At 33.2% G+C, this 71,929-nt stretch overlaps 4 protein-coding genes across 4 annotated transcripts; all 4 read left to right on the forward strand.

Moving 5' to 3' along the window:
• Positions 1 to 4,846: 4,846 nt before the first annotated feature.
• Positions 4,847 to 6,252, forward strand: LOC120193377 (GRF1-interacting factor 1-like). Its single transcript, XM_039195891.1, has 4 exons — positions 4,847 to 4,927; positions 5,548 to 5,624; positions 5,696 to 5,780; positions 5,854 to 6,252. The coding sequence occupies exons 1-4, from the start codon at positions 4,847 to 4,849 to the stop codon at positions 6,250 to 6,252; spliced, it is 642 nt and encodes a 213-aa protein (XP_039051822.1).
• Positions 6,253 to 6,905: 653 nt separating this feature from the next.
• Positions 6,906 to 9,190, forward strand: LOC120193510 (c-Myc-binding protein homolog). Its single transcript, XM_039195998.1, has 5 exons — positions 6,906 to 7,060; positions 7,204 to 7,276; positions 7,368 to 7,416; positions 7,951 to 8,074; positions 8,860 to 9,190. Exons 1-5 carry the CDS (start codon positions 7,043 to 7,045, stop codon positions 8,944 to 8,946), a joined length of 351 nt encoding a protein of 116 aa, XP_039051929.1. The 5' UTR covers positions 6,906 to 7,042; the 3' UTR covers positions 8,947 to 9,190.
• A 2,234-nt stretch (positions 9,191 to 11,424) lies between these two features.
• Positions 11,425 to 12,036, forward strand: LOC120193538 (ethylene-response factor C3-like). The gene has a single exon (XM_039196026.1). It carries the CDS (start codon positions 11,425 to 11,427, stop codon positions 12,034 to 12,036), a length of 612 nt encoding a protein of 203 aa, XP_039051957.1.
• A 40,400-nt stretch (positions 12,037 to 52,436) lies between these two features.
• On the forward strand, positions 52,437 to 53,101 carry LOC120193387 (ethylene-responsive transcription factor 1B-like). The gene has a single exon (XM_039195899.1). The coding sequence runs from the start codon at positions 52,469 to 52,471 to the stop codon at positions 53,099 to 53,101; it is 633 nt and encodes a 210-aa protein (XP_039051830.1). The 5' UTR covers positions 52,437 to 52,468.
• Positions 53,102 to 71,929: the final 18,828 nt, after the last annotated feature.

The following is a 71,929-nucleotide window of genomic DNA, read 5'->3' on the forward strand; positions in this document are numbered from 1 at the left end:
CTTGAGCTATCGCAGAAGAAATCTGCAGTTAAGGCGTGAGCACGCCTTACCAGTCTGTACAACCATAAATTGAGACTTGTTGTATACAACGTCATCGTCTATAAACTTCAAAACTTCCGTTGTTTTTGTAGATTTCATGTCTCCCACCTCTTCATTTATAGACCACCAACCACACTACCATATTAAGTTAAACCATCTACCAGTAATCATTATATGTCCATTCTTTGTGTTGTAAAAATATTATGAACACAATTTTCTCTGAGTTATATAATTAGCGACTCTTTGTTTGTTGATGTACCTGTTTTTAATTATAATAAAGTTTCACCTACCCAAAATTAAAATATGATTTCATCTCTTTCCCCACACAAACAACAAAAAAAAGTTTATACAAATCTAAGCAAATGATTCATGATGCGTAAAATATAGCTCAGTGTTTGAATCTTTACCTTTGCATTATTCCAATCCAGAAAAAAGGAGATCAAATCTAAGTTGTATTGGTTTTGGGCTTTTTTTCAAGATAATTTTAATTTTCAATGCATAATTATACAAATTACAATTCATAATAATTCATAATTTTCAAAATCAGCAGAATGTGTGAATGCACTTAAATTTAGAAGAATATCAAAATCGATATTTCAATATACGTACATATAACATGTTTCTTAAAAATCAAAATCAATATACAAATGCTCTTAGATTCAGCAGAATATCAAAATTAAGATAACGGAGTATTGACTATTAGTCTTATATCTTGAATAAAACTAAAAGGATTAGATTTGAAAATCGGAGTATTCACCTTACGACAAATTAAAACAGCCACAAACAAGATTAGGAAAAGTGTTTTTGGATCTATGTATAAAGTGACATAAAATTCTATTACCCGTAGAGGAGAGGAGAGTAAAGAAGAGGAAGAAGTCGTACTTGACGGTTTTTTTTGAACTTTTTGCTTTCTTTTATTTATTTTATTTTAATTTAATTTTTGCCTATTATATCGTCATGTAAATAGAAAATAATTTTGTAGAAAATAATTTTGTTTTACGTGACATAAAAATATTAATAAAATATAATTTAAATTATATTTTATATTAATTACTCTTTGATGGTATTTAGATAAAAAAATCATAAAAACAACACATGTAATAATTCTTAGCTAAATAAAATATAATTATAAAAGAATACAATATTTATTATAGTCGTAACATAATATTATTTGTATAAAAATATTTAAAACAAGTATAGATAACAACAAGCAGACAAGCATGGCAGCAAGAACAGAGGAGCATCACTTAAGAGAGGTACGAAAAGATAGAGTTGGAATTCGGGAGTACACACATCAATGCGGCACCCTAACCACCCATCAAGTTAGGCCATCTGGGAGCATCCCTTTTGTAAAAAAAAAATATTAATATTAAGTTAATTTTTGCTGTGCTATACAATTACAGACCCCTGTTTGATTTTTGGGTACAGGACTGCAGCAGGGTTCCAAAAAAGGAAGAGACGGGGCATCCCACAAACAAAGGTGAGCAACTGAGCAATAATTGTTAACGATAGAGCGAGTAGGGGTGTGTAAAAATATTCGATTTGGTTGATTTGATTCGTTGATCTGAATCTTAAAATATCGGATAATTTTTTAAAGAAATTACTCGACTGAGTCGGGTCTAAGTCACAAAAATTAATTTTTCTGGGTACCCGATTACTCGAATACGCGGTTAAATTTATATATATATATATATATATATTTAATTTTCCATTGCATATTAGATATAAATATGGGGATATGACTAATATGATACCCAAGTCCCTTGAGTACATAGGAAAAACCTTCCATAAAATCTAACACTCGTATCCAATACTTGCACCCAACATGCTCATAATCTTATTTCAGTCTTCCATTTTTTTTTCTTCATATTCATTGATATATTAATATTTTGAACTTTTAAATTTTATATTTCGATGTTAGATTATTTAATTCGAAATTTTAAACATTTAAATTTATGTTTTTTATATTTAATAATTTAAAGAAAAAAATTCGGGTATCCGGATACCCGACATACAGGTACTCGCAAAATCTGGGTACCAAGAATCCGAATATGAACACGGGACGAGAAATCATCGACTCAAATATTCTAAGTATTCGGTAATCGGATATCCGAAAATTCGGGTACCAGGATTTGCATAGCCCTAACTGATAGGGGGTGTTTGGTTCAAGGATTATGGGATTCTCATGGGAATCTCACATTCCCATGTTTGGTTGGCTGGGAATCTCATTCCCAGTAATATTTTATTACCAATAGTAGATTTTTTGGGTATATTACCGGGAATGTCATTACCTCAATTCCCTTAGGTATTATAATATTACCGGCGTTTTGGACTAAAATGTCATTAAATTTTTATTTTTTTTCAAAAATATCATTCTTCTGTCATTGAATAATAAAAATTCTACGAATGTTAAATTACAAATTTATCCTTAAATTATTTTAGATTTACAAAAAAAATCTATAATTAAAATTTTATATGAAGTTCAGGGATTAAAAAAAATTTACCCTTTTTTTATATTTTTAATTTTGTAAAAATTATATAAATATTATAAATTTAATTTTTTAAAGAAAAATATAAATATTTTACAATTGTAATATTATACAAATATAATAAGGACAATTGGTCAATATTATTTCAATAACTTTATTCCTTTAACCAAATACGGTAATCTTATATTCCTTCTAAACCAACTAAACACAAAATGTAACATTCTCAGTAATCCTATTCTCTGTCTTCTTTTAATGTCTTTGTAGTATTTTCCATGACTTCTACTTTTTATATGTTTCTGTATTGGTATTTATGAAGGATTAGAACTGCGCTTGCTATCGTGACTTCTGTGTATCATTCTCTTCATGTTTCCTCTTTTAAATTTAGCCGGGTCTTATGTTCTGTCTATATGCAGAGATTCTTTCGAGGAATTATTATGCAGGGATAATTCCCGTTACAGACGCACATATGATTTTAATAACTGCTATGAATATGTTTAGCTATGTATTTGTTATATATGCACTGCATTTTATCTATATTTTAATTTTCTGACTGCCGGAGGTCTTCCACGGAAGCTACTCAACCTGGCGTTGGAGCAGTCTACTACCCTACCTACCCCCCAATATGGGAATTGGGTTTGTGTTGTTGTTGTTGTTGCCCTACCTCCCCTTACCCCATACATATGGGAATTGGGTTTTGTTGTTGTTGTTGTTGTTGTAGTGACATGGTGCACAGTGGCTTGATAGCTCAACTGCCGATGCTCCTCACCCGCACCATCACGGTTTGGTTGGTTTCCATTATAACATTGTGGGTCACCTCACTTTGACCTTATTGTATAATAATGACTGACATTAAAGTTGCAATTCAAGCCAGCAGGACAACATTAGCAGAAGCCACGTGACCCTTTCACCTCTCTATTTTAGTACACTGCTTTAGAAGAAGAAGAAGAAATTTGAGTTTGGAGTTTGGACTAAAGTGGAGGGGTGTTTAAATAATCGAATTAATTCGGATAATTGATCGAATTGAATTAATTTGATTCGGTTATTGAATTATTTCGGTTGATTAACGATTAAAAAAATTTAAAATTTGATTAACGGTTAATTCGGTTCGAATTCGGTTAATTAATTAAATTAATTAAAATTAAATTTTAAATATATTATATATAACATATGGGCTCAGCCCAAACTATTTAAAATTCAATTAATAATTTAAGATCCAATAACTTTTAAACCTAAATTAATATTAATTAATTAAAAAAATTATATAAATTTTTTATTTTATAATTATATATTATTTAAATTAATTGTAAACTTTTTTTAATTAAAAAAATATTATATATATTATATATAACATATGGAGTAAATCCAAACCATTTAAAATTCAATTAATAATTTAAGACCAATAACTTTTAAACCTAAATCAATATTAATTAATTAAAAAATTTATCTGAAATTTTTATTTTATAATTATATATTATTTAAATTAATTATAAACTTTTTTAGAATTAAAAAACATTTAATTTTTATATAAATTAGAAAATTTTTAAAAAATTTCGGTTAATTCAAAAATTAATCGATTTAATCGAAATTTATTCGATTCGATTAATATTTTTTTTAAAAAATTCAATTCGATTAACGGTTAATTTTTTTTAATTAATTCAATTATAGTTAATTCGATTTAATTTGATTGGATCAACCCTACCAAAGTGGATCAAAGATCAATCATGTCCGAATGTAATAAAAAAAGAAAATAACTTTTTTTCCTTTTCCCATGTCACTCCATATTTACTGCAACTGTAAGGACCTTCGCTTTTTCACTGTTCTTTTGCTTGCACGGCTGTGTCTTTCTCATCTTTATTAAACTTTGATATTTCATATATTCTTCGTGATCCTATTTATTTTAAATTAATTATCTTTGCTATTAAAAGATATTTACGTGTTCATGTTTTGCAACATGTGGTATTAGTATTTTCATTTTGAAACAAAAAAATCCCAGCCCCTTTTCTTAGTCAGCCGTGAAAGAGAGCTTTCAGAATAAGAGAAACTTTCTTCTTCTTCAGTTCTCTCCTTCGTGTCATTGTAACCGAGAAAGAAAAGTGAAGAAACATAGGGAAAAAAACAAGGGTATGTATCTCTATTTGTCTTTCTTTTCCTTTGCACTTTTTATGCTGTGATTCTACTCTTTCAGCTCACATTGTTTTGGAGTGAGTTTTGTCTTTTATTTTCATATAAAAAGAGACGTGTATATACATTACACACATACGTTTATGATCTTATGTTCTTTGTGAGAAGGTGATTGTGTTTGGAAATATAGAAAGAAAATGCAGCAGCACCTCATGCAGATACAGCCCATGCTAGCAGCTTATTATCCCAATAATATCACTACTGATCATATTCAACAGGTCCTTCCCTTTCTCTTTCTTTTCTCTTTTTTCGTTTTTGATCCGTATGTACTATGTCATGCAGTGTTTTTATTCTCCTTGTAGTCATTACTTCTGGGTTTTTCTTCTTCTTTGATTAGTGAAATATCAATGGAAGCTGTAGTTTTCTTTGTGTTGCTTGTAAAAGAAATTGTCACAAATGAGGTTATTCATGCTGGCTAGGAACTCGTCTTCAATTTGCAGTTACAAGGGTTATTCATGTTTACGTACTCACACATGAGATGAGACCAGTGTTAAGCGATGCTATCTCTCTTTTATTAATTAATGAGATGCTTAACCCTTGTGAAACTATCTCTGGTTTTTCTTGAAGTTTTGATTGGATATCGCATCATTATGGCTGTGCCTGTGCCTGTGCCTATAGTTTTCTGGTGCATTAGCTGATGATTTTAGTATAATGCTGGTGATGATGTTTAAATTACCTGGATATGAATCAAACCGGTTGTCAGCTCGGTTGATTTTGAAAAGAACTTCAACTCGAATTCTAAGGAACAATCTACATTTCATCTGATCTTTCCAATTTAGTGTTGCATCTTTCTTAATTTGTTCAAGGAGTACTTCACTCTAATGCTTGCACCTTGCAGTATCTCGACGAGAACAAGTTGTTGATCTTAAAGATTGTTGAGAGCCAGAATTCTGGGAGATTGAGTGAATGTGCTGAGTAAGTGCTGATATTCAGTCTCTAATGTCTATCAAATTTACAAAGTTACTGGCTAGCTCTGATTCTTGCAGGAACCAATCAAGGCTGCAACAAAACCTCATGTACTTGGCTGCAATTGCGGATGCTCAACCACAACCGCCCACGGTGCACGCTCAGGTACAAATCCCATTTCTCCATCCCTCCAACAGCCATAATAGATATCCTGATTGTCTTTGTCTGCTGCTTGTAGTTTCCTTCCGGTGGTATTATGCAGACAGGAGGTGGACACTACATGCCGCACCAACAAGCACAACCGCAATCGCTTATGGCCTCACGGGCCTCCATGTTGTATGCTCAGCAACCATTTTCCTCCCTGCAACAGCAACAAGCCATGCACGGTCAGGTAGGCATGAGCTCCGGCGGAAACACTGGCTTTAACATACTGCAAAGTGAAGCTAGCTCCGCAGGTCGTGGTGGAGCCTTTGGGGCCAGAGCGTTTCCGGATTTTGCACGTGTCTCTTCTGTAGAAGGCATGCACGGTGGTGGCAAGGCAATGGAAGGTGGATGCAAGCAAGATATTGGGAGTGCCGTCGGGTCACCTGAAGGTCGTGGAGGGAGCTCTGGTGGTCAGTGTGGTGATGAGAATTGAGAGTTTCTTAATGGAGATTCAAAAGAAAGACGAAAATCACACATTATTTTGCTTAAGGAACTTATTCCTGATGCAAAAGAACAACCTAAGACATGTCATTGGAGCTTTTATCTGTGTTTTCTAGTATGAGACTGCAACTTATGGCAATATAACATGTAAATTTGTGGAGTTTTCATGCTTGTTTATTAGGCTTAATTACTTTTTAAAAGTGTGATGAATTTTATTATCATCCTTGTTTTAAAAATATTTGTTAGATTATCTAGTTTAAAATTTAAACACTTAATATTAATATCGAAAGATATTTGTCGAGAAGATAATAACTCTTTAAGTTTTTTGATACATAAAAGTTTGGTTCATGGTTGGTTTCTTTACTCAAGAGTTAAGATATAATTAAGATCTAGTTGAAATTTTTTTTAGACATGAAATTATAAATTTAAAAATATATATTTGAAAAATTAATATTATTTAATTATAAATTATAAATTATTATTCGGTGCAGCAGGGTTAAGATGTAAAAAAATTACCCAAAATGTGGAAATGGGCTAAGCCCAACAATCTTAGGCAGAATTGGAAAGTGGAATAGTGTCCAACTGTACTCCACCCAATCTCATGGTTGAAAACATGTAATTTTCCAAGTTTGGTCTCAACTTGGAACAGCTTGACCGACACAATTGGCAACTGAAACAAGACATCATCGATGATTATGTCTTAACATTAAACTTAGATCTTAGAATTGCGCATAACACAGCTGGAGCAAAGAAGAGTAGCCAACTGCTGAAGCCTGAAGATAATGATGAGATATAAAGAGGTATAAAATGCCAGCTTTAAATACACTTAAAAGCTTCTGGGTTTTCTAGTTAATGGTTGAATTCTCTGTTTTTTTTTTCACCTGAAAACCAAATATTTAACACTCTTAGTTATGAATACTAAATACCCAGATTTTGGATTTAGGAAAAAGAGGCTAAGAAAGAAGCATTTAGAAAGTATCTTGAATCCAGTGGAGTTGTTGATGCTTTCACCAAAGGTTTATTTTTTCTTCTACTTTTCTCTTATTTTAACATGTTTCTTGATGTGGGTGTTTGATTTCTTTTATTGCCATTTTTTTTATTTTGTAGTTTTGGTTGATTTGTATGAACAAAATGAGAAACCATCTTCAGCCCTTGAGTGAGTTTCAGAATTCAATCTTTCAATTGAGTTTTGCATGCCATTTGTTCAAGTTTATATTTATATATATTCAGATCTGTGTTTCAAATTCAATTGACTAATTTCACCCAATTCAGTTTCAGAAGAAACCAGAAATGTCTGAAACATATCTTAGATGTTGTTTTAATTTTTAGCAGAAAAAAGAGAATCATCTGGGATTTCATAATGTTCAGTTACTTTTTCCTATATCTTGGAGTATCATAATGTGTTTGGTTCGAGTTCAGGGAAAATGAAGAATCCAAGTAACTTAGATCTAAAAGGATTAGTAACAGTGCCCATTGCTTGTTGATGTCTGCAAATGCTTGACCTTGTCGAGACTCTACTGTTATGGTCCATGCTTGCAGCCATACAGTACCGGAGCTGAAGTCTCCACACATAACACTAGAAAACGGCTTAACTAAGTGTTAATTATATTACATTGAGAAGCTTATGGTTCACATCCATTTATGTTTTTTTGTCGGGGATTGTTGAGAGAATTTTTTTTTTTCATTATAGGTTTGTCCAACAAAAATTAGGGGGTCCAACGGCATCTGAATACGGAGCTCTACAAGCTGAGATGTCAGATTTGAGAACAAAGTATAATGAGCTATTGTGCAAGCATGAGGATGCTTGCAAAGAGGTATGGTTTGAATTATTTGTTTAAGGTAGCATTTTTCACTATATATATGTATAATTGGGTGCTTCAATTTATTTCCCTGATGCAAGTTTGACCTAATGGACTTACACCATTGCATAAATAGTTGGCGTAGCTTTGTTGACTAATATTAAATTGCCACATGTCCAAGTCAAGGCCACACCGGCATTGAGGAAAAAAACATATGACAGGATACGTGCTAACTTAGCATTGGTCAACCTACGATGTGAGCATTTTATGTAACAATGCTAGTCCATTGGAGTAACCTGTTGGCCGAATACAAGTTCAAGTGTCGTACCAAATTGTTAAACTGGTTTACAAGGTTCAGTTATTAACCAAATATAAAAGCTTCTTTATTCTTATTACTACAATTTTTCACACTTACTTTTAGATGAAAATCCCCACTTTGTCTTCACTATTGAGTCATGGCACAATGAGTTCCTTATGTTGTCATTCGATTATGGTTCAAGCATGTTGAATTTTGCCTCTCAAAAGGATGATTACATAAACTAATCAGACTGATCCCCATATTTATCCCGAAGAAATTTTCGCATTCATCTCGACCCTGGAGTTTTTACTGATTTTTTTTTTTTGTGACATTTTTAGCACAGCATTGTAACCGTTGCAGCTTATAGTTTAAGCATTAGAAGTTTGTCCTGATGACCAAGCTTTTCACACAGTTCATTTAACAGTTTAATTTGCACACCATAATTTTCTCCAAATTGAACTTTTATTGTGAGTTACCTGAGTTGTACATCTCTTCGGTGCAGTTAGAAGAGCTTAAAAATCTGCATTCTTCAGTTTCACTAGCAACAAAGGAGACTATTGAGGGCGAGCCATTGAAAGATGAGGTCTAAGTATATTGGTAAGAATTCATATTATGTAACAATGATGGGATATGAAGCACTTAATATGGTAGTAATCTACAACTTCTAATGACTCGTTTGACTATGTATCCCTTCATTTTTTTTAATATGTAAAATCTTTGTTGATTTATTCTTATTCGAATTCGGGTGTAAGTTTAAGATACTTGTATGCGTTTAACAAGGATATGAACCAATATTGATACAATCTGTGACAGCAAGAAATTCCGAAACCCAACGTCGATTGCAGAAAAATGAAACAGGTCATGGAAAGGACCATGATCATATTACAGATTAGATATTTGTTTTCTTGGTGCCAATTTAAACCTCAACTTTTACGAATCGCGAATAGGTATACAATACCTCGGTCCTTGTGTAATATGATGCGTCTGTACAGGTCGGTTCGTATCTGCTACTCTGTTTATGCTTATACCAAATGCAGAAAACAGCTAAGAGAACACCGATCAAGGCCACCAAACTATAGGCAGAGTGCATCAAAATTATCAGACCTAGAAAAAATATTTGTCAAAGTAATAATTTTTTCATACACATCAATGCTATTGTATTAAATTAAGATAAAATGATAAAATTAGCTCATTCTTGTGTGTGTTTTTTAAGTATTTTAGCTCCCAACATTCTAATTTTTTAATAAAACGGTTTATATAGGATAAAAATTGTTAATTGGTTAATGGTCAATATTTGTTATTGACATTACATTCCTATATTGTTTATTTGGTGACATGGTACATATCATCATTTTGGGTGTCGTGGTATGTGACATAATAACAAGTATATGTAGAAATGTCTTGTTAGCAACATGTGTTGATTTTTAGTTAACTAACAATTTTTAAAATGTCATGATAGCAACATGTGTTGATTTTTAGTTAACTAACAATTTTCATCTAACATGAGTTATTTTGACTAAAATTGATTTAAAAGAAGAATAAGAGTAAAAATAATTATTTAATCAAACGTTGATAATTAATTTTATCATTATAAATTAATGGAAACATTGAATCATTTTATGGCCGTACTTTTCTTTCTCTCATTCCTGTTAGCTTACTCATGCTAATTTTTTTTCCTGTTTTTAATTATAAATATATTTTCTTCAAATTTATAAAGATGGTTTCTCGTTAAAGCTAAAAGGCTTTAATTTCTAGACTCTTAAGATGGAGATAAAGCAGCTTGGCAAAAGAGATAAGTAAGAAATGTTGTTTTATAAAGATTTAGGAAGGCTTAATAACTATTGTGCTTATCCATTCCACACAAAATTTTCAAAACTCAAGCTTTGATAAATTGTTAAAGTTGCATTGCTTATGCATGGGGGGATGAATCATAAACCTAAGAACTATATCCTTTTCATACAACTTTTTGTTTTCCGAAGATGATTTGGGTTCCATCTGCCTAATTGATTTGGACCACAAGGCTGTAAAATTCAATAAGATTATACTGCAAAAACGGTAACCTGCAGGGAATTTATAAAGTAACCATCCACTTAGTGAATTAAACGTGACAAATATTAAGTAAAAAAAATACTATTACTGTTGAAGGCTTTTGTACGAAAAGAAAGCCCTAAAACATTCCTTTATGGATTTATATGCGAAATTTAGATTCATGCACAATTCTAAAGAGTTGAAAAAAAAAATAACAATGGTCCCCCATCCAATTATTAATTTTCAACTCGCTAATGATTTGGTTAAAAGTCTGCTGTTCCCACGTGTTCTTGTTATGCGGTTTTACATTAAAATATGATTATTAAATTACTTGTCAAAAATGAGAAGAGGCGGCGTAGCTTAAGCTTTCTTAGAATAAATTTAGATTTGATTAAATCAGTATCCACGTGAAAAATAATCGACTCAATCTGAAAAATAATTTATTATATCTTATATATTTAACCATAATCGCAATAGCATCTCTAGGTATATTATTATTTTTCAATTAGATATCTATTTTATCGAACAAAATTAATATTTTTTATAAATATATTTAATTTAAGTTGATCGGGTCAAATTTTATCTCAATATGCAAGTTGAGTTTTGGGTCAGGTGAAGTTATCTTAAATTCGAGTCAAACTAAATTTTGGATGAATGGTGTATATGGATGAATTGATTGGAAACTTGACCCAACCCGATCCATTATATCCCTAAAACTACCCCATATCAATATACCAATTAATCGTGATCATTAACTATGTAATTAATCATTTGTAATGTAGAGAGGCTAAGCAAACTAGGGTTGATAGGGAAGACATAATCAAAGTGAAGTCATGAGGATGATGCTAGATGAAGGATATAAAGTGACAAGGCCGCCATGCCCCACGACCACTTCCTTGGACTCTCTCCTCCACAGTCACGACGTCATTTGAGTTCTATTAACGACCAAACAATCATCTTTGACGCTTTTAATGTTTGTTCTATAAATAACCCTAACCTTCAAAACAAGTAATTATCATCTCCAATTTTTACTTTGAACATGGATTCTTCATCATTTTTTCAATACCCAAATCTCCATTTCTCTCCTGAATCATCTTCTTCCTATGTTTCACAAGAGAACTTCGCACCAGCCCTTCCTTTCAACGAAAACGATTCCCAGGAAATGCTTCTTTTCGGGGTTTTAAACCAAGTACTCCCAGAAAACTCCATTAATACAACCTCCGACGATCATGAAGTGGAGTCGAAAGAGATTTCATATAGAGGAGTGAGGAAGAGGCCGTGGGGTAAATATGCGGCGGAGATAAGGGATTCGACCAGGAATGGTGTTAGAATCTGGATTGGAACTTTTGATACAGCTGAGGCTGCTGCTTTAGCCTACGATCAAGCTGCATTGGCAATGCGAGGTCCAACGGCCATACTCAATTTCCCCATCGATCAAGTTTATAAGTCACTTCAGGAAATGAACTATGGATTCCAACAAGGTTGTTCTCCTGTTTTGACCATGAAGGAAAGGCATTCTATGAAGCGCAAACGATCGGAGGCCAAGAAAATCAAGCAAGAGAAGATGGATAATATGATTGTGTTGGAGGATTTGGGTGCTGACTATTTGGAGGAACTTCTAAGTATATCTGGGACTGCGACTCACTGGTGAATAATTTAGTGTATCTTCAATCCATTTTTTATGGTGATCTCATAATAATAAAAATAACACTAGTTGATATAACTTTTTTAAAGAATAATTACACCGATCAAATCTAGATTCCCTCCTCGTTTCATATCCTCTAAATACACTCTATTAGCATTTGTTACAAATTGTTGAGTTTAATCGCACTAAAACATTCAATCATTATAATAATCACATTCATTCGATTTGAAGTTGAATGTACTGGCAATTCTTTTTCATTATGACTTTATCAGATGACCATCAGAGGCAGGGGCCTCGGCAAGACCTATCCAGGGATTGGACAGTAGCTTCATTTGGTACATTAGAGTTGGGCAGACTATATTCAAAGAACCCTGCTCTAATTACTATTTATTAATGATAAGATAGATGAATCTAGTGAGTGATTTCGATGATATAATTCAGGTTTAGACAGTATTATTTGTATGTGTGAGTTTACTCAAATAAGAAATATGATAGATAGTATCATTACACCATACATTAATAAAGAAATATTTATAAAATACACAGTATACTATTAATAAAATATTTTTAAAATTTTATGATTAAATAAAAAAAATTTAGCTAACCCTTATTTTCATATGTAATATAGGATAAGGGGGGGTAAGATATTAGGCTGTCCCCAACACCAGGTTGAGAGCAGTTTCCTTAGAAGACCTTCAAATTATGAAATGCCCTTCATGAGACTCGATCTCACGACCCCAAGATTAAGAACCTTGTGCTCTACCAACTGAGATGGATGATCATTTCTTATAATTAAATGAATAATATATATTAAATTGGCATCTAAAATAAAATTTATAACTGTTAAAATTTTCATTTTTTTCTTATAAATTATAAGTACAATGTGATTGTTATTTTTCTTTCGCATTTTATTCACTAATAATTATTTAAAAACTATGTTTTAAATTAATTGTTTTGTCATAAATGTTAACAGTCACCTAACATAATCTATAACTTTTATGTGTCAATTACTTTCTACCGGATTTGAACAAGGGCATTGATTAATCTTGATGTACAGCTTGTGTCTATTTTCATCAATAAATTCAAAATGTTAAACTATTAGTGTGTTAATCTATGAGTTTAGACAAAAATAGGAAATTATATAATATATAATTTGTATAAAATTTAGAATTTATAAATATAATATAGGAATATATTATCACCTGATATATAATTTTCATTTTATGATGAAACTAGGTAATATATATAATAAGGACAAGAAAGAGGCAGCGTGGAATTATTTTCTCACGTCTAGCTTTAAAGGGCGGTGGAATGCTGACAACTGACAAGTAAGGTTGATTATGATTATATACCCCTTATATTTAACGTAAAAATTTTAGTTTTATATTCTTTTTAGTATAGTTGGATAATGAAAAATCAAATGCTAAGATTAACTAATTATTTTTTTAATAAATATTTTTTCATTTTTCTAGGAATAATAAACAAGTACAATTTCGTGGATTTTGTATTGTGTCTATTCTAATTGGGACGAAAATGGATATAAATTTACTAGGTAGTAGGTAAATCTAAATGCAAAAAGTCATATCCATTGTTGATAATTGATTGGTGATAGGTTTAAGATCTTATTCACTCCGTATTCATATGTACATCTGCCTGCTAACTAGTTACCCGCTATATATCCAATGATCTATGATTATTAATTTCCTACATCTGTATGTCTTAGTTGGAAGGATTCGAAATTTAATTTAGAAAAGAACATGAGCTTCTCTACGATGTTACATCTCTTTTAACAAAAGATGGCCGTAACTATTATTATAAAAATACTTTTTTCTTCAATAAATTTTTTAAAATATTAATTACTCCATAATAATTAAATTAATCATAGTTTTAAATTTTTTAAATCAATAGTTGTATTTGGACACGTTTTAATTTATTGTTATTACATTAGAAATGTTAAGAATATAAAATAAATTCCTGTAAGTTAAAGAAAAAAGCTTGATGATGATTTTTTTACATAAGTTTGATGATGATTTCTATACTGTTCCTTTCTTTCTTCCTTCTTTATTAATTATTAGTGGGCGTATCCCTCTTTTCAACAGTGTCTTGTATAATTTTAATCACACGTATCTAATTTATTAGTCGATTAATTTAGATTAAATATTATATAATTTCATTATGAAAACAATTCTTTAATTTAATTTATTTTATTCACAACGTTATAACTTAAATTTTTAATTTTATTTGAAAATTCTAATATCTTATCTCATAAAATAAATCGATAGGTGATAATATTATATGTAATTTAAATACAATATATATAAGGAAGATATGTGATTTTCCCCAAAAATCACCCTTTCAAACTTTATTTCCCTGTCAGACACTCTTTCATCTTTATTTCCTGATCTAGAAAGACACACCTTATGCACCACGTCTTGTGAAAAGTGTAAAAAGTTGTGTGCTAGTTTTGTAAATATTTTCACAATGATGCCTAATATGTAATTAAGTTCTGTTAGGGTGATATTTGTATAAAAACATCAACTTTATTTATTTATTTTTTGTGTGATATTATTTTTAACAACATTTAATAATATTTATTGACTTTTAAAATTAATTGTTTAAAAATATTAAAATATTAAAATAAATTTTTAATTACAATTGAGATATCAAATGGATTATTATTAACTTTTTTTAAAAAATCAATAAAAATATAATTAAAAAATAATTAAAAGTGAATAAAATTATTAAATTTTAATTTTATTAAAAAATAAATAAACATTATTAATTGTTCTTAAAAAATAATAATTAATGAATAATAATTCATTTGATCCCTCAATTGTAATTAAAAGTTTATTTTAATATTTTTTATATTTTTAAACAATTAATTTTAAAAGTCAATAAATATTTCAAAAATATATGAAATTTATAATTTTTTAAATTATAAAATATTTATTATAGTCATCATCATCATTTTGTAAAAGAAATATTGGTTATAAAAGTTTTATAAAATTATTCATATTTTAAAATACTTACCCTCAAATTTTTCCTATACTAGATTATACGTATTGTGTAATTTCATGCAAAAGTCAAAATAATTTTATTAAAAATGAATAAACATTATTAAATGTTGTTAAAAATAATAATTAATGAATAATAATTCATTTGATCCCTCAATTGTAATTAAAATTTTATTTTAATATTTTTTTATATTTTTAAACAATTAAAAGTAAATATTTTTTTCAAAAATATATGAAATTTATAATTTTTTAAATTATAAAATATTTATTATTATCATCATCATTTTGTAAAAGAAATACTAGTAATAAAACTTTTATAAAATTATTCATATTTTAAAATACTTATCTTCAAAGTTTTCCTATACTAGATTATACGTATTATGTAATTTCATGCAAAAATCAAAATAGTTTTATTAAAAATGAATAAACATTATTAACAGTTCTTAAAAATAATAATTAATTAATAATAATTCATTTGATCCCTCAATTTTAATTAAAAATTTATTTTAATATTTTTTATATTTTTAAATAATTAATTTTAAAAGTCAATAAATTTTTCAAAAAAAATATGAAATTTATAATTTTTTAAATTATAAAATATTTATTATCATCATCATCATCATTTTGTAAAAGAAATACTAGTTATAAAACTTTTATAAAATTATTCATATTTTAAAATACTTACCCTCAAAGTTTTCATATATTAGATTATATATAGAGAAAATCTCCTCAGTGACCAAAATTCCCATATAATATACGATTTTAACCAACTTTTTCCGGATTTGCCAAAATGACCAACAAAATCGCAATGCGATCGCTAATTCGCAACGCGATCTCCATTATCGCAAATTCGCGTTGCATTTCGCGTTGCGATAGTTGAAAATCGCGTTGCGATGGTCTACAGTGTCGTTGCGATTTTCCCAATTCGCAATGCGAATAAGTAAATCGCAACGCGAATTGGGAAAATCGCAATGCGATACTGACTATCGCAATGCGATAATACAAAATCGCAACGAGTTACTGACTTTCGCAACGCGATTCTGACTTTCGCAACGCGATAATACATAATCGCAATGCGATTTTCAAAGCGTCATTAGTATCCTGGCCAAGTATTTTATTTTTAAATTCCAAACACGAATATTAATATATTGGAATACTGAACCGTCCATAGTATATCCCGTAATCGCAACTCATAACCTAAAACCTAAAATCACAACTCAGTCCCATCTCCATCTCTCACTCTCTCACCCATCTCAGACGAAATTCGTCCCCATCTCCGGCGAAATCCGTCTATCTCCATCTCTCAAAGCCACCCTCACAATCAGAAATGGAAAATCAACCAAATCAACCAACGAGGGTTAGTTTTTTTAATTATTTTCTTTTTGAAATTTTTGCATTATTATTAGGTTTTTCATATTGAAATTGATGATAAGTTTACTGGTAATTTCAATAATAGATTAACCATTTCACTTAGATTGCTTATTAAATCAACCGAGAATCGCAACGAGAAATGCAAATCGCAACGCGGTTTTAGTTTCGCGTTGCGATTCTCTCGTTGCGATAGTCAAATTCGCGTTGCGATAGTCATTTTCGTGTTGCGATTTCATTTTCAGAAACTATTCTTCTTCTGCAAATTGAAACTTGAATGAATTGCATTACTTCAACCAAAAAACAAAGACAAATACAAAATTCACAGTGTTGCAAATTTAAGTTTGAAGAATAAACTACTACTCTTTATGTTTATTATTGTTTTTGGTATATCTTCACAGTGTAGTTTTTGGTATATCTAACTTAGTATGTTTATTGTTTTTGTAGAACTTTTATTCGGCTCAATTGACCTTAAGAAATAAAGTCAGCCTGGCCAAAACAATTGCGTTGAAGCTTTCACCTGCACAAAGAAAAATGTTTGAGGATACATGCTTCGGGCCATGGCTGAAAGTACAACATCCCGGTGGAGATGCGATGTTGACACACATGTTTCTTCAAACCATGACTAGCGATCTACCAGAGACTATACAACGTCGTGATGAAGAGATATGGTTTGATTTTCCACCGGCGTATACGTGTTTTGGGCGGGAGGAGTTTTGCTTAATCACCGGTCTACGCTTCGGACAAGATGATGTAGGTCGGTACACTAGACACATTACCCGCCCATCATGGCTATCCCGGGTTTTTCTTGAGCTGGAGAGGCCGAATCTACACGTAGAAGACCTGACAAGATTGTTGAATAAGAAAGATGGTTTTACTCGGATGGATGACGTCGATGTTGTCCGTGTATGCCTTCTAATTCTTTTGCATGCCGGCTTTTTAGGCAGAGAGACCAGACAACCTATTCCAAATGATCTAATCAAATTGGTAGAAGAACTAAATGCGTGGAACCTGTTTCCGTGGGGCTTGTATTTATGGAAAACTACATGGAATAAGTTATCGTCTGCCTTGGATGATCGAAAAAGTTTGCATGGCGATGGTTCCAAATACACTTTGACAGGCTTTATTTGGGCCTTTAAGGTAAGAATTTTTATATAATGTTTCCAAAATTATAAGTAATTATTTAACAATTACTAATGTTTGTTATTATATTGTTTGTAGATTTGGATATTTGAGGCATTTCCCGCCATGAAGACATATGCAATAAAAACTTCAAATGATATTCCCAGGGCTATTTCCTGGAAGAGGAAACGGACCTTGCAATGGGAAGATTTACTACGGTATAAGACAATAAATAATGTAAGTTAACATAAATACTACCATATGTTTATAAACAAGTTATTACTAGTACACGTTTAACTTTGTTTGAGCTTTTATATTGTTAGGAGGCCAACACTCCTCTACAGAGGCTGACACCCACGGAAGCAGAGCTTGCCACTGATTGGTGGCAAGCTAGTAAGCGTTTTTTTGATGGAACGGTTGATGAGCAGCCTCCACTTCGGGAGCCATCACCTCGCCCAGAGCTATCACCTCACCCAGAGCCATCATCTGATCGACCCGACTATACACCTCCACAACGACAACCATCACCTATTCTGTCACATCATCGAGCCTCTCTCCACCATCACCGCAAGATAGGCGACCGGCAAAGATGCCACGACGTTTATCTCCCTGTTCTCCATCTCCACCTCAATGGGATGAGTTAGGGGAGTTACGTGATGAGGTTAATGCCTTGCGTGAGGAGGTCGGTACTTTACGCAAAGACGATGGTGCATGGCGTGTTAAGGTGTCTACATTACGCGGTGAGGTAGCCGCTCTACGTGAGATGGTAGCATCGTTGCAGAATGAGGTTCATACTCTACGCAACGAGGTAAGTTTAAGATTTTTCATACTCGTAATTCATTCAGTTGCTGCCAATACTGCTAAACTGTTTTTGTTAGTATTTGTTTTTGGTTTTGTTTTTGTCTTTTGGTTGAAGTAATGCAATCCATTCAAGTTTCAATTTGCAGAAGAAGAATAGTTTACTTTCGTAACACGAAAATGACTATCGCAACGCGGAAATGGCTATCGCAATGTGAAATGAAAATCGCAACGACAAAATCGCAATGCGAAATGAAATCGCAACGACAAAATCGCAACGCGAAATGAAAATCGCAATGCGATTTGTGTTTCGCGTTGCGATTTTGTCGTTGCGATTTCATTTCGCATTTCGATTTTGTCGTTGCGATTTTCATTTCGTATTGCGATTTTGTCGATACGATTTTCATTTCGCATTGCGATAGCCATTTCCGCGTTGCGATAGTCATTTTTCGCGTTGCGATTTTAAGTTTCGTGCTGCGAAAGTAAACTATTCTTCTTCTGGAATGTTTATATATGTTGTCCTTTTAAATGTTTATATAAGTGCTTACTTCTGGAATGTTATCTGAGCATTTTGTGAACTATGATAAAATAATGACTTGGGTGAATACAATGCTAGTTTGAAACATATTTGTCTTTGTTTAATATCATGTCTGTTTATTTACTGATTTATGTATTAATTTTTTTTAGCGGCCCGATAAGGTGGATGCTTTACGTCGGGTTTTCCTTGCACGACGGAGTTCACGCATCAGACGGCGTGGACGTGCTATTACGTCTCCGTTCACCCCCAATGGTGCGAAGACTCCGCAAGAAGAAGCCCGACTCACCTGTCATCCCTCAAGAGTCCCCTCCAATCGTTCAAGAGGCCCCTATCCTCCCTCAAGAGTCCCCCCTCACCGTTCAAGAGGCCACTGTCATTGTTGAAGAGGTCCCTCCCACCATTCCAGAGACCGATTCACATGGGGTAATATATCGAAGTATTGAGAAACCCCCACCGGTTTCGGACATGATGGATGAGAGTTGGCTCTTGTATGAGTTACCGGCTAGTACCCTTCCGGTATCTGAAGTGGAGAGGAGACAACTGCCGGAAACAATTGTGGATAATACCCTTTGGGCTAAGACCGCAGTTGATTTTTATCTACATGAGCGGAGCCAAGGGTGTTACACTGACATAAGCAAACTCAACGATGAAATATTTTTGTTGCTTGATCGGTCTTGGTGGGGTGTGCTATTAGGGGTTGAAGACAGTGGCTATTTCGATGGGGAGGTAAGTATTATATTTGTCTTATATATGATTTTGATTAATTTTTTTAAAAATTAATGTAATTCACTAATATATGTATTTTTTTGTAAAACAACATATCGATGCGTGGATGTCACGTCTACTAATAATAAGGAAGCTTAGGAAAAATAAAAAAATTCGCGATATACAATAATGCCGGCGGCTTTTCACGCAGTTCACTTGAAGAATCAACGAGATGAATCATTTTCGTTGGGCAACGGACAAGCTAAACTTTATCCTGCATGGTGGGAGGTCGATACGGTTAGTGTTTATTTTATAAATTTTTTAAAGGTGTTCATAAATAAGTGCGCAAATAAATGAATTATTACTTATGATTGCAGGTGTTTATCCCTGTTTTGGAACGTCGTCATTGGTTTCTCGTCCAACTTCAGCTCCCATCCCTGAAGATAATAGTGTATGACAGCATGATAAATTACATATCACAGTCTGATTTGAGAGATATGATCAAGGGATGGAGCTCTCATTTTGCTAAATTCTTGGATGGGATTAATTATTGGACTCATTCTGGACACAAGAAGCCAAAGAAGTTCAATGTCACAGTTGTCAGAGACGAGACCGCACCACAAAAATCGCCGGGAGCCAGAGGGGATTGTGGTCCTCTCGTATGCTTGTGCTTGGCGCGTTTGACGATGGGAAGCACAGAGTTTCTACCTCCCACCGATAGAGATAGAGCTGCAGTAGGCTTGTGGTTTCGGCATTATATGGCTAGAGCAATATATTCGAGACGCTGCCTACCTGCATCCGCCTTATGAAAGTGTCCATTGTTAATTGGTAAGTCAAATGCAAGTTTTGTTAACATATATACTCCTTTTGGTTTGAAAATGTTTGGTTAAGTACCTAGAATTCAATAATTTGCTGTTTGTAGGTTTTAGATGTGTAGGAAGTCTTGTTTGAGCAAATGTTTGGTTTCTGCAGGTTAATCCTTAAGTGAGCTGCGTGAAATGGATGTACGGGGTCACAAAGTTGTTGATTCATTGATTCAATTATTTATGAAGAAATAAGAATTATTATTATTTTTTGATTGTTTAATTGATTTGTAAAAGATGATTTGTAAATGTTGATTTGTTTAATTGATGTGTACATAATTCTTATTTGTGCTTGTTTAATTGATTGAAATGTAATAGTTGATTTGTTGATTTTCAATCTGCATTATGTTGAAGGCAAAACAGACTATCGCAACACGAAACTGACGGTCGCAACGAGAAAATCGCAATGCGAAATGAAAATCGCAATGCGAAATGAAAATTGCAACGAGAAAATCGCTATGCAATTTTCATTTCGCATTGCGATTTTCTAGTTGCGATAGCCATTTTCGCGTTGCGATTTTTCATTTCGAATTGCGATAGCTATTTTCACGTTGCGATAGCCATTTTCGCGTTGCGATTTCCCCGTTGCGATAGTCAAATGAATGTCTAATAAGTGATAACAACTGAACAGATCATAGCAATGTTCAAACTCAAGTTACTAATACATGCCTAACTGAAAATGTTAAAAGTGCACACATAAAATACACATAATACAACGTTTGCATTTAAAAAATCACCTAAGTTAACAGTCCCAAAAGGTGAAGCCGGTTGTGATTGGGATTTTGAAGATGATTGCGATTTTCAGAATCTCGTTGCGAAAGTCATAATCTCGTTGCGATTTTGTATTATCTCGTTGCGATAGTCAGTATCACATTGCGATTTTCCAAATTCGCATTGCGATTTTACTTATTCGCATTGCGAATTAGGAAAATCGCAACGCGATACTTACTTTCGCAATGAGATAATACAGAATTGCAATGCGATTTTCAAAGTTCGCAATAGGTTTTAGTTTCGCAACACAAATTTTTTGTATATATATCTACGCAGAAGCAACAACTCATAACCTAAATCCCTAAATCGCAACTCATTCCATCTCCATCTATCACTCTCTCCGGCGACATCCGTTCCTATATCCGTTCCTACATCCTTCCCCATCCGGCAACAGGTCTTAGTTTCGCAGCTCGTTTGTTTAGTAAATTAATTTACAACCATGAAATCATCTAATGTTGATCATGTTTGGATAGATTTGTGTTTTGGAGGGTCATGGGAGAATGTTCATGGTGTTTTACAATATATGCCTTTACCCATGAATCTTCAACTAAAACTGTCATTAAAAAAGTTAACTTATGAAACTCTAATGTTACGTGTTTCAAAGAAATTGAATTTAGAGCCCCTAAGTGGATTTAGGCTATCTTATCAGAGGAATGGTAAAGTTTATTTGTTAACCGACAATGAAGATGTTGAACGATTCATTGCTTACATTAGTGTTTCAAGTGATGATGTTACATTGTATGTTGTTGAACCTAGAAGTAGTATTGTTGGGTCAGTAGCGGGTAGTAATCAACTAAGTTTTTCTCAAAACCCACAACCTTTCTCTAATCCAAATCCCAATCAACTTTCAGCACCAAATTTCGGTTTTCGTATTGACCAATTAGACGATGATAAGCCAAGAGAAAAAATTGTGAGTACTAGTCAGTATTCGAAATTTGATCTTGGTCAATACCCGAACTTTGATATTGGTCAATACTCGGATTTTGATGATGTTTCAGAAGAAGAAATAGACCCTGCGTGTAATAATTTTGATATTGGTCAATACCCGAATTTTGATGATGAAACAACCGTTGCCGAGGAAGATGTTGTTGATGATAATGAGGAGGAAGTGGAGGCTGTGAATGAACATGTTGAACATCCATTATGTAATTCATATAATCCTAAAGAAGAAAAAGAAGAAGAAAAAGAAGAAGAAAAAGTCCCCGAAGAAAAGAAAATACCACGGGAGTATAACTGGAATATGCCAGAATTACTTCAGATACCGGAAGAAGAGTTGGTAAAGAAAGCAGTTGATTGTTACACAAAAGTTATTCGTATCAAGAAAGATGATTGTTTTGATACAAAGTAAGACTTGAAGATAGCTTTGTATACGAAATGTGTGGAAGATGGCTATCAACTAAAAGTTAACAAATCAAGCAAAGATCGTTTCGAAACAAGGTGTATGATTGACAAAAACTGTACGTGGCGTATGATTGCAAAGAGGATAAAAGATTGCGAAATGTTTCAAGTTAGGACTTTTATTGATAAACATACATGTTCAAGAACCCAAGTTTTTCCTAACCATAGACAGGCAAACAAAAAGGTGTTGGGTGGTTTTCTGGCTGAGTTAATGTTTTTGAATGGCAGGGTATATCGGGGACATGAAATTATGACTGACATGAATGCTCGGTTCAAGATTAGTATATCATATTCTCAAGCTTGGAGAGCCAAATGTTATGCCTTGGAATTGTTGAGGGGGTCGCCAGAAGCATCGTTTGCCCAACTGCCGGCCTATTGTCACAATTTAAAGCTGAAAAATCCTGGGTCGGTAACTCATATCAAAACAGATAGAGATGGACGCTTTGAGTTGCTGTTTATCGCCATTGGTGCTGCGGTTAGTAAATCAATATAATTCTGTTGACTCATTTATGTTAGTTACATGCATTTCACATTTAAATGATTATATTTCTTGTGTATATTATTTTGTAGATTCGTTCGTTTATTACTTGCATGCACCCAGTTATTATAGTTGACGGAGCACATTTGAAAGGTCGATACCTTGGAGTAAACTTATTAGCAGTAGCCATGGATGCTAACAATGGATATTGCCAATAGCTTACGGGGTTGGCAAATCTGAAACCTCTGATTCATGGACATGGTTTATGGGGCATCTTAGGGATTACATAGGTCCTATTAGCAATCTGACAATCATATCTGATAGGGCAAACTCAATTGACAACGTTGTTAGAAGGTGTTTCCCAGATGCTTTTCATGGACTTTGTGGTGTTCATTTGTATAGAAATCTAAAATCAAGGTCTGCTGGTATAAAAAAACACAAATGGACATACTGGAAGGCTGTAAAAGCTTATCGGGAAGTGGATTTCAATAAGCATATAAACTGTTTAAGACGTGTTTTGCCTCAGTGTGCTCAAACACTAGAAGATGTCGGGTTTGAAAGATGGTCAAGAGTACATCAACTTGGAGCAAGATATGGTTTCATGACGTCTAATAGTGTAGAATCAATCAACGCTCTAAGTCGTCATTCCCGGAAATTACCCATTATTATGTTAATGGAGTTTTTTCGAGCCTCTATTCAAAAGTGGTACTACAAGAAAAGAAACCATGCAGGTATTATTTCTTTGAATTCGTAACTTATCATATATTTTACTAAGTATTATTTATTTAAATTTACAGGAACATTGGAACATCGTGTTACACCATGGACTGAAAAAAAGATAACGAAACGTGTTGTGAAGTTAACGTCATGGAGAGTTGAACCATGTTCAAACACTTTGTTTGAAGAACTGGATAATAACTTAAATGGGCTTGTCGATCTAAATGTAAGGACGTGTAGTTGTATGAAATGGCAAACATCTGGTTATCCGTGTGGCCATGTTATAAAAGTTGCTCTTCATCTAAACCAAGATGATTCAAGCACATACGCTATGGATTGCTACACTACAGAAGTATATCGACAGACTTATGCCGAGATTGTCTACCCTATTCCACATCCTTCTGAGTGGAACATACCAGATGACTTATAAACAGTTTTGCCACTAGCCATGGACAGAAGGCTACCTGGCCGACCAAAAAGTCATGATCGTATACCGTCTAAGGGTGAAGAGAAGAAGAGATCGACATGTAGTCGGTGCAAGGAAAGTGGTCATACAAGGTTGACATGTGGATCACCAGTGCCATCACAATCATCTTTTCCTCTACCAAAATATGGATCATCATCAAAATCCAAAGCTCATATGGTGTCAAGAAAAAAGCAATCAAAATCGCAATCATCTTTAAAATCCCAATCACAACTGGCTTCACCTTTTGGGACTGTTAACTTAGGTGATTTTTAAATGCAAACGTTGTATTATGTAGATTTTATGTGTGAACTTTTAACATTTTCAGTTAGGCATGTATTAGTAACTTGAGTTTGAAAATTGCTATGATATGTTCAGTTGTTATCACTTAATAGGCAATCATCTTAATGTCTATCTCAACGCGGAAATTACTATCGCAATGCGAAATAAAAATCGCAACGAGAGAATCGCAATGCGAAATGAAAATCGCAACGCTAATTTCGCAATGCGAAATGAAAATCGCAACGAGAGAATCGTAATGCGAAATGAAAATCGCAACGCTAATTTCGCAATGCGAAATGAAAATCGCAACGCTAATTTCGTAATGCGAAATGAAAATCGCAACGAGGGAATCGCAATACGAAATGAAAATCGCAACGCGAATTTAATTTCGCGTTGCGATTTTCATTTCGCGTTGCGATTTTCATTTCGCGTTGCGATTTTCATTTCGCATTGCGATAGTACTTTTTCCCTTCAACATAATGCAGATTGGAATCAACAAAATCAACCATTACATTTCAATCAATTAAACAAGCACAAATAAGAATTATGTTAACATAAATTAAACAAATCAACTTTTACAAATCACCTTTTACAAATCAATTAAACAATCAAAAAATAAGCAATAATTATTAGAGAAAATAACACTTCTACTATTGAATCAACTTTTGCAGCCATACATCATTTTCACGCAGCTCACTTCTGAGATTAACCTGCATAAACCAAACATTTGCTCAAACAACACTTTCTACACATCTAAAACCTACAAACATCAAAATATTGAATTCTAGGTACTTAACCAAACATTTTCAAACCACAAGCCTTTAACAAATTATTAAATTCGCGTTGCGATTTTCATTTCGCATTGCGATTCTCTCGTTGCGATTTTTATTTCGCATTGCGATAGTAATTTCCGCGTTGCGATAGACATTAAGATGATTGCCTATTAAGTGATAACAACTGAACAGATCATAGCAATTTTCAAACTCAAGTTACTAATACATGCCTAACTGAAAATGTTAAAAGTTCACACATAAAATCTACATAATACAACATTTGCATTTAAAAATCACCTAAGTTAACAGTCCCAAAAGGTGAAGCCAGTTGTGATTGGGATTTTAAAGATGATTGCGATTTTGATTGCTTTTTTCTTGACACCATATGAGCTTTGGATTTTGATGATGATCCATATTTTGGTAGAGGAAAAGATGATTGTGATGGCACTGGTGATCCACATGTCAACCTTGTATGACCACTTTCCTTGCACCGACTACATGTCGATCTCTTCTTCTCTTCACCCTTAGACGGTATACGATCATGACTTTTTGGTCGGCCAGGTAGCCTTCTGTCCATGGCTAGTGGCAAAACTGTTTATAAGTCATCTGGTATGTTCCACTCAGAAGGATGTGGAATAGGGTAGACAATCTCGGCATAAGTCTGTCGATATACTTCTGTAGTGTAGCAATCCATAGCGTATGTGCTTGAATCATCTTGGTTTAGATGAAGAGCAACTTTTATAACATGGCCACACGGATAACCAGATGTTTGCCATTTCATACAACTACACGTCCTTACATTTAGATCGACAAGCCCATTTAAGTTATTATCCAGTTCTTCAAACAAAGTGTTTGAACATGGTTCAACTCTCCATGACGTTAACTTCACAACACGTTTCGTTATCTTTTTTTCAGTCCATGGTGTAACACGATGTTCCAATGTTCCTGTAAATTTAAATAAATAATACTTAGTAAAATATATGATAAGTTACGAATTCAAAGAAATAATACCTGCATGGTTTCTTTTCTTGTAGTACCACTGTTGAATAGAGGCTCGAAAAAACTCCATTAACATAATAATGGGTAATTTCCGGGAATGACGACTTAGAGCGTTGATTGATTCTGCACTATTAGACGTCATGAAACCATATCTTGCTCCAAGTTGATGTACTCTTGACCATCTTTCAAACCCGACATCTTCTAGTGTTTGAGCACACTGAGGCAAAACACGTCTTAAACAGTTTATATGCTTATTGAAATCCACTTCCCGATAAGCTTTTACAGCCTTCCAGTATGTCCATTTGTGCTTTTTTATACCAGCAGACCTTGATTTTAGATTTCTATACAAATGAACACCACAAAGTCCATGAAAAGCATCTGGGAAACACCTTCTAACAGCGTTGTCAATTGAGTTTGCCCTATCAGATATGATTGTCAGATTGCTAATAGGACCTATGCAATCCCTAAGATGCCCCATAAACCATGTCCATGAATCAGAGGTTTCAGATTTGCCAACCCCGTAAGCTATTGGCAATATCCCATTGTTAGCATCCATGGCTACTACTAATAAGTTTACTCCAAGGTATCGACCTTTCAAATGTGCTCCGTCAACTATAATAGCTGGGCGCATGCAAGTAATAAACGAACGAATCTACATATAATATACACAAGAAATATAATCATTTAAATGTGAAATGCATGTAACTAACAAAAATGAGTCAACATAATTATATTGATTTACTAACCGCAACACCAATGGCGATAAACAACAACTCAAAGCGTCAATCTCTATCTGTTTTGATATGAGTTACCGACCCAGGATTTTTCAGCTTTAAATTATGACAATAAGCCGGCAGTTGGGCAAACGATGCTTCTGGCGACCCCCTCAATAATTCCAAGGCATAACATTTGGCTCTCCAAGCTTGAGAATATGATATACTAATCTTGAACCGAGCATTCATGTCAGTCATAATTTCATGTCCCCGATATACCCTGCCATTCAAAAACATTAACTCAGCCAGAAAACCACCCAACACCTTTTTGTTTGCCTGTCTATGGTGAGGAAAAACTTGGGTTCTTGAACATGTATGTTTATCAATAAAAGTCCTAACTTGAAACATTTTGCAATCTTTTATCCTCTTTGCAATCATACGCCACGTACAGTTTTTGTCAATCATACACCTTGTTTCAAAACGATCTTTGCTTGATTTGTTAACTTTTATTTGATAGCCATCTTCCACACATTTCGTATACAAAGCTATCTTCAAGTCTTCTTTGTATCAAAACAATCATCTTTCTTGATACGAATAACTTTTGTGTAATAATCAACTGCTTTCTTTACCAATTCTTCTTCCGGTATCTGAAGTAATTCTGGCATATTCCAGTTATACTCCCGTGGCATTTTCTTTTCTTCGGGACTTTTTCTTCTTCTTTTTCTTCTTCAGGATTATATGAATTACAGAATGGATGTTCAACATGTTCATTCACAGTCGTAATTTCCTCCTCATTATCATCAACAACATCTTCCTCGGCAACGGTTGTTTCATCATCAAAATTCGAGTATTGACCAATATCAAAATCATTACACGCAGGGTATGTTTCTTCTTCTGAAACATCATCAAAATCCGAGTATTGACCAATATTAAAGTCCGGGTATTGACCAAGATCAAATTTCGAATACTGACTAGTACTCACAATTTTTTCTGTTGGCTCATCATCGTCTAATTGGTCAATACGAAAACCGGAATTTGATGCTGAAAGTTGATTGGGATTTGGATTAGAGAAATGTTGTGGGTTTTGAGAAAAACTTTGTTGATTACTACCCGCTACTGACCCAACAATACTACTTCTAGGTTCAACAACATACAATGTAACATCATCACTTGAAACACTAATGTAAGCAATGAATCGTTCAACATCTTCATTGTCGGTTAACAAATAAACTTTACCATTTCTCTGATAAAATAGCCTAAATCCACTTAGGGGCTCTAAATTCAATTTCTTTGAAACGCGTAACATTAGAGTTTCATAAGTTAACTTTTTTAATGACAGTTTTAGTTGAAGATTCATGGGTAAAGGCATATATTGTAAAACACCATGAACATTCTCCCATGACCCTCCAAAATACAAATCTATCCAAACATGATCAACATTAGATGATTTCATGGTTGTAAATTAATTTACTAAACAAACGAGCTACGAAACTAAGACCTGTTGCCGGATGGGGAAGGATGTAGGAACGGATATAGGAACGGATGTCGCTAGAGAGAGTGATAGATGGAGATGGAATGAGTTGCGATTTAGGTTATGAGTTGTTGCTGCTGCGTAGATATATACACAAAAAATTTGTGTTGCGAAACTAAAACCTATTGCGAACTTTGAAAATCGCATTGCGATTCTGTATTATCGCGTTGCGAAAGTAAGTATCGCATTGCGATTTTCCTAATTCGCAATGCGAATAAGTAAATCGCAATGCGAATTTGGAAAATCGCAATGCGATACTGACTATCGCAACGAGATAATACAAAATCGCAACGAGATTCTGACTTTCGCAACGAGATTCTAAAAATCGCAATTATCTTCAAAATCCCAATCACAACCGGCTTCACCTTTTGGGACTGTTAACTTAGGTGATTTTTAAATGCAAACGTTGTATTATGTGTATTTTATGTGTGCACTTTTAACATTTTCAGTTAGACATGTATTAGTAACTTGAGTTTGAACATTGCTATGATCTGTTCAGTTGTTATCACTTATTAGACATTCATTTGACTATCGCAACGGGAAAATCGCAACGCGAAAATGGCTATCGCAATTCGAAATGAAAAATCGCAATGCGAAAATGGCTATCGCAACTAGAAAATCGCAATGCGAAATGAAAATCGCATTGCGATTTTCTCGTTGCGATTTTCTCGTTGCGATTTTCATTTCGCATTGCGATTTTCATTTCGCATTGCGATTTTCTGGTTGCGATAGTCAGTTTCGTGTTGCGATAGTCTGTTTTTCCTTCAATATAATGCATATTGAAAATCAACAAATCAACTATTACATTTCAATCAATTAAACAAGCACAAATAAGAATTATGTACACACCAATTAAACAAATCAACATTTACAAATCATTTTTTACAAATCAATTAAACAATAAAAAAATAATAATAATTCTTATTTCCTCATCAATTATTGAATCAATGAATTAACTTTTGCACCCGTACATCCATTTCACGCAGCTCACTTAAGGATTAACCTGCAAAAACCAAACATTTGCTCAAACAAGACTTCCTACACATCTAAAACCTACAAACAGCAAATTATTGAATTATAGGTACTTAACCAAACATTTTCAAACCAAAAGGAGTGTATATGTTAACAAAACTTGCATTTGACTTACCAATTAACAATGGATACTTTCATAACGCGGATGCAGGTAGGCAGCGTCTAGAATATATCGCTCTAGCCATATAATGCCGAAACCACAAGCCTACTGCAGCTCTATCTCTATCGGTAGGAGGTAGAAACTCTGTGCTTCCTGTCGTCAAACGCGCCAAGCACATGCATACGAGAGGATCACAACCCGACCAAAAATCAAACAGTGCAACCTGCATTTATAATAAAAGTTATCATTTTATATAATAACTATACTATCATTTTATATAAAAAAAATTAAAATATTCTTCAACTCAGTTACCTCTAAGATTACTATGCACCCTTTGAGGTATCTCTAGCTGCCCTATTGAAAGGTGATTATTGATTCAATCAATCTCAAATGGACATATTCAACCCAATTGAATTCACCCTTCAAGACTTCATCGCAAATGAGCTTCATATATTCCTTGTTCGTTGACGTATCACCCGTTGGACAAAGAAATATCCCGACAAGGTACAATAGAACTCGGGCCTTCAGCTCATCCCCCCGTAAGATCCACTTTTGATATCCTCTTCAACTTCAGCATATGTCACATTCTGATTCAAACCAAATTTGGAGGCAAGTGCTTTACAGTTCTTACTCCTACAGACTTCTACAACACTTTTGCCTTTGTTTTGTACCCCCAAGATGGCTGCAGCAGTCGATACCCCCAGATGGAATGAATAATCACCATATTTAGCAATACATTGTTTGACATCAAATTGCTCCATCAAGGATCGACACAATTCCCTCCGAATTGGTCGATCCCCTACTCCTATCAACGATCCAAACCCCATTTCCCTCAACACATTCAACTGATCCTTGTCTTTGAGGTGTTCAATTAATGAATTCACCCTTTTTATGCTGCACCTTGTCGACATTTCCTAGATTTTTTAACAATATATAATGTTATCGTTCTTATATATCTTGTATCAACGTATTTACAAGTTTAATGAATACCTTCTTTTCATGTGCTTTCATCCGTTCTTTGTATTCTTACTATCATTCCTTGACTGTGTGATGCAAGGTTCCTTTTCGGCATCACTCATCGAATTCCATTTCGACCTCACATCTTTTGTCACCTAATATTAAGCGTAAATGTTTCTTAATCATTACATTAACGCTAAATAATACTCAATGTCAATTTCATTTTACATACCGAACCGCTGTGTGTGCCATCTTCCTTCATCCTTTTGCATTTAACCATACTGTCAACATTTAAAATTTGTAATCAATTTAAAGTTTTAATCCAATTACCATTTCAACAATAATAACAAAAAGACCGATACTTACTAGAAGTATACATATCCACCATTTGGTTGTTTTCCTCCCATTGACTTCATTTTTCCTTCATATATCAGTTTGCGCAAATCAAATCAAATCAAATACTGTTTACATACACTTTATTCAATATACAAAAATCAATAACCACTATTTGTGGTAAAACGGTTGGTCTTCAAAAGAATTTGAATGGCCACTACAACAAGTGTCGGCACATTTATACAACCTAAAATATCATTTTCTACCTATAATATCATTTTTACCTATAAATATTAACTAAAAGTATCGATTCGGTCCCAAATGCTTCTTTACTTCGAAACCCCCAAACAACAACACATAAAAACCCTATTTCCTATTACTGTAATAATAAAAAACTAGGGCTTCAACAACGTACCTTTCGATTCGACTGCGGCAACAAACAAACAAAACTTCACGTAGAAACGCCTTCTGAAATGCAACAACAATTACGCTTCGATTTTAAAAACTCTATCTATTTTCAAAGGATAGCTATGTCTTTATATTTACACCAGATATGTTATTTATATTTAATCGATACAACTACATAACTGTCGATACTTTTATGTCAAGTGTCGATACTTTCGATAGAATATTTACCTATTTCTTTGAAAGTATCGATAATTTATTACGCGTACTTATTAAAATATCCACACTTTCAACATATCCGGTATCTATTTACCGGTTTTGTCATTTTGAGACCGGTTTTATCATATTTTTACCTGTTATATTGTTCTGGATTGATACATTTTCATAAAGTGCGACACTTTTTAAGCGCTATAACTTCTTCTTTTTTAAATTCAGAAAGTGTCGATACTTATATTAAATTAACGACACTTTCAATATATCCGGTAACTTTTTCCGGTTTTGTCATTTTTTAGACATGTTTTATCATATTTTTACCTATTATATTGGTAAGGATCAATACATTTTCATAAAATGTCGACACTTTTTAGGCGTTATAACTTCTTATCTTTTAAATTTAGAAAGTGTCGATATTAATATTAAATTATCGACACTTTCAATATATCCGGTAGCGTTTTATTGGTTTTGTCAATTTTGAGACTTGTTTTATCATATTTTTACCTGTTATATTGTTATGGATCGATACATTTTCATAAAGTGTCGATAATTTTTAGGCGTTATAACTTCTTCTATTTTAAATTAAGAAAGTGTCGATACTTATATTAAATTATCGACACTTTTAACATATCCGATAACTTTTTCCGGTTTTGTCATTTTTGAGACATGTTTTATCATATTTTTACCTGTTATATTGTTGTGGATCGATATTTTTTTAAAGTATCGACACTTTATAGGCGCTATAACTTCTTCTCTTTTAAATTCAGAAAGTTTCGATACTTATATTAAATTATCGACACTTTCAATATATCTGGTAGCGTTTTACTAGTTTTGTCAATTTTGAGACTTGTTTTATCATATTTTTACCTGTTATATTGTTATGGATCGATACATTTTCATAAAGTGTCGACACTTTTTAAGCGCAATAACTTTTTCTCTTTTAAATTCAGAAAGTGTCGATACTTATATTAAATTATCGATACTTTTAACATATCCGGTAACTTTTTCCGGTTTTGTCATTTTTGAGACATGTTTTATCATATTTTTACCTGTTATATTGGTAAGGATCGATACATTTTCATAAAGTGTCGACACTTTTTAGGTGCTATAACTTCTTCTCTTTTAAATTCAGAAAGTTTCGATACTTATATTAAATTATCGACACTCGACACATATCCGGTAGCGTTTTACCGGTTTTGTCATTTTGGGACCGATTTTGTCATATTTGTACATGTAATATTGCTATGGGTCGATCAATTTTCATTTGTATTGACACAAACCGACAAGCTAAGTTTACTAGTTGCCAAATTTTTTAATATTTCTTCATGATTTAGACCTACTACATTATTATTACTCAACATTTCCGGTAACACTAAACCGAATATTGTAAATATATTATAATGTATCCAGTAACGCCGTATATTAACAGTATATTAACCCGCCTTTCCGAAAACAATCCCCATTTCATTATTATTTTGGGAAGCACGTTCAACAATAAATAGTGCATCAAAATTACAAAATAATAATAAAAAAGGGAAATAAGAACCAAAATGAAAAAACACGGGTAATGTTTGATTACTTAAATGCAATCCATCCAAAATATTTACAAACTAATTAACTAACAAAATAAAATACAAAATTACTCAATTAGTGACCATGCATTCGAAATAAGATCAAAATGGTCCAAATCAGAATAAAGTATGTATCAGTTAACAAATATGGGTAAAATTAAAATAAATAAAAATAGGATAACGAAATCAGAATATATTGAAACATAGAGAATTGGTGACTGAAATGTAAAAATTTGGGCGAATTGAAGGGACTATAAAGTAGTTTCACGTTCTTTATCTAAGATATCAAGAACCAAAAGAAAAGTAGAAAAATACGCAAACAGGACATGTAAATTCAATATGAAATCAAAATAACCCCAAATCAGCGACCAAAACGCAAAATGACCAATAAAATGATTAATCCCTAAGAGTCCAAAAAGCACGGGGTTAAAACGACGCCGTTTTGGTTGGGCTATAAACTTCCCTTGTTCTTCATTTTTCCTCATTTTGTGCTTCTTCACTCTCTCTCTTACTCGTGAAAATCTCTCCACTCTCTCTTTGTTTTCCGGAAGACGCTGGACAGTACGGCCGCCGGTGAACCCAAAATACATCGGAGAGCTCCTCTCACACTCTTGAGCACGAATCTGCCATTAGTTTCACCAGAAAATGCTTCAAAATCCATGAATCTACGCCAAAACTATTCGACTCCTCCTTCCGATCTCCTTCTCCGGCAACCTCCTCTTCCAACAAGGATCTCACCACCACGAAAAGGGCTTAAACAACCTCCTCAATAATGGAGGCCGAAGGTAAAACGACTTTCTCTCATTCTTTATTTATTTTTGGTTTTGTTTCGAATAGATCCACTTGCACACAAAAACGAAAATGGAAAAGGGGTTTTTTCTCTTTTGTATTTGCTTCGAAAATGAATGGGTTAAACTCTGTATTGTTTCAGTCTCTCAAAAATAAGGGAAGACCAACCCCTTTTACACGAAATGCTCTTCGTTCTTATAAAATACTCAAATTACAAAATGTAAAATAAACATTTCCCCTCTTTTTTACTAATTTTTACTAATTATGCTCTGTTTTCTTCCTCTGTTTGTTTTGCACGTTGATGGAGTCGTTGAGGAAGGGACAACTGTAGAGGGTACGTGACAGATTTGTTACTGGTGGAGGATGGATCCAACTGGAGGCTTGGAATGGTGCTGAAAACCTCTGGAACGTTTTGGCGTTCGATGGAAGACAACTGAGTGAGACCCAAGCTGAGAATTATGGTTTCTCACAATCTTTTACATTCTGGGCTTAATAACAAACGAGCCTAATATTTGTGGTTAATTGTGTAATGGGTCCGAAATGGTTAAATGGGTAAAAATTAATGGGTCATGGCTATATTTGGGTTGTAATGGATTTAGGTTGAGTTTGGTAATGAAGATGGGATTGTAAAATGTGTATTGGGTTATGGGCTTAATGGTAGGTTCATTTGGGTAATGGATAGTGCAAATGTAAATGAAGTGTATATAATTATTCTCAATGGACGTTTGGTAATTTCATTGGGTTTAAGATATCTTGGGTTCAATTTATTTGGTCTGTGGAGCTTGTAAAACGATTTGGACAAGGTTTTGAGTTATTTAAGTTTGGTCTTGGTTTAAATGAAAGGTTAAAAATAAGTGGGCTTCTCCCCTCAAAGGATTGTTTCAAGTATCTAAGGCCTATGATACGTAAAGATGAGGGTGTAGATGAAGAAGTTTCACACCGTATAAAGGCGGGATGGCTAAAGTAGAGGGTTGCTACTGGAGTTTTGTGTGACAAGAAGGTAACTCTAAAACTTAAGGGAAACTTTTATAGAATGACAATAAGACCAGCGCTGCTGTATGGATCAGAATGTTGGGCTATCAAGAAGGATCACGTAAGGAAGATGGAGGCCGCAGAAATAAGAATGCTTCGATGGGTGTGTGGTAGGACTCTATATGATATGACACCAAACTCTGCTATTAGGATATCCTTGGGGGTGGTGCATGTATCCGAAAAATTGAGGGAGGGAAGACTACGGTGGTTTGGGCATGTCCAAAGACGACAACCATCGGATGCGGTTAGGAGGGTAGAGTCGATTATAGTCGACGATACCAGAAGGAGAGGTCGACCAAGGCGGAAATGGAAAGACTGCTTGAGATCTGATTTAAAGGATTTAGCCCTTACTAATGACATGACATCTGATAGGAAATTATGGCGACTTAAGACCAAGGTAGCCGAGTAGGGCGAGTCACGTCCATTGGGTGTATCATCTTTGTCTTCTTTTAATGCATTTGTAGTAATTTCATTACTTATACTTTTTATACGTTTCTGTCATTGAAATTAATGAAGGCCTAGAACTAAGGTAGCGGAGTAGTGTTGCCTTAGTTTAGGTTTTAACCCATTTGACTTTATCCATTCTCGAAGCCTGCTATCGTTGAATTCCTTGTATACAGTTCTTCATGTTTCCTCTTTATAATTTTGGACGGGTCTTACTTTTCTGTCTATATGCAGATATTTTTACGCAGGGGTGTATTTGCAGGGATTATTTCCCATTACAGACGTGCATATGAAGACTGCATATGAAGATTGTCCAACTACGTATTTTATTTATTTATTTAAACATGCATTGTATTTTATCTTTATTTTTAATTTTTTGATTGCCGGAGGTTTTCCACGAAAGCTGCTCTCAACCTGGCGTTGGGGGACAGCCTACTACCCTACCTCTCCCTTACCCCATTACATATGGGAATAGGGTTTTGTTGTTGTTAAAAATACGCTTCAATTACATGATTACCATAATTCCAAGATTGCAATTTAATCACTACCCTAAATTCCTTTTCCAATTTCTCAACGTTGCACAATTGAAGATTTTACACCAGATTCCCTAACTTCAAATTGGCCTCTGATCACCTTCGAGTTTATTTGAATTACTCGGATAAAATTAGGGTATAACATGTGTTAATCCTTCTTTATGCGTAATCGACTTCCGACTCCTTAAAAATGAATTTATGCTGACCAATTTTTCTCTTTTCAATGATTTTTCTTAAAAAAATTTAAAAGATGTTTCTAGGTATTCGACCTACTTAGCCCAAAGGTCGATTACGACTCCAAACTTCAAATTAAATAAAAATATAAAATTTCTAAAATAAAGTCATAATTATTTTAAACTAATTTATTCAAAAATAGCTATGACAATTAAAGAATTTTTTTAAATAAACTCAATTAATATTGTAATATTATAAATAATTATATATAAATTTAAAATAAATACAATTGATTCGACTTAAATTTTTCAAACTTTTTTTAAATAATAAAATATTATTTATATAATTAGCAAACTCGATTTTTTTTATAGGCGATCCTGTATATTTAGGATTAACTAACTATTTTGGTCGAATAAATTGCATTAATCCAAAAGAAAGCAAAGTTGTCACCTTTTCAACATGTTTCGACATTGAGATTCATCATCTGTATCTTCCACGGGCACTATAGATTGCGTGGTGTCGTAACCGTTTTTCGTCAGGGCACGAATTTTTTACTTGACGGGAAAAGTGATGTGAATAAATTAATGATTTTGATTAAAAAATATTTTGGGAGTCGCCATCGGCCTTTTGGGTCAGGTAGGTCGAATACCTAAAAATTATCTTTTAAAAGAATTTTTAAGAAAACATCAGTTAAAAGATGAACTGATCTACGTTTATAACCAAAAATTCATTCTTTTTATTAATAAAAAAGGATTCGTGGTCGGTTACGTTTAGGGAAGGATTAGCACCCCTACAACGCCCAAAATTGGTACTTTTTAATTATAAATTGTCTCTAATATTAGAAATTAAAAATTCAAAATATATTTAATTTATAATCCTATTATTTCAAATAATTTTAAGAAAATATATTAATATACATAAATAATATGTTTACTTATTTAGAAATATCAGAAAAGGACTTCTAGGTGCCTTAAGACAGCTCTTTTCTTCGATATTAAAAATAAATAAATATCAAAATATGATTATTTTTCTTAAAAGTAATTTATAAAATTAAATTTATAAATAGGAAAATAGAATAAATAAATAAATATTATATATATTTATAAGACTATATATATTGACATAATTAAATAATAATAGTAATAGTAATGATAATTAAATATATATGAACATAAATTTATAAAAGTAACATATGATTAAACAATGTTTAAAATAAAATTAAAACATGGTATGAAAAAAATAAAAAGTAATAAAGCTTGTAAAATAAATGAAAATATTAAACTTAGGGACTAAATTATAATCTAATAAAATTAAATACCTAATTTGTAATTAATTATTTAAAATTACAGGGATTGAACATGCTATTTTGCCCATTTATTTATTTAGTGACTAAAATACAATTATATAAAATTTTAACATTAAATTAGAACATACTATTCAGGATTAAAATATTAATTAACAAAATTACAAGGACTAAATCTATTATTTATCCTAAAATATATAAATACTAATATGGACTAAATTATAAATTAAAACGGTTAGAAAACCGAATTAAAACTTATTAAAATTGAATTCAGTGACTAATTTGTAATATTACAAACTTGGAGTGACTGCGGAAAGGGTATTTCCACGAGTGAAATTACACAGGTACCCTCCCTAAAATGACGTCGTTTTGGGGGAGGGATTTAATTACCCTTTTAACCGGCCTCTTTGGCCATTTGCTTTCATTTTTTCTTTTTTCCTCTCTCTCTATCAGAGAGAAATTTTTTTTTCTCTCATTTCGCTTTTAAAACCTCCGTTCGGAGGGAGCCCAAGCACCGATCGGCCGCCGTACTCCGACGCCAATGACCACCGCCGGCGGTGGTCGGTGACTAAATTTATACCTCAAAACGAAGATCTTTAAACCCTCAACCTAAATCCGACCTTATTTACCCCTAAAAGCCATTTGATAACTCTAGATCTACAATAAACCGAGGGTTTTACCTTCGGTTCTCTATGGTTCCCGGTGACGTTTGGGTTCTCCGAGGGTAAGTCTCTTTCTATCTTCTCTTTTTTATTTTGATTCGCTGTTGTGGGGTTTATTTTGTTGTTGTCTCTCTGGTTCTTGCTCTCTCCTCTATTTTTTTTCTTTTGGGTTCTCTCTGTCTGCTGTTTCGTGGCTGTCTGTTGTTGTCTATTATCTCCTGTTCTTCCTCCCCGTTTTTTATTTTGCAGGTGAGTCGAGGCTTTTATAGCCTCGACGAAACACTCCTCGGACCGGTCACAGAAGGGTTTCTCGGTGAGTCACCATAGCTATGGTGGTGACTCACCATAGAGATCGACGTGGGGTGATGATGAGGCGTTTCTGGAGGCTTCTTTGAGACGGCGGTGTCGTGGCTACAGCGGGGTGGAACACCTGGTAGAGGCGTCGGCTGCTGCTGGAGACTATTGGAATCATCAGAGGCGGCTGAAAGCTGAACCGTTGGCTGGGGCGGTTGGGATTTTCAGAAAACCCTAAAAAGGTTAGGGTTTCTCGGTCTGGGCCACCAAGTTTGTAATTAGGCCTCGATTTTGGGCTTGTAATAATATATTTAATAATAATAATAATAATAATAATTATTATAATAATAATTTTAATAATAATAATAAAAAAACAAAAATGGAAAAAAATTAGTGTTTACAACTGCCCCTCTTTGCTTATTCTTGTGTTAACAAGAATAGAGCAAAGACAGAAAAACAATAATTTTTTTCATTTTTTTTTCTTTTGAGTAAGACTGAAATGTTGAAAACATCATTCCAGAGGTCTTAGAAACATCATGCACTGCAGGACTTACATATGACCCTAAGGTTTTAAAAACATCAAAAAGCTCCCGAAGGATTTTTGGAAACATCATGCACTGCAGGACTTACAGACGACCCTAAGGTTTTGAAAACATCAAAAAGCTCCCGAAGGCTTTTTGGAAACATCATGCACTGCAGGACTTACAGATGACCCTAAGGTTTTGAAAACATCAAAAAGCTCCCGAAGGCTTTTTGGAAACATCATGCACTACAGGACTTACAGATGACCCTAAGGTTTTAAAAACATCAAAAAGCTCCCGAAGGCTTTTTGGAAACATCATGCACTGCAGGACTTACAGATGACCCTAAGGTTTTGAAAACATCAAAAAGCTCCCGAAGGCTTTTTGGAAACATCATGCATTGCAGGACTTACAGATGACCCTAAGGTTTTGAAAACATCAAAAAGCTCCCGAAGGCTTTTTGGAAACATCATGCACTGCAGGACTTACAGATGACCCTAAGGCTTTGAAAACATCAAAAAGCTCCCGAAGGCTTGAAAACATCAAAAAGCTCCTGAAGGCTTTTTGGAAACATCATGCACTGCAGGACTTATAGATGTAGGAAATAGTTTAATAAGTAAAAAAAACTAAGGAAATCGTTTTCTTACTTTTCAAAAATTTCATTTTAGAAAAGATAAAATGAGAAACTATGAAAATCATTTTCTCATTCTGTTTTATGAAATAACATGTTGATTGGGTAACATGCCCCAATCTCAAGATAAGGCTGTTGGAAATAGTTTACTAAGTAAAAAACTAAGAAAATCGTTTTCTTACTTTTCAACAATTTCATTTTAGAAAAGATTGAATGCACTCAGATGTATCAATGTAATGCATTGTCTATTGTGTAAATGATATTCTTATGAATGCATGAATGTTGATGCAATCTTCATTTGACTTCAAAGTGGTGAACTTGGTCTTCCTTTACTTCATCATTTATTGCCAGGGTTACCTTTGGATATCAGTGTAGAAACTTATGCTATCCAGCTTGCATTTCTGCAGAATCATCTGATCAACTTGTATCTTGGTGTCTTCTTTGTTTCATGAAAGTCTCAGAAGAAATGTTTCATTTGTGGAACTCTTGCTGTAGTCTAAATTTTGACCCTGATGCCCCATTTTGTCTTGGATACAACCAAATTTATTTGCTTGGACTCGTGGAGAAATCCCATAAAGCTTTCATCTTTGAAAAGAGAATCTATCATCTTTAAAAAGAGAATCTATCATCTTTGAAGAGTGTAGATGTAGATATATCTATCTCAACGGGGATTAATTAGGGGAGTAGAGTCTGTTCTGATTTGACTCTTGAAACACATCATAAGGAGAATTTATCTCAATTCCTTTCATGTCCCCACATTTAAATCAGATCTCGAATAAGGCAACTTGGACCATATCATGTCGAGATGCTTAATAACAACCTGTAGTTCAACCTTAGTTGGTACCACTAGTTTCTTGTTTAAAATTTCAGTTCTCCTTCTGTGGAAAGAAATCTTCATCTTGTATCAATAAAGGAAAACTATATGATAACAACATTGCTGGTCAATAAAGCTCTTTGCATGGCGTTCAAAGTTTTTGTATGATGTCACAAAACCACTTGAGAACAAAACTCAATGGGAATACAAGTGAAATACTGGTATGACAAAAAAGTTGAATAAAAGATACCAACTGATCTTGATATCATCTCGAGCAAGGGCAAGTGTGATATCGATCACGTTTTTTTCTGAAATGAGCATTGTAGAAAGTAGAAACACTTCAGCTATAGGATCCATGTACAGAAAGATATCCGTGGAATTTTTGCTGATGGGGATGAAACGCAAATGATAAAACCCAAAATAGATGAAAACTCAGTTCATCTTGGCTAGCAATGATGATCCCAATAACAACGGGAATACCAGTAATATAAGTAAGAGTCGAGTCTTCCTTTTCGATGTCATCAAGTAAGCAAAACTGATGTGAAAAAACAGCTTCGTAACCTCAATAGTATGGTTGAAACTAACTGACATGAATCTCAAAGAAATATTTTCAATTATCACCGACACGGATAATGCAAAATTCAAAGCTGAGATCTTCAGGAATTGAACCCTGGATCGAGTAGTCTGCCTGGGGGACCATCTTTATTCATGCAACCATGATGTAGCTTAACAAAGAATACGCTGTCATGTGATACATAGTTAAGAAGATTGGGTATTTGAAACCATACTTGTTGAGTAGATATTTGTTGAACAACATGATCATAATATAACTGCTTGATGAACAAAACAATTATGTATAGTCAGCTCGACTATCACTGTTTCACCATTTTCATTCTTCATATCTTTCTGTTTCATTGAAAATATTTTCTCAAATCAATGATCTTTAACACATGATGATATGAGCCTTCAGCATGCCCCACATGGATCTGTCTGAAAGAACCTTTAAAATGCCCCAACATTTGCTGATACAGATGTTAAAAGTGTGCTCAACATTACTTCTTGTTGAGATGAGCCTCTAAGAATGCCCAAATATTCATATTGTTGTGAGCCTTCAAAATGCCCCAATATTCGATTTCTGGTTGAAAATGGGCCCTCAAGATATCCCTCTAGTCTGTCTGATTCACTCTCAATGTCTATTTGACTGAAATGTTATGATCCCCACAAGGTTCAATTTTGACAATGCACTGTGGTGGATACTTGTGGCTTTATTCATGCTCCAAATTTGTTTATCTTGAATACTCTCATTCTGGTGTCACTAAACAGCAGTGTTGTCAGGTAACTGGAAGAATTCTCTTCATGTTGTCATAAACTTAAGAAGTACTCAATCATTCTGACAGAAATGTCTGAGTTATGTATCTTCTGAATGAGGTGACTATTTTCTGTATCTGGAGAGATTTAGTCAGATAGAGCAATATAAATAGCTTGATAATTCGTTCCAGGCTGACACAGTGGCTTATCATCTTTCAGTGAAGACCATCTCTGAATTATGCTTTTCTGTGGGAGAGAAACCAATTTATGCAAACAGTAATCTGATGCAATAGCAAGACTACATATACAGTGGTACAGGCTCATCAAAAATCCACACCCATACAACATGTTGATTCTGATAACAACTCATCTGATTATGAAGCGATCTTTCAGGATGATTTCACAGATATTGATAGTTCTTCTGATATCGAGGAAATCCTGAATTCTGATTCTGATGAGGAGAGTAAACTGTTATACTTGACAAAAACAGGATATTCAGAGGTTGAGGCTTCCATAACCATGGAGATATGTGGTTTAGATTCATCAATTGCAGAATTGAAAGATTTTATATGTGCTGATCAAATGGCTAAGGCTGCTGACGTACTTCTTCCAGTAGAAGGTAGGAATTCATTATATAATGACCCCAATTACAAGCAAAGGCGAAACTTGGGCTATGATTTTTTAAAAGGAAGAAGCAGAGGAAGCTTGAAAAGAAGCTTCTTAATGAAGACGATCATGCAGTTCATCTTTCAATTCCAATGATTGGTTCTGGGGTTCCTACCGAACCAGATCAGATAACTCAAAGATCACTTCCAGAAGATGCTATTGGGTCTCCTTATTTCTAATATGAGCAAATTCATCTTTCAAATCTAATGATTGGTTTTAGGGTTTATACCAAACCAGATCAGATAACTCAAAGAACACTTCCAGAAGATGCTATTGGGTCTCCTTATTTCTACTATGAGAACATGGCACTTGCTCTAGTTAATGTTTAGACTGGAATATCACAGCACTTATTCGATGTAGAGCCAGAATTTGTAGATTCGAAGCATTTTCATGCTGATACACTGAAAAGGGGCTATATTCATAATCTGTCAATTGAGAACAGATTTTCTCTTATCTTGTTTTCTCCACGTACTATACATGATATTTTTCCATTAACAAAGAAATGATGGCCTTCCTGGGATCCAAGAACAAAGTTGAACTGTTTACAAACATGTACAGGAAGTGACAAATTGACAGAAAGGATCTGTAAGGCTCTTGAAGCTTATGACGATGAGCTACCTTCGAGTGTCCAGAAGTGTGTTCATGATGAGTGCTGAAAATGGAATCTGGTATGGGTTGGAAGGAATAAAGTTACTCCACTTGAACCTAATGAGGTGGAAATGCTTCTAGGTTTCCCTAAAAACTATACATGAGGAGCTGCTAGAGACATGTTCTCTAGTGATATCAATGTTCTGTCTCTTTTCTCTAAAATCAGTGATGCAGAGGTTGCCTTTAACTGTCTTGGCATACCTTTAAAAACAGATGTGCAAGAACTGAATGATGATCAGTTAGAGCAATTGATGAGTAGATTTGGCGGATTCGACCTTGTTGTCGGTAGCATCCCGTGTAACAACCTTACCAGAAGCACTAAACATCATTGTGATGGGCTTGAAGATTTTCGTTGGTGCATTTCCTTGCAATGATTGTCACAATGACTGTCTCTTCTGCTGTTCCAAAATACACACTGCCATATCCCACTCTTCCTTAACCATGGAAAGGTTTAGTTAATGGTAAAACTGGTTATCTCAACTTTTGGAATCCTGTATAGCATACAAGTGTAGAATCTGTTCCAATGTCTTATTCTGTGCTATAAGTTCTCAATTTAAAATTCAACAATCTTCTGAAGGACATAATGGATATAATCCTGACAAGGAAAATAATCGGCATGGAAGAGGCAGCAATGATGCATCAAGACTTGAACCAGTATCACGGTATAACCAGAGTGCAGATGGTGGACTTGTTCATGGCTCTATGATGTAATCTTCTAGAGAACATGAATTTATGGTTGGGGAAAATAATCTGTCTGGTGATGCTTATCGCCCTCAGCATAAAATAAACGATAATCTTTCCTGATGGATTGCTAATGATGTCATAGGAGAGTGTTATAAGTTCAATTCTCCAGACTTTCTGGCTTCTTGGACTACTTGCCTTAAAAAATGTGACGTGCTTCATTATTCTGGCCTCGTTCATTCTTTTTCTACAACAGAAGTAGAATAAACAACAATTGCTTCAAAGACCTTCCTCATTTGGGACTGTCCTGTTTGAAAATGTTTTTTCTCCTTTCTTTATCGAAGAATGAAAGAATTTTTCAGAATGTTGCCTATCATAGGTTTACAATAAAATCAAATCATAAACAATAAGTTTAATGAATATCCAATAAATCAACTACACTTTTAAATCATTCAAAAATCATAATCCTATGGCAAGTGTCAAAATTATTGACTGATTTGAGGTGTTGGTTGATTTTTGGTAAAGTAGGTTCTTTCAAGTTGGTTCAGTATGTCGCTTCGACTTCTACTAACTTGAAGAAAAGGTTGTTATGCTCATCTTGTAAAGATGCTTCTCGTTTCCAAAATCTCAGGAACGTCTTTGGGATGTACGGTGTTTCATTTAAGAGTTTAAGATCATCTCTTATGTCGTTTGTTGCACCATTCAATATTCGAGCCGCCCTTTTAGGTTTTCAACTCGAATCCTCATTTGGTTTCAAAATGTTATTTAAAAATTTACATCTTGAACCCCCCCTTTTACCATTTTTCATATCATGCATTAAGGATTTTAAAAACCAATTTTTGCAAATAAAAATCAATCTTGAGAGGCGGAATGAATTCTGAAGATATTCTCTTTAGATGCCTTCAATCTTGCTTTGCTTGACTTCGATCTGCCTTGTTGAGGATTTTTCCATCTTCTAGACTACCAAATTTTGGATTCATTTCCATTTTTTCATATCTTCATCATTTCTTGCTCTTCTTGTTGAATATGAATATCTGAATTAATTGTACTTGATCCATCTTGTAACTTGAGGCTCCCTGGAGTCACCCATCTTGATTCAATTTCTCCCCTTTTTCCTTTTTTTTTCTTTTTTTTCTTTTTTCTCATTTTTCCTTTTTCATCTTTTTTTCTTTCTTTGCTGGATTTTTCTTTTTTCTTTCTTTGCTAGATGAGTATAAGACTTTAATTGTTTTGAATACCTCTTTTTCCTTTTTGTCCTTTTTCCTTCTTCAAGTATAATATTTCTTGACAGAATCTAAATTTATTTGGTTTCTCAGAACTTTCCCATCCATTTCTGCCAAGATCAACACTTCTCCGGAAAAGGTCTTTTTTACAACATATGGCCCTTCCCAATTAGGCATCAATTTCCCCCGAAAATATTTATGTATAGGCAAAATCTTTTTCAGCACTAGATCATCCTCTTGGAATTCTCTTGGATGTATTTTCTTGTCCGTTTCTAATGAATTTGCTCATGGTAAATAGCTTTCAATTGATTTTCATCAATAAGGTTTAATTGATTAAATCGAGCTTAGATACATTCAGTCTTCTCCAATTTGTCCTCTTTTAGGATACAAAATGATGTGATCTTAACTTCAATTAGTAATACTGCTTCCATCCCATAGACTAAACAATAAGATGTTGCCCCAGTAAATGTTCGCACAGTAATTCAATATGCATATAAGGCAAAAGGTAACTTCTCGTGCTAATCCTTGTAAGCTTCAGTGGTCTTTGTAATGATCCTCTTAAGATACTTATTTGCTCATGTAAATGCCCCATTCATCTTTGGGTAATATGACACTGAGCTGGCGTGCTTGATCTGTGCGCGAAGTTTAGTCATCTCATACATAGAAGTCCTTGTAAAAAGAGGTATCTCCAGGGGGATGAATATTCAAGATTAACTTTACTTACATGGAAAATGTAATTAATGCATGATATATTTATTTCAATCAATCACTTTTTCTTCTCTGAGTATGCTCCAATCACTCGAAATTATGTTGGATAAGCTGATCCATAATGCCTCATCTCGTCTCCTCTTACAGGAAGATTCACGGATAATTGAAAGTTTGGTTGTTTTGAGGTTATTTGGTTTATGGTGGTTTTGTGTTTGGAAGGACCAATGTGCGACTTTTGAAGTCGTATATATAGTGGAATGTAGTATCATCAATTAACTCTACCCGAAAAGGTAAACATCTGGAGTAGGTGTCTCAAAAATAGGTGGAGACATTACTTCAGAGTCTCAGATAAATGTAGTGTAAGGATTTGGTTTTGGTAAGGGTCGAGTAATTGGCATTGGATATGGAAGATATAATTTTACCACTTGCCAAAGATCTATAACTCTTGAAAAATTAAAAGAATATTTAATCTACTTGATACTCAATAATCTCAAGGTTAAAACTTGATTCCTTGCTCATAACCATAAAAGTAACACACATTTATTTATTGTACAAAAGGTGGAGAAAGGAACAAAAAATAAGTTCAAACAAGATGCTGAAAATAGAAAGTACTACAGTGGTAGATAACACTTCCACTTGTTTATGCATCATGCCTCATTATTCCTATAATGTTGGGCATGTAATAGGATCAGGGTTCTTTTCTTCATTTGCCCCCCATTTCTTGATCATTTCTTGTGTCAAAACCCCTTTGTCAACAAGCATCTCAATTTCTTTTAACAGTGGCCTATAATTGCCTGTAGAATGCCCCTTTACCCCCAAGTGGAAATTACAAACACTATTTTGATCATAGCTATGAGCAGAAGGGTTTGATGTCACTTTAGTTGGTCTTGGTGTGATGTATTGACCTTTAACCAAATGAGGATACAAGTCTGAAATGGAAGTTTGGAATACTTCCAAAGTTTTTCTTGATCGCATGACTTTCTTTGGTCGATCCGAATAGTTACTTGCTCTTTTTCTTTTCTAATTACTAGGACTCTGGATGCAACATTCATTCACATGATCAGCTTTTGCTTTTTGATCCATCGGGCTCTTGGATGTGACTTTTGAATTTTCTTCACTGATTACATTCTCAATTAAATCTCCACTTGTCATGAGATTCTTGAATTCCTTCATCGGATTTGCCTGCATTAACTCGCAGAAAGGAGCGGGAATAGAATCCCGAAACATATGTGATATCTCTTCTTCTAACATGGGAGGTTGAACTTGTGCTACCACTCCTCTCCATCTTAAGGCATATTCTTGAAATCTTTCATTGGTTTTCTTCTTTATTCTTCGAAGATCCATACGTGTTGGAGCTAAGCCTTTAATATACCGATATTGTTCCAAAAATGCATCAGCTAAATCAACCCATTTCTTGATCTGTTCTTGTGTCAACTGATTGTACCAAACTACTGCTGGGCCAATAAGACTATCATGGAAAGAGTGAATTAATAGATCGTCAGAACTCAAATATCCTTCCATTTTTCTGCAAAACATTCTCAAATGGATTAAGGGACAATTGGTGCCATCATATTTCTCAAAATCAGGTATTTTGAATTCATGGGGAATAATCAAATCTGGAATCAAGCTGAGCTCTTTTGCTTCTAATTCTTTGTGGTGGGCACTAACATCTTTCATGTTTCTGATTGCTTTTTCTGTCCTCTTGACTCTCTCCTCATATTGTGAATAATTAATGAGGCTATTATTTGGGTTTGAGTGGGATGCCTCAAGGTATGTTATCTTTCTCGACTCTTCAATCTGATAGAACGATTTCTCTTTAGTAGTTATCTCTTCTTTATCAGATTCCATTCCCTGAATAATTTGATCTGATCCATCTGGTACTGAATCTGACGCTTCTTTCCTTGTATCCCGAGGTAACCCTGTCAATTGTTCTGGCCACTGGTCTTGTAGTCCCTTATAAGATTGCTCCATTGTTTTCATGATGATGGTACAGTAAAATAAATGAATGATCTTGGTTTTTACTGTTACAGAAACCTTTCATGAATTATTTATATGTTTTTATAATTAAAGTGCATAACAGTACTTAAATAAAAATGTGAAAAATGTATAAATGAAAAAATAAGAATGCAAAATGTGCAATTCAAAGGAAAACATAAAAGTATGAATGCAAAATGAAAAATGCAAAGATGCAAAATGAAAATGCATATATGAAAAGGTGTTACTCAAGAGTGATCATCTTAGAACAGATTTCATTGAACACAAAAGTCTCCGTGCATTAAACAAAACTTTTACATATAGGGGATAACTTTCAGTCCTATCTTTACATATAGGGAATAACTTTCTTATTTTCTTCTCTAAAACCAAGTTAGTTTATCAGCTTATGAGCCATATTGCTTGTCTGGACTGCAGCTTCTTCCATGACATTCTGGTGTTCTTTCATCTCCTGTGTCAATTCTCGGAGTTGTTCATTTTCCCTTGTGAGATAACCTTTGTGTTCAAAAGTTTTTAGACAAGATCTTCATGTATATTGCAACTCCTTTTCAGTTTGGTGACCCCTGCTATCCACTCTTCTGGGGTGTTTCCTATGCCAACATTTTGAAAAGCTTGACTGACCTTCTGGAAATCTTCATGTATGGCTTCCATTTTGGTGCTCAATTTATCGTTTTCAATCTTCAAATGACGTATTTGAGCTTCAAACCTCAGCAAATTGTTTTCTCTCTGGGCGCCCCTATTGATACCCTTACCTTTGAAGACTTTTGGTATTAATCTAGCAGGACCTTTGGTTATCAAACTAGGTCGATCATTTACCATAAATTGTAAGGTTCCATGATCCAAAAGACTTTGGACTTGACGTTTGAAGGCAAGACAATTCTCGATGGTATATCCTTGAGCTCCGGCATGATATTCACAATGAACATTGATGTCATACCAATTTGGATACGGAGGTTGGAATGGTTTTATGTAATATGGAGCCACTTCTCGTGCTTCAAGTAACTTTTCATACAACTCTTTATATGATATAGGTATAGCATCAATATGAGAACCGCCTTTTGTCTTGGATTGAACCTGAGATTTAGATATCGGGAGCATACTAAACTTCGATGATTTCAGGTTACATGATTTCTTCTCTTCTCTGAGAGCTTTTACAATTGTCATCATTTCTTTGGTATCTCCAGATGACTTGTGAATACGGATGATGATTGTCTGTAACTTCTCCAATTGATTAGGATCAGAAGTCCCTTGCATATTTGAGATTGCGGGATTATGTTCATTAAGCTTTCTCTCTTTCTGTGCAGGAATCTCTTCTCTTTTGGCCAAAACAGATATTATATCCATCATCTTGGACATCTGCTCTCTTATTTCTCGTATCTCCTCTTGCTCCTTAATGGACACATGATCTCTAGGTGTATAGCTCTCTTCTATCATCGGAGTTCCCTCAGGATGCCTTTTCTTGGTCGCATCATATTTTGTTTGATCATAAAACTTTTTGTCCATTTACGATTTCTTTCCGATATGATGAACAGTCTTTCAAGTCAACACCTTTTGGTTATGTCATGGTCATGTAATACAGGCACAAAACAAAAAGAAATCAATATAAACAAGTTAAAACAAAACCAAATGTATGAAAAATAAAAATGAGAAAGGAAATAAATAAATTGGTAAATACTAATTAATGAAAATAAAATATTCTACCTATCGTGGTATATAATATATCCTAACCTCATGCTTTCTAGTTCCATGCTTTGATTGGAAAAAATAACCTAACAACATGATTACTAATTCGCATGCATTTATTCAGGAAAAAGAAAAGGAAATAAAATAAATTAAAAGTTAGAGCTTATTTCTCCTTTGTGTATACCTATGAATAGAGGTTCAATATTGTCTTAGATCAGGTGAATTTCTAGGGTTTATTATATGCAGAGTTTCAGTTCTAGGAGTAAAGGTACTCGAATTATCCTTGTTGATGCCCCATTGGGTTGTCAACCCTCAATCCTAGTCCATTACAGACTTAAGCAGATCGAGTTCAATTCGAGGGGATACATTTCTCTATACCTGACACGAAGAATAAATTCTCACGAAGACATAGAGCATATGAACCCCGAAAGTTACTTGCAGGTCTAACACGGAGAATAAATTCTCACGAAGACGTCGCTTTCACTCCCACTTAAAAGGGACAAACTCAATTATAGAGCTTTATGTTATGCAATGCAAGTGTTGTGTGTGAGGAGAAATGTTCAAACCTCTAACAGATAAATAAAATAATTAATACCTTAAAAAAATATTAATAAAATAATATAAAAATAATAAGTAATAAAATTTGAAAGAAAAGAATTAAAAATTAAATAAATGAATTTTTAATTTCTAATTAATAGAGACAATTTATAATTAATTTTAAAGTTTGACAATCCCCAGCAGAGTCGCCAAGCTGTCGTAACCGTTTTTCGTCCGGGCACGAATTTTTTACTTGGCGGGAAAAGTGATGTGAATAAATTAATGATTTTGATTAAAAAAATATTTTGGGAGTCGCCATCGGCCTTTTGGGTCAGGTAGGTCGAATACCTAAAAATTATCTTTTAAAAGAGTTTTTAAGAAAACATCAGTTAAAAGATGAACTGATCTACGTTTATAACCAAAAATTCATTCTTTTTATTAATAAAAAGAGATTCGTGATCGGTTACGTTTAGGGAAGGATTAGCACCCCTACAACGCCCAAAATTGATACTTTTTAATTATAAATTGTCTCTAATATTAGAAATTAAAAATTCAAAATATATTTAATTTATAATCCTATTATTTCAAATAATTTTAAGAAAATATATTAATATACATAAATAATATGTTTACTTATTTAGAAATATCAGAAAAGGGCTTCTAGGTGCCTTAAGACAGCTCTTTTCTTCGATATTAAAAATAAATAAATATCAAATATGATTATTTTTCTTAAAAGTATTTATAAAATTAAATTTATAAATAGGAAAATAGAATAAATAAATAAATATATAATATTTATAAGACTATATATATTAACATAATTAAATAATAATAGTAATAGTAATGATAATTAAATATATATGAACATAAATATATAAAAGTAACATATGATTAAACAATGTTTAAAATAAAATTAAAACATGGTATGAAAAAAATAAAAAGTAATAAAGCTTGTAAAATAAATAAAAATATTAAACTTAGGGACTAAATTATAATCTAATAAAATTAAATACCTAATTTGTAATTAATTATTTAAAATTACAGGGATTGAACATGCTATTTTGCCCATTTATTTATTTAGTGACTAAAATACAATTATATAAAATTTTAACATTAAATTAGAACATACTATTCAGGATTAAAATATTAATTAACAAAATTACAAGGACTAAATCTATTATTTATCCTAAAATATATAAATACTAATATGGACTAAATTATAAATTAATACGGTTAGAAAACCGAATTAAAACTTATTAAAATTGAATTCAGTGACTAATTTGTAATATTACAAACTTGGAGTGACTGCGGAAAGGGTATTTCCACGAGTGAAATTACACAGGTACCCTCCCTAAAACGGCGTCGTTTTGGGGGAGGGATTTAATTACCCTTTTAATCGGCCTCTTTAGCCATTTGCTTTCATTTTTTCCTTTTTCCTCTCTCTCTATCAGAGAGAAAAATTTTTCTCTCATTTCGCTTTTAAAACCTCCGTCCGGAGGGAGCCCAAGCACCGATCGGCCGCCGTACTCCGACGCCAATGACCACCGTCGGCGGTGGTCGACGGTGGTCGGCGACTAAATTTATACCTAAAAACGAAGATCTTTAAACCCTCAACCTAAATCCGACCTTATTTACCCCTAAAAGCCATTTGATAACTCTAGATCTATAATAAACCGAGGGTTTTACCTTTGGTTCTCTATGGTTCCCAGTGACGTTTGGGTTCTCCGAGGGTAAGTCTCTTTCTATCTTCTCTTTTTTATTTTGATTCGCTGTTGTGGGGTTTATTTTGTTGTTGTCTCTCTGGTTCTTGCTCTCTCCTCTATTTTTTTCTTTTGGGTTCTCTCTGTCTGTTGTTTCGTGGCTGTCTGTTGTTGTCTGTTATCTCCTGTTCTTCCTCCCCGGTTTTTATTTTTGCAGGTGAGTCGAGGCTTTTATAGCCTCGACGAAACACTCCTCGGACCGGTCACAGAAGGGTTTCTCGGTGAGTCACCATAGCTATGGTGGTGACTCACCATAGAGCTCGACGTGGGGTGATGATGAGGCGTTTCTAGAGGCTTCTTTGAGACGGCGGTGTCGTGGCTACAGCGGGGTGGAACACCTGGTAGAGGCGTCGGCTGCTGCTGGAGACTATTGGAATCATCAGAGGCGGCTGAAAGCTGAACCGTTGGCTGGGGCAGTTGGGATTTTTAGAAAACCCTAAAAAGGTTAGGGTTTCTCGATCTGGGCCACCAAGTTTATAATTGGGCCTCGATTTTGGGCTTGTAATAATATATTTAATAATAATAATAATAATAATAATTATAATAATAATTTTAATAATAATAATAAAAACAAAAATGGAAAAAAAAATTAGTGTTTACACGTGGCACCTTAGCTCCTAATGCCAAGTGGGCAAAGGCCCCTCACCTTTTGATGGTATCATCAATCTGACGTCACCTTTATTGAAAACTTTATTTTTGACCCGGCCGCCATGCCCCTGTCTCATCTGCTCCAATAATGTTGTTTTAGAACCCCCTTTGCATTTTGCAGTCTTCTAATGTCACCCCCGGCCTCTTTGTAGCCTTTTCACCACCCTCATTTCCCCGTATATATATTTCAAAATGTTTCTCCTATGAACTCAACTCAGCACACAGAGAAATTCAAACTGATCAATGGATTCTTCATATTTCCAATGCCCATATTCTCAATTCTCCCCTCAATCAATTTCTTCCCTTGTTTCTCAAGAAACATTCAATCAATCCCTTCCTTTCAATGAAAACGACTCTCAAGAGATGATTCTCCTCGGAGTTCTAAACCAAGCAGACCCAGAAAGGTCATCTGAAACAAACCCTAGAGACGATGAAGTGAGCTCAAAAGCTAAAAACGAAGCCAAAATCTCATACAGAGGAGTTAGAAGGAGGCCTTGGGGGAAATATGCGGCGGAGATAAGGGATTCGACGAGGAAAGGAGTGAGGGTTTGGCTCGGAACCTTCGATACCGCCGAGGCAGCTGCTTTAGCATACGATCGAGCTGCATTGACAATGCGAGGTTCCATGGCTATACTTAATTTCCCAATGGACAAAGTGTATCGGTCGCTTCAAGAAATGAACTATGGATTCGAAGAAGGGTGTTCGCCTGTTTTGGCAATGAAGAAAAGACACTCCTTGAAGAACAAGGGAAGGGTAGTGAAGAAGAAGGTGAAGAGAGAAAACATGGTGGTTTTTGAGGATTTAGGAGCCGATTACTTGGAACAACTTCTTAGCTTATCTGATGCTTCTACTCTTTTTAGTAATTTTGGTTTTTGAAATAAAAAAATATGTTTATATCATTTTTTGTTAATAATCTGTACAAATGAAACTTACTGTAAGAAGAACAAAGAGATTGCACAAAAATGTATGCTGACATTGAACAAATGATAATTTAATTATTACAGTAATTAATAAAAAAAATTGTATAATTAGTGTATTTTATTGTATGATCGGATAAAATATGAATAGGGTAAATTCTACTTTCGGATTATCCGAAAATCCGATTAAAACTGAGCCTTCAAATCATATTATTACCCAAAATATAATTAATCTATTAACCCTGCCCTTAATTTTAATTTTCTAAAGTTCTCATCCTTCCTCGAGTTCCATACAGTAGCTTTGCTAGTTTTCAACAAACTAGCATTATGTTAGTTAGAATAAAGCATTATTTAAAGTTAAAATTTATTCAACAAACTAATTGAATTAAGTTTCGAATTTGAATGAAACCATTCAACTGAATTTGAAAAAAAAAAACCCTATATAATAAAATTGAAGTCAAACCATTAATGAGAACAGTACACTAATTAACTTTAGATAGGCATGATTTAAAACCTTTATATCAACCATTAGTTTAGCACTAAAAAAGTAGCATCCCATTGTTAATTATTAGCTAATCAAATAATACAAAGCTATATGAATTATCATCAACCTATCCACTATTATAATTTAATTGAGGATCATTATCCATAGAGTTGACAATATTACTTGGCGCTGGAGGCTCAATTTCAGGCCAACCATCTTAAGACAAAGACTGATCATAAATTAATATTTATTATCATTAATGTAAAGTGGAACTTACTCTAAGCCGAAACATGAATTTGGACTACATCTACAATCCATTGAATTCGAAATTCGGACACTTTGTACTTCAAAATATACGTATATGCTTGTAGACATTCTCACGTATGGATGCCAAAAACTGGATACAAAGATGATATCAAAGGAGCAAAAGAAAATCGAGAAAGGCAATATCAAAGGGGCATTGGGCCTATCTGTTGCTTAGGCCTACTCGGCCTTTTTGTAAGTTGTAACTATACTCTTTCCTTTCAGGACTTTTTAATGTAAAATTAAAAAGAGAGAAAATAGCATAGCCAACTAATAGCATTTTCGAAGAGTACAGAATAATTAGATTAATTTTTATCCTATTATAACATAATTAAGAAGACTTAAATCGTCATCAACTTGTCATATTTCTCATTAAGATAATGTGCATAACAAAAAAAAGAGAGAAGTAATAGTATCAAAGATTATAATTTTATTGCAAAAACATAAAATTTATGTATGCATAGATGGATTAATTCTTCTCAGCCAAGTTTTGGTTCATGCCATTTAAATACTCTACCCTCCACATACTAACAAATGGGCGTCCATCTTTGCAACTAAAGGCCAATTTTTCATGATAACAACATCATGATCGACTTTACAAAGACAAAAGTCAAGCTAAACAAAAATACAAAGTAGGAGCCTGCAGGAATACGAACCAGTGGTGTGCTTAGCTTTGAGCTGAATAAGTTGGGTTAATAAGCGCAGATGTAGATCGGTGGTGGCGATGAATTTTGATACGAAGGAGTCTGGAGCTTAGGCGATGGCGGTGGTGGTAATTTAGACACCCACTTTAACTTGTTCGGAAAATGGCTGCCTGATGGGTTTGGTTTGGAATAAGACGCTTCATTTTGCCAAAGTAAGAGCCCATTGACCAATATAAATATGAGAAACCAAGATTTGACATCCATGGTTATGCTTGAGAGATAATGTGGAATAGACTCTCTGGTGCATTCTGTATATATATATTATCAGCCAGCTAGAGTCGACGTTCCTGGTAGCTCAAAGCTCAACTAAAAGATATATTTAAATTATAATTGTCTCTGGTTAGACAACACAGTCAAGTTCGTGCGTTGGATCCAAAGCAACATAGGCCTATATATATTTCAACTTGTAGTGGAGTTGGTGATTTGTATATATATTTCAACTTGTAGTGGAGTTGGTGATTTGTAGCTAACTTCGTAAAAAAATGTAAAATAAATAAATAAAGACCATACAATTAAAGTGGAGTTGGTGTTTTTTCAATCCATTGTTAATTAATTATAGGTCGGATGCTTACTATTAAAAGCGATTAATCTATTGTTAATCAGTCAAATTATGAGAGTTAAATGATTATATAATTTGTGAAACTCACCGGTTATTAATAGGAACCATGGAATCCTTTTCACCGATTTTTAAATTTAATTGTGTGGTCCTTGGAATGAACTTGTATTAACAAAAGGAATAACATAGAAATCTAAACAAAGACGAAAGCAGAGGAGCAAAAGAAAAGCAAATAGTATCACCATCTACAAGTTTATTGGAGCACATGCTGGTAAGCTCAAAAACCAAAGTTCAGTTTTTATGTATCTTCTATTGTGGACTACAACACTCTACGGCGCATCAAACTTCCCATATGAGACTCTCTCTACGAACCACTGGTGCTATTGCTAGGCTTTGAGCTGATTATGTTGGGTTGATAAGCTCAGATGTAAATCGGCGGCGGCGGCGAATCTATATGCTGCGGAGGAAGGCGAAGCCTAGGTGACGGCGGTGGTGACAATTTAGTCACTCGCTTCGACACCGCCTTTAACTCGTATGCAAAGTCGCGGCCGGGACGGATTGTTCCAGAATAAGACGCCGGAACAGCTTCATTTTGAGAAAGCAAGAGGCCAGAGATCAACATGAACATTAGAAGAAAAAACTTGGAATCCATGGAGGCTCAATACTTACCTACGAATTCCGTGTGTATGTAAATATATTATATTTTGGCTGTCCAAGTAAGTCAATGCTTGTTCACCTTTCTTTCAATTGTAGCAGTGGAAGCCAGCTAACTTTGTCAAAAATACAGTGAAAGTCAAATTGCCAACCCTTGAACACTTACATTCCAAGCATTCACAACTCTACTTTCTAAGCTCATTTTGGTTTTCAGTTATTAAATTGTAAATTAGTCACTAAACACGTTCTTTCGCTATTATTTTTATTAACCGATGAAAAATATTATAAAATTTAAAATAAAAAAAATCCTGAAACAAGATTACAAAATTAGAAAATGCGCTATAACAACTTAGGATATCTCTAAATCAAATAAAAAAGTCGGCTAAAATGAGATGAAATCAACGCCCATTACAAAAGTACTACACAGAACCTTACTGAAGATATTAATTTTTTTCCATTTATTTTTATTATTATTAATATTATTTCATTTATACTATTATTTTTATATTATATTATTTATTAATATTATTAATATTATTATTATTTTTACATTTCAGGCCCAAATCAGACCCAACCCAATCCAGACCGGCCCAGTTACAAGAACCGAACCCAAATTGGCCTAGCAAAAACTCTAAAACCCATTTAGGGTTTGATCTCAGCTCCAGCCGTTGCTCCTTCTCAGCCGTTGGATCTAACTTTGATCCAACGATCCAATGATCCCAGCAATAAACCCTAGGGACACGCGGTCGCCTCCTTTGTTGCCGCCGATCTATGCCGTTCCACACCACTCCACACGCTGCCACGTCGCCAACAGGAGACTCTAGAAGCTTTGTTGCCACAACAACAACCACACACATGTCACCATTTTTTGGTGAGTCACAACAAGTTCGGTGACTCACCGAACTCAACCCTTGTGACCGGTCCGAAGCAAGCTCCGACGAGGATATAAAAGCCACCACCTGCAAAGAACGAGGGACAAGAGAGAGAACACAGAGAACAAAAAAAATACACCCACAGCAACCACAATAGCCAATCGTGAATCAAAAGAAGAAAAGAGACTTACCGAGAAGAAACACGGCCACCGGAGCATCCCTGCGCCTCCACGTGTTGCTGAAAAATTAAAATCTCGAAGATAGTTTTCTTAGATCTAGGAAATAATAGGCGGTTTTAGAAAAAAAGAGTGTCGGATTCGGCTTTAAGGAGTCGGAATCTATATTTTAGGGAGATTTGGAAATTCCGACCACCATTCACAGTGGCCGACGGCGACGATCGGATCCGAAGAACGGTGGCCGACGACTGCCGGATTCCCTCTAGCGAGGGAAGCTAGAGAGAATTGCTTCTCTCAATTTTAGAGAGAGAAGAGGAAATGAGAAAATGAGAAATAAGGCCATAAGGGCCGGCCATATTAGGGTTTAAATACCCATTCTCAAACAACGCCGTTTTGGGGAGGGGTATGTCTATAATTTCATATATGGCTAAACCTTTTCCGCAATCTCCATAGATTTGTAACATTTCAATTTAGTCACTGAAATTAAATTTCGATCCTTTTAATTTGGTCCCTTAATTTTATTTATTTTATAATTTAGTCACTGACTTATTTATATATTTTTATGGTATATATTATAATTAGTCCTCATAATTTTATTAATTAATATTTTAATCCCAAACAACATGTTTAATTTGTTTTAATTTAATATTCAAATTTGATATTTATTTATTTTAGCCCCTAAATTAATAATAGGAAAAATAGCATACTTAGCCACTGTAATATTAAATAATTAATTACAAATTAGGATATTTAATTTTAATATGTTCTAATTTAATCACTAATTTTAATACTTTCATTTATTTTACAAGTTTTATTACTTTTTAATTTTACTTATTTTAGTTATTGTTTTAATTTTATATGTTTATTTTCAATATATTTAATTATTATTATTATTATTATTATTATTATTATTATATTATTATTTAGTCATATATATATATATATATATATATATAATATATAATATTTATTTATTTATTATTTGTTTTCTATTAAATAAAAATCCTATTTATAAATTTAATTTTATATAAATTACTTTTAGGAAAAATAATCATATTTTAATATTTATTTATTTTTTAATATTAAAAAATGGGCTGTCTTAAAGCACCTAGAAGTCATTTTCTGATATTCTTAAATAAATAAATATTCTATTTTTATAAATTATATATTAATTTATTTTAATTATTTTTAGAGAAATGTTTTATTAATATTTATTTTTTTAATATTAAGAAAAAGGCTGTCTTAAAGCACCTAGAAGTCATTTTCTGATATTTCTAAGTAAATAAATATCTTATTTATAAAAATATAAATATTTTCTTAAAATTATACTAATAAATTTGAAATAATAGAATTATAAATTAAATATATTTTGAATTTTTAAAATTCCAATAATAGAGACAATTTATAATTAATGAGTACCAATTTTGGGCGTTATAGGGGTGATAATCATTCCCTAAACATAATCGACCACGAATCCATTCTTTACTAAAAATATTTTTTTGTTATACGCAGATCAGTTTATCTTTTAAATTATGTTTTCTTAAAAACTATTTTTAAAAGATTGATTTTAGGTATTTGACTTACCTAACCCAAAAATGTCAATGGCGACTCCCAAAATATTTTTTTATCAAAATCATTTATTTATTCATTATTTTTTCCGCCAAATAAAATTTCGTGCCCCAGCAAAAACCGGTTCGCTTTTCTTCTTGTTCCCACTCGACTCAACTCGGGACGGAATAGCCGGTTGGTGGGAGAATGCTTGAACGCAAAGTTTTTTGGGTTTAATTGTTTGTTTGGTCCCTTGTAGTTCTAAAATCAGGCAAATTAGACATTTTTTCTATTTTTTCAGATTTGATACTCTTAATTCTCTTTGCATATGATGTCTAATTCAATGATTACATCAACCATGACAGATTTGTTTTTAACACAACAATCCTTTTATAGTAGATTTATTTTTATTTATTTAATTAGGGCTAATGATCTGCTTTACAATAGTAATACTTCTAGCGTTATACCACTTTTAAAATTTTAAATTGAAATGTTAACAATTAGATCTTGATTTCACAATTTCGGACAGGACATTAAACAACAAGATCTGCCACTCATTTTCTCTGGTTGAAGATAGGGCTAAGACAGTATGATTCTCAGCAATAAGACGACATGACTACAATTTAATTTTTCAAGACTCTATCATTGAAAAAAACTCATTTGAATATTACACTAATAAAATTACCATAGCTTTTATTTATGGATGAAATATTCAAATAAATTACAAATAGAGATGACCGATTGACACTCCTATAAATTTTGACCAGGAAAGGAAGAATCGAAGTGGACACTAGTAAAATAGAAACATGTTATGGGATCATTCCTCTCCCGTTCCCAGGTCTTTCGCCACCATAGATAGGCCTGAAAAAGAGCGAATGTGGTGGAGGCAGCGGTGATGGCGGCGGCAGTGCTACTGGTGGCAACGGTGATTCTGGATCCCCTAGCGATATCCGTGGCCTGGTGGTGTATACCCGGCGTGTTTTGCTATTTGAGGTTTTGGTGCTGGATAAATAATGCTCCGAAAGTTGTCGAACCGCAACCTCCAGGCGGCTCGGAAGGAATGCAGCTGAATTTCGCTGCCATTGCACATTCGATCACCGATTCCATCAAGAATTCCGAAGACCAACAGTGTTAAGATTACAGCCAAGGAACCTTTCATTCTAGTATTATTATTATGTACGAGATAAGCTGAACACAATTCTAACTCTCATATATATATATATATATATAAGGACTTAATTAATTGGATTAACTTATTTAACGAACTTAAGTAGAACTTCTTTAATTAATAATCTGTCAAATATTTGAAAGCTAATTATTATTTTATTACCTCTTGTGTTAGTTCAATTACGCGGCTAAGATAGATTGCTTTATTTTGAGTATGTATACAGGACATTTAATGGAGAGAATCATTCCAATCAATTAAAATTTGTAAAATGTAAGTATTTTTTTTATTTATTTTTAACATCATAGTTTTTTTTATAATTATCATTCTATCTCATTAAAAATTTAATAAAAAATTATAAATGCTATCATAAAAAAATTCAGGGTAAAGTACACAAATGGTCGCCCAACTATAAGACGTTATTTTTTGTATTCTACCGACTATTAAAAGTTACAAAATGGCCAACTGACTATTTATTATGTTCCAAATCCGTCTTTTTTCCATTAAAAATTTACGATAGTCTAAGCTGAATATTAATTTGATGTCTAAGATATGATAAAATTTGATCCCATAATCTCAAACGACTATCATATCTCATACATCATATTAACATCCAACTCAAAATGTTGTTACTTTTTTATCAAAAAATGACGAGTTTGAAACATAATGAATAGCCGGGTGACTGTTTTGTAACTTTTAATAGTTGAGGGACTCAACAAAGCAACATCCTATAGTCGATGGATCATTTTGTAAATTTTAATAGTCGAGGGACTCAACAAAGCAGTGTCTTATAGTCAGGGACTGTTTGTGTACTTTACCCTAATATTTTTAAAATACCTTCACTAAAAGTTTTATGTTTGAGTAATCTTTAATATTCATATATCATTGAATCATTATATATATTATTTTATTATTTTAATAATATATATAAGGTAGAACATCATGACATGAAAAAGTCTAACCTTGAAATAAAGGTTATAACCAATTTGAAAAATAGCATGTGATCCTACATTTTTTAAGACATCAAGTTGGTGTTTAACTTCAAAAGTCAATGACATCAAGTTGGTGTTTAACTTCGAAAGTCAATGGCATCAAGTTGGTGCATTCAAGGAGGGGCGTAGGTTACAATGTTAGGGATTGAAATTTTAAATTTTAAATTATAACAAATATATATAATTGTATTTATCCATTTTTTCTTTGTTTTAAAGTCTACGGAAATAAGATTTTCAAATGAATAGAGCTCTACATTCAAGACATATTTTCTTAAAGACCAGTACGAGTACATACTGTTTAGTATGTAGTAAGTACTAAACCAAATGAGAGTTAAATAAATACTTCAAAGTTTGCAACGTGTATGTGTTGATAAATACATTATCATAAAATAAGACGTTCTTGATGATAATAAATAAAATATATATTGTGAAATTAAACGTCACTTGTAAGATTATCAATGTTATTAAAACCGGATCGGACCGGCCAGTTCGACCGGTTGAACCATGAACCGGTGGCCTGTCCAGTCCGGTTAACTCCCAAAATCAGATTAGCACAGAACCGATAAAGAAACCAGCTGAAAACCGGGGTGAACCGGCTAAAAACCAGCAAAACCGGTTTGAACCGTCGGTTCACTTTTTTTCTTTAAAAAAAAAAATTAAACCAAACGACGTCGTTTGTTCAAGGAGCCGAGTCAAATTCGAGTATTGCTGAGCTCGAATCAAACTCGAAAACTTTAAAAGAAAGCTCAACTCGACTCAAAAACTCACGAGCTAAAAATTATCAACTCGAAATATAATATTAAAACTTGAAATCGAAAAGGCTCAAACTCAAAAAAAAATTTAGAAGTTCGATTGAAACCTAAAATTTGAGCTCAATTGAAGCCTAAAATTTGAGCTCAATTGAAGCGAAAGAATAATTCGCTTTGTGCTCACCAAAAGACTCCATGATTTTGAATGTCAAATTACCTCTATTATTTATAGAAGTAAGCTGGGATGCTCTTCTATGTTTCTTAGCCATGTGGGATTGTTTTGTTATCATATTTTTACTCTTTAAACTTTTGGGATACTCTTCTATGTTTCTTAGCCATGTGAGATTGTTTTTTTTAAAACAATTAAACCAAATGACATCATTTGTTATGATTTTTTTAAGCCTCAATTTTATTTTTTTGATTATAGTTATATAATTATATTTATTATTTAATATGTTTTACCTTAAATATTATGTTGTAGTTGATTTGAATCATTTTGTTTCACTTGATTTTATGGTTTTTCATTTATATATGTTATGACTTGTGATATTTTTATACCTTTTAATATTGTAAACTTAAAAAAAAATGTTACATATATATTAATATTGCTTTGAATATTATGTAAAATTAAAAAAAATATATTATTTTATATAAAATCCGGTTCAACCGCGGTTGAACCCGATTGAACCAGTGAACCAGTGAACCAGTACCTTCACCGGTTCAATGTCCGGTCCGGTTTTGAAAACATTGAAGATTATCATGATATTAACAAATTCATATATTTCGAATAAGAAAAATAAAATTCAAGTTGCATTAATTTTAATATTCGAAGAGAAAGAATTCTAAGGGACGGAAGAGAATTGTGATTAAGGTGTAAATGAACAGAGCGTTCGGTGAATTATTCGTGAACTGTTTGTATAACGTTCGTTTGTTAAGTTAAATAAACGAACATGAACAAAAAAAATTATGTTCATTTAATAAATGAACGAACACTAACAAAGGTGTGTTCGGTTCGTTTATGTTTACGAAAAAGCTTGTTTATGAGTTCGTTTATCAACTCGTTCGTTTATCAACTCGTTCATTTATTTTCATTAACAAACTCGTTTATCCGATTCTCCTTTTCCTTTTATTTTTTTATATTTTAAATATTGGTGAAGAAATGGATTAAATAGAACACATAATAAAAGTTTCGTTTTAAACTATGGATTTTAAGGAGTTTAGACACCAATGGCGTAATTTTATAATTTTTCTTTAGCTTGTAAATGAAATTAAAAATCGAATATATAAACGAATGATAAACAAACACTAAAACAATACTAAATGAACACTAAACAAACATGTTCACGAACACGTTCGCGAACATTAAACGAACATGTTCACGAACATTAAACGAACATGTTCGTGAAAAATAAATAAATGAACATGGACACATTCAAAAATAAATAAAAGAACATGAACATGATATTGAAAATTCAAACGAACACAAGCCGAACAAAAACATCTTTAAAAATAAATAAGTGAATATAAACATAATCTTATTCGTTTAAGTTCGATTCATTTACGCCCCTATTTGCGAAGAGGGAAAAAAACATATGACTTTTGACGTCTAAAATAGTGAATTCAAATTCACCTTTATGGGGGTAAAATCGTAAAGATAACAAATGGGTGAATGGTGTGAATATCATTTTTTCCATCCTCATACTAACCTGATATTTTTGTATACATCACTTGCTCATTACTTACGACGAGTAAATTTTTTAAATCTACACCCACTCATATAATTATATTCTTAAATCTACCCCACATTCACTACTCAACTGGATATTCACCATCCATTCTATGTCCGTCTGTACTCATCTATACCCGTCTTGCAACAACCTTACAGATTACATAAGTAACAAAAGATAAAACAAACACCCCATTACATAAGCAACAAAACATAAGATAAACATGTCCCTAACATTTAGTTAAATTACAAGTTATGTCATATAAAATCTTAATATTTACATAACAGCCTCTGAAATTATAGATAAATTCATAGTAGTTCGAAATTTCCTGGGTAGTTAATGGACGGGCAGATGCAAGACAGTTAAGGTCTCAAACTCATCACATACCTACTACCACTGAGAATATGACTTTTTACATCAGTATCCGTTTACTATCCACTAAATTTATACTCATTCTCGTTCCAATTGAAATTAATTTTTTACATTCAAATATCTACCTATTAAATTTATACCTATTCTCGCTCCATAGAAGCAGATGCAATATAAAATTATGAAATTATACTCGTCTATCTTCCTAAACCAAACTGCGAAAGAATCAATATATGGATCGAAATCAAAGATTTCGCAGCTTTATGCTCTTGTATACGTGTAACATATATTTTATAATTGGGAGGAAATTTCTGCATGATTCATCAGATTGTATAACTTATCAAACTGTGTTATTTTTTTTTTCTCTTTTTTACTTTGAATAGAATAAAAAATTACTGTTGGAAAGGTTTATTATCTTTGTATTTTATTACTTATCATGTTAATTGTCTATACAATTTCATGGGAAGAGCATTGAGGGTGGCATGTAAGATAAAATATTATTTAAGATGTAGATATTTGGGATAAATAACATCACGACTCTTTCTTTCTTTCTCCTTTCCGTACAGCATGACTCTTTCAAGTCTTGGATTTAATTAATATTTTTTCTTATTTTCTACAGTGAATTTTACTTTAATATATAAGTTAGTTTCATTGGACCATGCGTATCTCAAACGAGTTTTTTTTTTTAATTACATAGTATTAGTAAATATCATATACGAAATCATTATATTAAAACCAATACGTTACTATGGTCTCCTTTTTCCTTTTAGGATCTAGTTTGATTTGATCCAAATTTAAATATATTTAAAATTAATGACTATTAGATATTAAAAAATAACTTTTCTTACTAAATTAAAATTTTATTTGAAGTGACCTTATTTCGTATTTAAAAAAAATATTTAACACATTGTTAATAAGTTATGTGGTTATACTTTATCATAAAATTTCAAAATAAAATTTATTTAATTTATTTTTATGATGTATCATAATTTTATTTATGACAATGCATAAAATTATATATAATTAATGCATCAAATACAAACTACTTTTTAGTTATTTTCTATTACTTACATCTCAGTACAGTTTTATAGTGTTTAAACTATAATTACAATTAAAAAATATATATATAGATCGATATATGATCACTCAATATCTTAAAGTTTCAATCTTGATAATACAAGTAATCTCATGTTAAAGTGTTAATAAGTATTCAATCAATCAATCAATTAAATTTTAAAATTTCTTAATTTTATTTACCCAACAAAATCTTTATTCATGTTGAAGTGTAAAAGGAAATGGCGAACACATCTTTACTAATCAATTATACGTAAATTTCAACAATCTATTTTTCAAAATTAAAAAGTACAACAATGAACAATCGACACCTTTGACAGATCACACAATATATATATTCGTTTTTCCTTTCAACATTCATTTATTTGATGTTCGCAGACGCATTAACCATATTTCTTAGCGGAAGGGATCGAGTACTGTATTCATCGATCATGTCGAAGGCGGTGATGGTGGTGATGTCGGACGTTGATGAACGGGACCCCTTTTGGTAGGGGAAGGTGGTGCGGGACCATTTTTGCCTTTTTCTGCATGCAGTACATACTTGGAAGATCCAGGAAATGCTTCAATGGCTTCCACCATGAAACCTGCAGCATCGGATGTTAACAGCCCCAAGATTAGAAAGACTGCGAAATAGCCTGAAATGGCAGCCATTTTTACTGCATCCGACTGTAAATAGATGCTATATATATATATATATATATATATATATATATATATATATATATATATATATGCTTTACATGGTTTATGAAGCTTCAAAGATTTACATTAGCAACTTGCGATTATTGTTTTGGAGCTCACATCATCCATGGAAAAGAAACTATTGAAAGACTTTGACATGTTCTTTTAGATGATGCTAAAAACTTGGAATAGATTCAGTCTTTTTCCGGACATTTTTTTTCACTATTAAAATATACACCAAGAGTTTGTTATAATTCAAACCTGATTTTTTTAACTTTGACTGTTGACAAGGCATACATGGTTCATAAATTACCCATTTGTGATTGAGAAAAATGTACAACAAATAATGTAATTTATGGCAAGCATTTGGGATAAGCAAAGCAACTATAGTATGTGGCAAATGAGAAATGAATTGAAGGCAGCAAAATCATTAAAACTTGAAGATGAAATGGCCGCGTATGAATGATTAAAGAAAGGTGACAGCACATCAAGAAGCTCATCACGGTAGCAGAAAATCAGTGATTTGTCCTCAGATTAAATCACAAATTAAAGACCGCTACGATTATGTGGTGGAAGTAGTAAACAAATGTTTTTCGATGAACAATTTAAATCACCAATTGAAATTGATTTTTTACATTCGAATATCTAACTATTAGATGAACAATTTGACCGACCAACTAAATAATTTGCTTTTATCTTCGCACCTTTAAAATATATTATATATTTTTTATTCATACGTAAAATTTAAAACATTTATATAATTAAATTTTATAAATATTTTTAATTACATTTTTTCATGTAGATAAATATGAGAATAAAATTTATGCAGCATCATAATGGTTAGGGATTCAATTTTCATTACAATATTTCAGGACATCTAATATGATAAAGTAGAAATTATTGTATATAATTTTTGTCTCGGTTGATTTTGATTCTCAACACTGATGTTCCATCGAACCTTAATCTTCATTTTATTTAATGAGTTTGAATTGTTTTTCGATTTAACAAATAATGGATTTACGTTTAGAAGGGTCTGACGAGTTTGATAAAAAAATTGAGACTCATTGACCTTCACCTACGGTGACCAACCAACCAAATTATTTGTTCTTATCTTCACACCTTTAAAATATGTTATACAGTTTTTATTCATACGTCAAATTTAAAACATTTATATAATTAAATTTTATAAATATTTTTTAATTGTACTTTTTTCATGAACATAAATTTGAGAATAAAATTTATGTAGCATCATAATGGTTAGGGATTCAATTTTCATTACAATATTTCAAGACATCTAATATAATAAAGTAGAAATTATTGTATATAACTTTTTCTCTCGGTTGATTTTGATTTTCAACACTGATGTTTCATCGAACCTTAATCTTCATTAGATTTATTGAGTTGAGTTATTTTTCGATTCAACGAATAATGGATTTACGTTTAAAATGGTCAGGCGAATTTGGTGAAAACCTTTAAGACTCATCGATCTCTGCCGACGCACTACAGCATAATGGTTCTATAACGGCGTTTTTCGCGGCGTTTATAGTGTAAACGCCAGTAAGATTTCACATACAATGTTATAAAAAAACGCCACTGAATGTAAAAATTATCAACGTTTGCCAATAAAACGTCATTATAGATCCGTACCTTAATGGCGTTTGTTACTAAAACGCCGCAATAGAGGCGAACCTTAGTAGCGTTTGTCACTAAAACGCCTCTATAGAGCCGTACCTTAGTGGCGTTTGTTATAAACACACCGCAATAGAGGCGTACCTTAGTGGCGTTTGTTATAAAAACGCTACAATAGAGGTGAACTTTAGTGGCTTTGGTTGTTGAAACGCCGCTGTCGAAACGATTTTTTTACGGTGGGGCGAGATTTTTGAAAACCACATCATTTTTAATTTTCCACTTAATTGATTAATTTTTAATTAAAAACAATGCGATTTTAGAAAACTTCTCGTTTCGAAAATTTGGAAATTCCTTTACGATAAAAACATACGGTTCGAGGAGTCGCCACCAATCTTTGATTAGGGTGTGATTGGACACCCAAAAACGTTGTCATTTTAAATAAAAAATGATTTTAATTTAAACAACAAATTTACGGTCTACGTTACCAAAAAATGGGTTCGGGAGTCGGTTACGCGTGGGGAAGGATTAGCACCCCCACAGCGCCCTAAATCGGTACCTAGTCGATTAATTAAAGTCTTTGCAATGAAATTTACAAATTCGAGTTTAATTTGGTTTATGATCCCCGACAAAACGACAAGTGAATTTTACATATTCAAAAGCACCAAAATAGATTAAATTAAAATTACCAAGTCTTTAGAAAGATAAAGAATATTCGATTATTTATAAATATCGAGACAAGATCTTAGATAAGTTCTAACTACCTCTTCTCGATAAATTTAAATAGCCGAATATTTCTTTTTCTTCCGTTTCCAAATTTTAAAGAGATGAAACATTTTTTGTGTCACTAATGGGATACAGTTTTAATTTAAAATCGTCAAAAGCATATATCTAATCAGTTAAGACAACCCACTTAAACAGTTTTAAATTAAAAGGATATTACCCTTAGTTAAATTATGTAATCGTGTCGAGTTATGCTATGAGGATATCATGCAAATTCTGCAAAATGGATGTCATGTAAAAATTAATTGAACATGTGATTAAAATAAATGAGTAAATAAATCTAAAGCTAAAATCACTATTAAACAAAGATCACAAAAAAGCCTATCCATGCATTACATATACCAAGATCAAAATAAAACCGATACCACCTATAAAACTAAAATGAAAACCGAGAAAATATTATGCCAAATATGCAACATCACATAAACTTAAAATAACATATCCACATGACTAAAATGTGACATGCAAAAACCTTAAAGTCTAATATCTAAACAACATAAATTAAACAAATCAACATTTAGGACGAAAATTAAATGAACATAAAATAGATAGACAGAATTAGATGCATGCAAACTTCGACCTAGGGACTAAAACAAAATATAAAGAAAATAAAAGTGAAATGTCTAAATAGCAGAATTTAAATACATTCATATTTGGGACTAAAATCAAACATGCATGAAATATAAATACCAAATTAAAAATAGAAAAGGCTCGATTCTAGGACCAAAACGAAAATATATGGCAAATGTGTGGTGACCTTAAAGCAATTAACCCTAAAAACCTAATATAAAACTTACTTTCAACTAAACCTAACCCTCAAAATCTTCATGCAAGACATTAACCGACATAGGGACGTGACCCTCAGCCCTCCTACAAGCACAACACAGGCAAATGACCCTCCTATTTATTATTTACCCGCATTTCATCCTTAAACACACATACACAAGCACTGTAAATCGAAAACGAATAATAATATATACCTCATGAAATTACCATTCACCTTTTCTATTGCTTTCTTTCATTCCCGAATTACACTTGATTACATCGCTCATGAATGATCAACAAAATCGGGAATGGACACCCGTAAATTGCTTCTTTCGAATGATAAAAAATGGGAGATGAAAATCCCTTTACACACTATTTTTTCTGTTGAAAACGAGAGCTCCTCGTTCCTCTTCTGTGTAGGATCTCTTACAACAACTAGGCGTGCATGCCCTTTTTCCGTGCGGTTTGTGAACCTCCCTTTTGCTCGTGAAACCCCCCTTAACTGCTGCTGGTTCTCCCTTTTTTATGATAGCTGGTGGCCTTCTCTTGCCAAACAGATTCCTTGCTTCCAATATCTCTTCAGTCATGGATTGTGAGCTGGAAATGCTTTGATAGTGCTCCACTAGATCGTGCATTCTGTTCCTCATGGTATTTGCTGGACATGTTTAGCTAAAAATAATGCTGGAAATTGGTTTATTATAGGCATGTATGACATGTCTCCACTATGTGAGTGCATAGTTGAGTCATCAAGCATGGGTTAGCTAAAACAATGCTGGAAATTGTCTTCCACGTGCTGCTCCCCCTCTCTTTGTGTGCTGCTTATGCTTGCTGAATGGATGTCACTTATTGCTCCATCATTGTAACACCCCCAACCAGTATCCGACCCGAATACGAGTCTGAGGTGTCACATTGACTTTTCAAACTCTGACACTTAAAGAAAACAGGGAAATTTAAAACTTTCATTAAAATAAAAGCGGTTTATTTACATGGATTGACCAAAACAACCAAAATCGATCAGAGCATTCATAACTAACACTTTACTTACATGCCAACATACTATACATGACAAAATACATACTTTATCAGTTACTTCTGATCTGATCCGCTAGCAGTGCTGCTGTTCTTGCCACCCTATTTCCGCTCTTCCTGATTCTTGGTACCTACGTGTAAATCACTTACACACTAAGTCATAAAATTAGTGAGGCATGATATAAATGTATGTATTCACATGTATAATCATGAATTTATGAACATGCATTCTTACCATTAATCAGGACATTCCAATGTTCATGTATCGATTACACGATAACATATATGATGATAACATGTATATATATCACATACATTCTCATACCAATTTCACTTTAATTTATCTTTGAGTTGCCCATGTACATTATTAAGAACAAATGTATGTGAGTACATAGAGGTTGTGCACTATGCTGTCACCACAGTTCGTATAATTCCCTCAAGGGGCACTGAATATTTGTCCCGAATGACCACTGATTGTTCCGAAGAACCACTATGTCCCGAAGGACCACTGATAATCCCTCGACTCTTGGCATGCTAATTATACCTATAGCTCTCGTATCATATAACATAGGCTTAAATATGAATACATTTCTCATTTCATATCTCTTTCATCACTTTTCATATAAATACATATAATCATTTTCATTAATTCATATACCTGGATTGTTTCTCTTGTAATGGCATTCGTTCCCATAATATCATATTGAAGCATAAGGAATTATGCATGAAATCACTATAAAAATATTACATGTATGCATGTACATTAATATTAAATCATGAATTCAACTATCAGAGATAGACTTATCACAAATCTTATCTCTATACACTTTAACTAGAAAATGCACTCACCTTGGCCTTGCTTGTTTCGACTTGATCTTAATCCTTTGTTTGTTCCGGAACGAAATTATGTTCTATATCTACTTAGTAATACATTGATACTAATCAATATATTAATTAATATATTCTAAACTATCACTCCTTAGGCTAAAAAGAAAGCTATTTCCAACTTTTAATGAAGGTATGCATCGATGCACTACACCATGTATCGATGCATCCCTTGACAGGTGCATTGATGCACTACCTATGCATCGGTGCATAAATCCATTAGATGTTTTTATTTTAAACGGTTGCATCGATGCACTCCTTATGCATCGATGCATCAATGAAATTCGATGTTCATTTATTTGAGAGTGCATCGGTACACTTTGAAGGTGCATCGATGTACTCAACCCATAATTGCCATTTTTAACACGAAATTCACCCCTTTCAAACACAACTCTTCTTATTTCACTTCCTTTAAGATTTCTAACTCGCATACATATGCTTACACTCATTACTACTCAATAACCACTTCTTTAAACTTAAAATCCAATCTTCCATATAGAATTCAAGAATTTCACCCAAATTCTAATATGTTCAAAATCTAATTCTAACTCTCCATCTTCCTTAATTAGGTAGATGACAAGTCAAATTCAACTTCTTATTCCAATTATAGACTCTATTTCAAAATTTCATTCAAAAACACCAAATCTTTAAATCATTCTACACTCTTCATTTTGTTGTTTTACAACAAACTAAGCTTTCCTTAAGCTTAATTAGCATCTAAGGAGCAAAACCAAGCTTAAATTTCAGCAAACAATTAGCTTATGAAGAATCTTACCTTTGCTATAAGTCTTCACGTTTGGGAGAAAAGAAGAGAAGAAGAGAACTCTGGAACCTTTGTTTTTCTTTATTCTCTTCCACGTGGAGCTAATATATATATATATATATATATATATATATATATATATATATATATAAATCCCTTCTTAATTATTTTCCTTGCCAAAAGACTATTCTATCCTTCTATTCATTCTTCCTTGCAAATTAACCCTATATCAAATTACAATAATATTCAATTATTTTACTTTAATCACCAAGTTTTGAAATTTTACAATATAGTCACTAACCCGTTATTGAGGCTGTTACAAATCTCCCCCTAAAGAAAATTCATCCTCGAATTTTTATTACATGAAGAGATGGGGGTATTGAATCCTCATATCTTCTTCACGTTCCCATGTTGCTTCCTCTACTTTGTGATTTATCCACAATACTTTGACTAGTGGAATAGTCTTGTTTCTTAGTTGCTTAATCTCGCGAGCTAAGATTTTAACCGATTCCTCTTCATAAGTAAAATCCGGTTGAACCTCAACCTCTTCTGGAGTCACAATGTGGGAGAGGTCAGATCGATACTTCCGAAGCATTGAGACATGGAAGACATCATGAATATTTTCCATTTCAGGTGGCAATGCCAATTGATATGCCACTGGTCCCACTCTCTTTACAATCTCATAAGGTCCAATGAACCGAGGACTTAACTTTCCTCTTCGACCAAACCTCAAAATTTTCTTCCAAGGAGACCCTTTGAGAAACACTTTATCTCCAATTTAATATTCTATCTATTTTCTCTTTAAATATGCGTACAATTTCTGTCTATCAACTGCTGCTTTGAGATTACTTTGAATTACTTGAACCTTTTCTTCCATTTCTT

Source organism: Hibiscus syriacus, unplaced genomic scaffold, assembly GCF_006381635.1.
Source record: "Hibiscus syriacus cultivar Baekdansim isolate YM2019G1 unplaced genomic scaffold, ASM638163v2 tig00004355_pilon, whole genome shotgun sequence".
Classification (NCBI taxonomy): Eukaryota; Viridiplantae; Streptophyta; class Magnoliopsida; order Malvales; family Malvaceae; genus Hibiscus; species Hibiscus syriacus.

Bases quoted from the DNA above. Each gene is read 5' to 3' on its own strand.
- LOC120193377 (XM_039195891.1), top strand. From the start codon at position 4,847: ATGCAGCAGCACCTCATGCAGATACAGCCCATGCTAGCAGCTTATTAT. The intron at 4,928-5,547 runs GTCCTTCCCTTT...TGCACCTTGCAG, and splicing joins CTACTGATCATATTCAACAG to TATCTCGACGAGAACAAGTT. The intron at 5,625-5,695 runs GTAAGTGCTGAT...TGATTCTTGCAG, and splicing joins AGATTGAGTGAATGTGCTGA to GAACCAATCAAGGCTGCAAC.
- LOC120193387 (XM_039195899.1), top strand. From the start codon at position 52,469: ATGGATTCTTCATATTTCCAATGCCCATATTCTCAATTCTCCCCTCAA.
- LOC120193538 (XM_039196026.1), top strand. From the start codon at position 11,425: ATGGATTCTTCATCATTTTTTCAATACCCAAATCTCCATTTCTCTCCT.
- LOC120193510 (XM_039195998.1), top strand. The intron at 7,277-7,367 runs GTTTATTTTTTC...TTTATTTTGTAG, and splicing joins TGTTGATGCTTTCACCAAAG to TTTTGGTTGATTTGTATGAA. The intron at 7,417-7,950 runs GTGAGTTTCAGA...TTTTCATTATAG, and splicing joins AAACCATCTTCAGCCCTTGA to GTTTGTCCAACAAAAATTAG.